The 72,089-nt window shown below is 37.9% G+C and overlaps 2 protein-coding genes and 1 long non-coding RNA gene across 4 annotated transcripts; 1 reads left to right on the top strand and 2 right to left on the bottom strand.

The window, feature by feature from the left end:
• Positions 1-17,601: 17,601 nt before the first annotated feature.
• LOC115923435 lies at positions 17,602-21,002 on the bottom strand. Of its 2 annotated transcripts, XR_004063882.1 has the most exons (4): positions 20,556-21,002; positions 18,807-18,900; positions 18,252-18,391; positions 17,602-17,701 (listed from the first exon to the last, which is right to left on the bottom strand). It is a non-coding gene; the product is annotated as an uncharacterized LOC115923435 (long non-coding RNA). The 2 variants fall into 2 exon arrangements; XR_004063881.1 differs by lacking the exon at positions 17,602-17,701 and having other exon boundaries at positions 18,146-18,391.
• Positions 21,003-27,153: 6,151 nt separating this feature from the next.
• On the top strand, positions 27,154-39,447 carry LOC105443597. The gene is made up of 5 exons (XM_030984943.1): positions 27,154-27,254; positions 28,223-28,341; positions 28,941-29,039; positions 31,761-31,939; positions 38,308-39,447. Exons 1-5 carry the CDS (start codon positions 27,154-27,156, stop codon positions 39,151-39,153), a joined length of 1,344 nt encoding a protein of 447 aa, XP_030840803.1. The 3' UTR covers positions 39,154-39,447.
• Positions 39,448-56,645: 17,198 nt separating this feature from the next.
• Positions 56,646-64,811, bottom strand: LOC115923705 (C4b-binding protein alpha chain-like). The gene is made up of 6 exons (XM_030984942.1): positions 64,781-64,811; positions 59,725-59,919; positions 58,972-59,166; positions 58,227-58,421; positions 57,426-57,620; positions 56,646-56,866 (listed from the first exon to the last, which is right to left on the bottom strand). The coding sequence occupies exons 1-6, from the start codon at positions 64,809-64,811 to the stop codon at positions 56,646-56,648; spliced, it is 1,032 nt and encodes a 343-aa protein (XP_030840802.1).
• Between the last annotated feature and the right edge of the window lie 7,278 nt (positions 64,812-72,089).

Genomic DNA, 72,089 nt, shown 5'->3' with positions numbered 1-72,089 from the left:
TCTGACATGCACAAAAAACCTGAAATAATCCACTGGGGGACACCCTCTGATAGTAAATTCTCCCAACCATTTTTGAATTTTTCCAACCGTTTTTCCATGAAAATAAGACATATAGCAGGCCTTTAAAAATCTTTAAACATCTAAATGTCTGGAATGGTATATGGAGTCAATGCATTGCTTTGTAACATTTTGTTTATTCACCTAAAATGTAATTAAATTGTAATAATAGAGTTGGGAGAATTAAGAAATCGATCAGATCATTTTCCCAATTTTGTAATATTAATAATGGTCTGTTTTTACTCAATTTTTTCAGATTATCTTTAATTATACATTTAGTCATTGAAGTCACCATTTGCTCTCATCTGAACGATGTTTCCAATTCCCTTTAATCGCGGTGGAAGTTTGTTTGAGAATATATAGCTTTAACATTGATTCATTTATGAGATATATCTTGGATCAAATCAGACTGAGTGATGTTATTGGCGAATAACTTAACAATATCAACCTTCCATTCCCCTAAATAAATCTGGGAAACTTCGGCCTAAATTCGCAAAAAAGCAGAAATATATGCCCAAATGTTCAATGTTGAAGTGCATTCGCGTAATCTATTTAGGCCGGATCGATATGATTATTTACCGTATCAGGACAATTACCCCCTGGGCAATCACCCCCGGAAAATTACCCCCCGGAAAACTACCCCCCAAGGACAATTACCCCCTGGAAATTTACCCCCGGAGAATTACCCCCCGAGGACAATTACCCCCCAAGGACAATTACCCCCGGAAAATCCCCCCCGGAAAATTACCCCCCGAGGACAATTACCCCCCAAGGACAATTACCCCCGGAAAATTACCCCCCGGAGATTTACTCCCGAGGACAACTACCCCCGAGGACAATTACCCCCCGAGAACAATTACCCCCCAAGGACAATTACCCCCGAGGACAACTACCCCCGAGGACAATTACCACCCGAGGACAACTACCCCCGAGGACAATTACCCCCCCCCCCTCGAAACACCATTACCGCGGCCCGAGGACAATCAAACCCAGGGAATTTGTAACACTGTGACGTATAATGCGAGCTCCTCTTCAAATTGCTATTTAGAGAAAATGTCATGAACTTTCATTTTCTTAGTTATTTATGACGGAATAGATATTTATATTCGTAGCTCACATTCAAAGCCCTCGTACCCATCTGCCAAATCTCTGTAACTTTTCTAATCAGCTGATCATATATTTGTCTTTGTATGTATAATGGGCCCTCATCCATGATCTATTCCAAAATTAAGGTTTTCTTCATGTTTATAAATGTAATGTAATATATATATATATATTTCTGTTGTCATGGTGAACTAAAATATGTTTTCTTGTACTGTAATTTATTTTGAAATAAAAATTGCCTTCAAGTTAAATATATGGTATGTACGGTGTAAGTATCCGCACTTGGGTACATTCATCTCAATGATTTTGTAATTCCAGAGCAGCGTTTTTTCAACTGGGGTGCCGCAAGAGAATGTTAGTTACATGACAATTTTTTTTGGCAAACGTTGATTTTGTGAAAAACAAATATCAGAAACGGGTAGAGTATTTATTTTCATGAGAAAATAAAATGTAAACAAATAATAAAATGTCTTTCTTCCTCGCTCGCTGACAATATTTTGCGAATATATATCTTTTTTTTCTTTTCGACATTACATTGTTACCACACTCATCACAATTATAAACATGATGAATCAAGGCAACGAGAGGCCCGAATATCCTCATATTCGTGTATCAAGGCCATGACCGAATATTTCACTTTATATTCGTGTACATTCGGCGGTGAGGCGTCCGCATACCTTAAATCTGTGCTAGTGTGTTGATTACAACATTATGTTTTACCATTTTGAAAATGTCTTGTCCTTGTTTTTCTTGCTCGTTCACTAAATCAAGAAACAAATGTACCCATACGTGTGTACATAGCACTTGACGAGTGCCAGAGTGATGCAAAATAAATAGTTTGTGAAGAATTTAAGATTGGGCGAAACTTATCATTTCTTAAGAGGGCATCGTGTCGAACAAAAAGTTGAAATAACGCTGCACAAGAGAAATCCTTCGTAGAAAACAGCAACCACAGTGTTGTTGCATACATTATAGTTAAAGAAAAATGTGTAGTAATGAGGAAGATCACGCGCAAGTATTTGAACAAATGTGGGTTCATGCACGGGATTTTATGGGCTCGTAGCCTTCACAGCATCTCTCAACGTGTCAGATCGTATTTTGCTATTGAATCCTGATTGTCCCCAGGGGGGGGGGGGGGGATTTTCCTCGGGGCGGGTAATTGTCCTCGTGGGGTAATTCCTCAAGGGGTAGTTTTCCGGGGGGTAATTGTCCTTGGGGGGTAATTGTCCTCGGGGGTAGTTGTCCTCGGGGGGTTATTGTCCTCGGGGGTAGTTGTCCTCGGGGGGTAATTTTCCGGGGGGTAGTTTTCCGGGGGGTAATTGTCCTAGGGGGGTAATTGTCCTCGGGGGGTAATTCTCCGGGGGGTAATTTTCCGGGGGGTAATTGTCCTTAGGGGGTTATCGTCCTCCGGGGGGGGGGGGTAATTCTCCGGGGGGTAATTCTCCGGGGGGTAATTGTCCTTGGGGGGTAGTTTTCCGGGGGGTAACTTTCCGGGGGGTGATTGCCCAGGGGGTAATTGTCCTAGAACCATTATTTACCAATTATTAGTAGGCGGTTTCCCGGCAAAATGTGTATCATCACGTATTAGTCAAAACATATTCTTTCACATGATTGGTAATAAGAGCTTCCATTTCATTTGTTGAGAGGGGGCGTTTCCAAAACTGATCTAGGTATTTGAACTGGGGGGGGGGGGGGGTTGCACATAATCTGCATTTTAAGTGAGGAAAGACAAGAAAATAACAATCATCACACTACGGTATCAATAAGCCGACTAAACTTTCCAAATTTCATAACTTGTTGGCCCGGGTCAAAGTTTTGATTGCATGACGCACGTCTGTGACGCCGGGAATAATGCATATTCAGATATCCACTAAACTTGGTGCCAACATATTATGCAACCCAATTGGTGTAAATATTTGGTTTGTAGAAAGATTACTACTGTGTAATTTGACGTTGGAAATTTGGAAGTGAATTGGGGCGTCAAACGATGAATACACATTTAGCTGACCAAAAATGCGAAGCAGTTTTCACTCTCTGTGGGATCCTAAACGTTACAAAAAGTCAGAAATCAGTTCGAGAACAGACGTAAGACAATAACAAAAACAATTTCAGACCAATCGTATTCATATAGTGAATGACGTTGGCCTCAAGTTATGTAAGTTGTTGTTCTTGTTCTTTTAGTGTTATCGCTGTTTCATTCACTTTTATTTTGCGTTTAACTTGTTTCAAAATACATCTGAATTGTATGCTCTACATCCAGGGCGACGATTTCTTTTCATGGGGGGGGGGGGGCCGAAATGCGACGGACCAGTGGCGTATTGAACAATAGCGAGTTTTCGCTCAGCAACATACAGACCTTCACGGACGCAGAGCACTCAGGTTTACGGCCGTCGCACACAGACCGCCCTTGATACAATACGTGGTTTCACTTTTCGGTGAATGCGTACGTATCTCTACGGAGGTATTGCATTTGCGATGCCATTGGCAATTTTCGTAATGTAACCAAATTTAATGCATACGTCTTTGTGAAGTGCCTCGATACAAAATATTTCTTTCACCTGATAAGGATAATATTATTTCAATAGACAGAATCCAAACTGCATACATTAGTTGTTGCCAGTTCGACAAACATTAGGTTATTTCGCAAGCTCATTGCGGACAGAGAATCTGCGGTTCGTGTGCAAAATCGAGAAGCTACTATAGTAACAGCAGGGTGATCGCTGAGGTACTGAAATCCAGAACGGGTTTTGGCCAAATCTACGGGCGTTCTCAATGACGCCCCAAGTGAATAAACTGCCAATCAGCGAGCTTGTACCAAAGATGGTTATGAGAATTTCGTCGTCTAATAACAAAGGATGACGAATTTTAACGGGCGGATCTAGCTTCTTTTCTATGGCGTGGACGGGGGGGGGGGGGGGGGGGGAATCGCGCCGACCAATATTTCGCTTAGTGGGGGGTAGGGAGCACTAACATTTGTTTTCAATTTGAAAAAAAGTGCCAACCAATATTTCGGGGGGGGGGGGGGTAGAAAGCACCTTGGCCAGCCCAAGGGGGGATTTTATGGGGGCAACTGCTCCCCAAGCCGCCATCAGTACGCTAGTGCGAGGGTCGAGGGAGCAAAGTGAGCGAGAGGGGCGAAGGTGACGGCACTGACTACCCCTTCACAGGTTTTTGAAGTTTTGTTGTATTAAAAAATTACTTTCCTTAGCAAAACTATAGTATAAAACCACCTCCCTGATAAAACCAAGCAATATACCTTTTTTTACACTTCACTTATACTTTGATGGTAATTAGTGTAGTCCGAAGGGTTGTTAAAGCTTATCTGTACTAGTTTAAGGAGGAAAAAAACCGCCCTGCGAGGTCACTGGACAGGTGGTTATCTCATCAACTCAGCTCTCAATTAACATTAAATAAAGAGGATCATGGGGACCAATGGTCACCGATAAGCCATTGTTTGTCTATATAGAGGGAGCAAGTAGTTACAAGTAGGACAGTGTGGCTTTAACATCAGTTTAGTAGGTAAATTGTAGTATCAAAAGGGAGCTTGGGCATGGATGGGATTTCTATTCACAAAAAGAAGAAAAAGCACAAACATCCATTCTCCTGCGTTGGCATAGGGAAAGAAGCTCTTGACATTTACAATACGTTCCAATTTGAGGAAGATACACTGTTGGTCATAAAGATGGAATAATTATTTAAACCCCAATTTATGGAATGAATTTGACAATGATTTATTCCTAATAGATCTAAATAATAGTATACATTCTCAGATTTTATTGAATGATAATTTGTGAGTGTTTATTTTGCGTTACTGCTAAATAATGTGTATGCTACTATGCTAATCAACTAGGGGACCTACGTCCTTAAGTCACAACTGACAGTAATGAGGATTAATGCCTCATAAAAGGGCACTAGTATAGCACATCTACACGGTTTTGATCCTGGGGGCTCACAGTGCCGAGGCAATTGCTTAGCCACTGAACTATAATTGTATGCAGCGGGGGATAGGGTACGTCGCCCGGTCGCCGCCCCCACAATTACACAAAAACAAAGAAAATGCAATAAATTATCAGTAATTCATTGCATTTTTCCCCCGGTCCCCAACAGGAAAAATTCATCTGAAGGGCCATGCATTATGGTTCAAGGCATGCACAGGAGATGGGTTGAAATTAGAAAAAGTGCTAAAGAAATTTGAGAACTATTGCATGCCAAAACGTAATGTAACATTTTAGAGACACAAATTTTTCACAAGGTCACAACACGAAAATGAGACAACAGATTAGTATGCAACTGAATTGCGCAATAGAGCTAAGTCTTGTGATTTTGAGACTTAAAGAATAGCCTCGTTCGTGATAGAATTATCTGTGGAATTGTGAACTCCATGGTCAGGGAACGTCTATTGAGGCAAGATGATTTGACGCTAGATAAGACTTTACAGTTGTGTCGTTCTGCTGAAACTACTCGAGCTCAGGCAAAAGAGCTGATTTCAACGGATGGGGTCTCGGTTGATGCTCTTGGGAGTAAGAGAAAGTTGTTTCACAGTAAACAAAGACAAAATCCAAGGCAAAGTCTAGGTCAACAACAAAATCAAAGGCCATATCGAAGTCAAAATCAGACACAAGGTCAGAAATCTAAAAAAAATTGCGGTCGTTGTGGAATATGATATGAGACTATCTTCCTCATGCAGAAAACTGACTACCGATAAGTGTTGGTCAATTCCTTTCGTTCGAAGTTTGTTTCCACCTTAAATTCTCCATTTAATTCATATAATTAAGCAAGTTTAGCAAAATTCTTGACAGAAATCATAACAATCATAATTTGGTAATATTTACCTCTCAACCAGCTCGTGACCTCTAATACGAGTAATTTGTGGTTTTGAGAAATAGTTTGCCCGACCTTTAAAGGGCAAGTTCACTCCAAAATTAACTTAATTTCAATAGAAGCAGAAAAATCAGACAAACCAATCAAAAAAAGTTTGAGCAATATCGGATTACTAATAAGAAAGTTATGTGTTTTTATTGACATGAAAAACTTTGAAGATCAGAAGACAAATTAGCAACTCACTCATGAGTCTATGACGTCATTGCCTCACTATCCACTTATTGTTTTCCTTATAATAATAATTTGGAATTTTCCTCCTAAAATTTCCTTACTCCATCAATCCAAGTTATATTGATAGTATTATATTCTTGTGTGGATGCACTAATATAGAGTAATTATTTTTCCTGTTTAATCATGAAATCATGAATCATGAATGTAAAATTCAATAATTGTGACTATAAAATATTCAGAAAATAATATCAATTCTTTAAATTTCATAACATATTTTGTGAAATTTCATTCACGCAATATGATACAAATCATATGATCTGGACAAAGGCATAGGAAAACAAGTTTTGGGGGATAAAAGGGAAATGAATGGGATACAAATATTTAAAGCAATCGATAAAGAGTGAGTCAATGACGTTACAAACTGATAACCAAATTGGCAATTTGTGTAAAAATTTTCAAGTTCTATAGCTTTTCATACTTTAAAACAAAGTCATAACTTCCAAATAGTTATCCGATTTTACTCAAATTTTGTTTGCTCTCTTTCTCTTGTTTTTCTGCATCTATTAAAATCAAACTATTTTTTGGAGTGGACTTATATAGCTAGCCTATATTAGAGGCATGCACTAACAAATTTCCAAACAACCTTAATTATGGGAGCATGAAGCTTAGTTGATATCTTTTATTTTGTAGGCCTACTTAGTATATCTATTATTAATGATTTCGAGTTTTTGGTTTTACTATTTGTTAGAAAGAGGGAATCTAAAGGGTGGTACAACGTGGATGAATACCTAATCCAGTTAGTGGTCGGGTCTTCCGAACCACAGCCTTCCACCGAGTCGAAATGAGTTGAAATTAAGATCGTTTCAAGTCGTCTTGCTTTGATATATTACGAAAAATGACCGAAATAAAACTGTCAGACTAAAATAAGACTCACGACCCTCGTCATAGGCCCATACAAATTAAAATTGCGCAAAATCCGAGGTGCTAATTATAAGACCAATATTATATATACGAAATATGATCTTGACTTACATATCTAGACTCTGACGCCATGGTGCAAAAGAAGGCCGGGGTGTTCCACTTCGTCGGGGACGTTGTGTGATTTAAAAAAAAACACGCAGATAAGTAGTGCGAAAATCAATCGGTGCTCTGAAGCATTCACAATTCTCAGTCATGAGAAGGACTTGCCTTACTGCTGGTCATCAGGGAGGCAGGCATACACGTGAATGACGATGTCAAAGAAACAGATTATGTTTTTGAGCAAATCTTTTTCTTCTGATACCAAGCCTGGTTGAACATGAATTTGGTGCAATTTATCATGGTTATAAAGTCTGTCACACAACCCTTTGTCAAAGGGAAAGGATGCATTACACCGTATCCTTTGTCTGTGGTGTTTGTGAATACTGCGAATTATGTTTTTGAGCACATTTTATTCTGATACCAAACCAGGTTAAACACGGCCTTTAGACAAGGCCTCATGGCTGATAGACGCCGAGCGACTAAAAAGAGACTAATCGCGAAAATCCGAGTGAACGCCAGAGCGAGTGGCGCCCAGCCAAGTAGCCTTTAGTAATCAGGGGCCTGTTTCATAAAGCTTTTGACTTACGGTTTGGATTTCTTATGTTAACCCTTGTTCCCGACTGGAATTCTCTACCGAAATGGTAGCGTCCAATCACTGAACGTATCATCGCGTGACGTCGGCATATATTATTCATCACGTTCACAGTAAACTCTACGTAGTACGAACACCTATAACCAGAGGCGGCGGACCCGGGGGGCAGGGGGAGGGGGGCACAGTGCCTCCCCCCACTTTCTCAAGTAACCCAAAAGTGCCCCTTTTTCCATAGGAAAAGTGCCCCTTTAACTTTCTAAGAAGCGCCCCTTTTTACATAAACAGTGCCCCTATTACTTTGATATGTACCCCTATTAATTTTTAAAAGTGCCCCCTCCCCTTTCCACCTCTGATATGTGCCCATTTTATTTTGACATGTACCTTTTTTCCCTGACAAATTCCCAGTTTTCTTTGCAATAAGTGTCTTTTTTCCATTCTCATAAGTGCCCTTTTTAATCTCTAGTAAGTCCCCCTTTTCGGGTACGAGAAGCGCCCCTTTTCACTTTTGTTAAGCGCCCCCTTCACCTCTGATAACTGCCCTATTCAAATCTTAGAGGTGCCCCTTTTACTTTGACAATTGCCCCTTTTCCTTTGTAAGAAGTGCCTCTTTCCCTTTTAATAACTACCCCTTTTTAACTCGGATAAGCTCACCTTATATTTTCACATGCGCCCCCTTTCCTTTCTAATAAGTGCCCCTTTTCCTTATGATAAGTGCCACCATTTAACAAAGAGCCCTTCGCCATCTCATAAATGCCCCTTTTCACCTATGAAAATAGTCCTTTTCATTCTCATACTAGTGCCCCTTTTCATGTCTTGTAAATGACCCTATTCAATTCTGAAAGATACTCGTTTTATTTCGACAAGTGCCCCCTTTCCTCCTGATAAGTGCTCTTTTCATCTCTAATGGCACCCCCTTTTATTTGACACGTGCCCCTTTTCCTTCCTAATAAATGCTCTTTTTCCTTCATATATTAAGTGCCTCTTCGCTTTTTCATAAAAGCCCCCTTTCACCTCCAATAAATGCCCCTATCAAAATCTGATCGGTGCCCCTTTTCTTTCAACAAATTCACATTTCCCTTTATTATTAGTGCCCCTTTTTCATTCTCATAAGTGCCTCTTTCATATAAGGTGTGTGCCCCTTTTCACCTCTGGTAATTAACCTTGTTAACAATGATACGTGCCCCTTTATCTTTCTTATATATATAAGGAACCTATCCCTTTTTCATAAATGCCCCTATCAAAATCGGATGGTTGCCTCTTTTCCGTCGACAAATGCCCATTTTCACCTCTGATCATAACCCTTTGTACTTTGACACGTGCTCCTTTTTATTTTCTAATAAATGTCTTATCCCTTCGATAAGTGTCCCCTTTTCCTCTCATCATTAAACGTGCCCCTAATTTCAAGCGACTAAGAGCAATATCTCCCAAAGCTTGCTCGCTACGCTCGCTCACATTTATAGATGTTATAATTATGTTACTTATCAAAGGTCTTTTCAGTTTGCTGTTATGAGAATGTGCGTATTTATAACCCGATGAGGATTGGTTTTTTCCTCTTTTTAAGATGTAGTTTTCACACTGCGACCTCACAAATTTTTTCCTCGCTCGCTTTGCTCGCTCGCAAATGATTTTTTCGACCATCACACCCAACTGCAAGGTATGATGCTTAAGCAATATTGTATACGATGTATAAAGAGAAACAAATATTGAAATCATCCCTGATAATGTAATCAAATTATAGGGGTATATACCAATGTCTAATAAAAAAGTTATCAAATGCTTTCCTTTTTATTGTAATTTTGCATGTAAAATAGATTTGGATGTAATATTTTTTATTAATGATTTATATGTTCATTTCATAAACCAAACTAGTTTATGTCTTTTAACTTCTTCTTCATCTTCTTCCAAGAAAAGTGCTGCTTCAAGGCCTTGAAAATTGCGCACTGTGTGTGGCTGTGAGGAGCCTGTGTGTGCCTGCTCGCCAGGATCCTTGGGCATATACATGTATGTACAGTGTGCGAGTAAAAACTTTTAATCCCGTGAGGGCAGTTTAGGTGTGCTTCTTTCCCAGTGAGGACTTAAATGCCTCCAGGGAGAGTGATCAGGCTGGGTCTACTGGAAGGTTGTTCCAGTCCTTGGTAGTTGTGGGGAAGAAGGAGCTGATGTAGACTTGGCTTGTAAACAGTGTCGCTCTGAAGCGGGGTCCGTGACCTCTTAATTGTTACAGATGCCTTGAGGTATTGTTGCCATTCAACGTCAACACGACCAAAGCGGATGCGATACAGCATTGCAAGACGGCTTTGCAGACGTCTACTAACTAGCGAGAGCCATTTTAGTTTGTTCATCATAGATGTAACACTGCTGGTACGATCGTAGTCACCACGACTCAAGTGTGGAAGATGAAGTCACGCCTCGACTCAGGTGTGGAAGGTGAAGAGAATAAAGAGGATGTAACCCAGAAGGAAAAACCAGTTGCAACTGGTCCAGTTGAACCAGTTGAAGCCGACTGGTAACCCTGGATATTGAAATGGGCCAGTTGACCCAGACCAGTTGAATTCTAACTGGTCCAGTTGGAATTCAACTGGTCAAATTCTAACTGGTCCAGTAAGAATTCGATCAACTGGTCAAATTCTAACTGGTCCAGTAAGAATTCAACTGGTCTGGGTCAACTGGCCCATTTCAATTTCCAGGGTTACCAGTTGGATTTAACTGGTCTAACTGGACCAGTCGAACCATTTGGCATAACTTCCAACCAGTTGAAATCTCCAGTTGAAAATCTTGATAAGCAATTAGAAGTATAAAGTAACACTTTTACTAATTAATTTTGCCATTGGCAATTGGCAACAACACTAGTAATACCAGTTCGTCTGAAATTTCTAATGTAAAGGCATTGGTAACTAGTAGACTTAGTTAATACATAGCACAATTAATTTTCCATATACTTGTATTTTATTGAACTTATTTTATTTCATAGTTGATGTTTTCCCTGATTCATGTTTAATTAAATGTTATTTATACGAAGTAGTGAAATGTCCGAATAATTGGCAATTTATATTTTGTATTATTTTCGAAATGAATTGCACATAACTAAATCATCAGTAAATAAGAAATATGCTGTAAATTCAGATAAATAATATTGAAACACAGATGTACACGCACCCCATATCCATTATTTATTTATTTATTTATTTATTTCTGATCTTTTGACAGGGTAGCCCATTCACCAGCAAGTAGTCGTCTTCCATGGGGCCCTGAATGAACATATTTACATCGTTTATAACATTTATACAGAACAGTTACAAAAATAATACTCGTTTGCAAAATTAACATATATCATTAACCTAGTAAGCAGTAATGTCAATAGGAAAATATTAATTAAGTCGCAATTATGTGAATAAGACATGTAAATATTACAGAACATGCACGTAGTGTATGTACGGCTGAGCCATTCACAAATTACAACTTTGTTTAAACAATCTCTTAAATGAATTGACAGAGGAAGCCGTTCTCAACGAATTATCTAGCTTATTCCATTCAAATATGGAAGAAACAATTGGGCTACACTTATAACAATCAGTGTGAAATCTAGGCACACGTAAACATCCACTGTCTATTTGCCTTGTATGATGCTCATGTACATCATTAGGATTGATTAAGCCTACCTGAAGGTAAGAGGGTGCTAAGTTATGAACGCATTTATATATCATCATAACGCGACTTAACTCAAACCGCTTGTCTAGTGTCATCCATTTAAGACTTGTGAACAAATCAGCCGACGGTGTGTCATATGTCTTGTTCAATATTATTCTTGCGGCCCTCTTTTGAATTTTTTGCAGCTTAGTTGTATGAGAATGAAATCGGTTCGACCATACAACAGAGCAGTAATCTAATCGTGGCAACACTAGACTGTTATAAAGTAACTTTAAGGATTTTTGAGGCAAAAAACTCTTTGCTCTCTTTATCATGCTAATGTTTTTCTGGGTAAGTTTACTTACGTTTTCGATTTGTTTAGACCATTTCAATTCTTCATCTATCAAAAGTCCTAAGCATTTGGTGAATTGAACTCTTTTGATCAAATTGCCGTTTAATGTAATGGTGAAAGATTCAATTTTCTTGAGATTAGCAGGAGAGCCTATTAACATGACACAAGTTTTTTCAGTGTTAAGAACAAGACGATTTTCCTTAATCCATGCCATGACTCTGTTTAACGCAACAGTTAATTTTTCTTCCACAACATTTGCACCATTTGCACTGACGGTAAGTGTCGTATCGTCAGCATACATATCTATGATACCTTCAGGAGTACATTCAGGTAGACTATTAACATATATTGAAAATAAAAGGGGACCAAGAATTGAACCTTGTGGCACACCTAATTTGATGGTTGATGGATGCGACTTGGCTCCTTTGAATTGGGTCACTTGTTGTCGATCCCCTAAATATGATTTGAACCAATAAATAGTCCTATTACTACAACCTATACAAGCTAGTTTATGTAGAAGTAGCTCATGGTCAACAGTATCAAAAGCCTTACGAAGATCTATGAAGGCAACTCCAGAAATTTCTTTGTTATCAATATTCAACGACCATTGATTTACAAGTTTTGCAAGGGCAGTAGCTGTTGAATGTTTAGGTCTAAAACCAGACTGATTAGGGTGTAATAATTTATTCACGTCCAAGAATTCACTGAGTTGTTGGTGGACGGCCCTTTCTATAATTTTACTCACGATAGGTAATATCGAAATGGGACGGTAATTATTCAAAGAAGAAATATCTCCAGATTTGAATATTGGTACTACCCGAGCCTTTTTCCATTCACGTGGAACAACTCCTGTAGACAGGGATTTGTTAATGATATCACAAAGAGACTCTGCGATAACATTCTTCGTCATCTTTAAAAGTTTACAGCTGATGTGATCTTCACCAGTTGCTTTATCTATACTCAGATTATCAATCTGTTTCAATACAAAATCCTCAGTAATCAAATTCAAATTAAATTGCGAATGAGTTGGACCAATATTATTGTCCTCGTCTACTCTCAGTTGAGACTTATTCCTTCGCAGGTCCTTTGTAATCTTAGTAGCATTAGAAATGAAAAAGTCATTAAAAGCTTCAGCAATATTTGCATTGTCTAACACATTAGCACCATCAACATTTATGCTATTGGGAGATATAGGTAATGACTTAGGCACAAGGTTTCTCAAACATCTCCACATTTGCTTACTATTGTTATGATTTTGCGAGATCTGGTCTGCATTATATTCTCTTTTTCTTTTCCTCATGAGATGAATAACTGTATTCTTTAGATATTTGTAGGTGTCCCAAAGATCATCACTTTTGTTAGCTTTAGCAGCTTTGAGAACTTTATCACGTTCCGTCATAAGCTTAACAATCTCGTCAGATATCCATGGACATGCCTTTTTTCTTATCCGCTTTTTACATACTGGTATGTGCTTGTTGATTATATTATTGAATAGAGTCAACCACATATCCCACGCAACATCAACATTATCTATATCTTTTATGACCTGCCAAGGAGTACTTCTCAATTCACTGTAAAATTTCTCCTCGTCAAGATTTTTAAACGAGCGAAATTCTGCGTATTCGGATTTGTTATGGATCTTTGCACTAAAATCGCGAACCGTATACACCAAATAATGATCACTTATGCTAGTTTCAAATATTCCCCATTCATTGTAAAGTTCCTTGTCTGATACAAATATCAAATCAATTAAAGTAGAAGAGGTATTTGTAACTCTTGTGGCAGTATCAATTAGCTGACTTAACCCGTACATATTTGTATAAAACATTAACTTTTCAGCATTCAGATCAAGTTGGTGTGGCATACAATCACAATTGAAATCACCTAAAATAATACAGCTCATATCTTCCGAGAGAGCAGAGTCCAAACTTCCGTCTAATTCTTCAAAGAAATCAACGTGAGAATTTGGAGGTCTGTAAAACTCTCCAACCAGGATGGGAGACTTATTTGGATAATGCAATTCAAACCAAAGGCATTCTAAAGTAGAAGAAATCAAATCATCCCTTCTTTTATAATTGAACTTCTTGGATATATATACAGCCACACCACCACCATGTCTCGTACGGTCTCTACGTAATAAAATATAATCATCTATATACAATTCAGAATCATCAATCATGGAGTCGCAAAATGTTTCATTTAAACCAATAACATCAAATGATGCATTTCTCAGAAGTAATCTAAGTTCGTCAATCTTAGCAACTAAGCTATGAATATTCAAATGGGCAAATTTTAAGCCCCTGTTTCTAAACGGAGGAACTGATCCACCTTCCAACTGTTTAATGTTACTCTTATTCAGTTCATGAGATTGATCCTGAAGATTATGATGTAGTATGCCAGTACCAGAGACAGAGTTTAACTGCATGTTGCCATGACGAGACGTAGATGCTCGTTCCACCCCTGTTGAGCTTTTGTCAGTGGAAACATTGGAAGAGCAGGTGCAGACTTTAGCCTCCCTCTCGGAGCAATCATCTCGAAATCCTGCGTTGAAGATCCAACAACTTAAGCGTAGGACGTTTGCTGAGTAGGTGTAGGTGGCCCTCGAGGTCGCTCAATAAAGTGGCGTAGATTAGAGGCAAGAACAGCTTGTCCTGCCTTATTGATGTGGACCCCATCTCTGCCAAGGTGCCTGTCACCTATGTTGTCGTTGTCAACGAAACCCCATCTCCTTTCACGGGCAGCTCTTCTCAATCGCCCATTAACCCCATCGACACTGCGCCTCTGGTGAACCGATTCCCATCTGCGGTGTATAACACCAGACAAGCATACATCACAGCCTTTCGCTGCAATCACGTCTGCTAATGCTATGATGTCATTGGCGGTTGATGTACTACCATTACCTTTCGACAAGTCATTTGACCCGACATGTAGAATGACGTCTCCTTTCGCCTTTACACCCTCAGTAGCCTTCTTAGAGGAGATATCAGCCACCGTTGCCCCTGGGTTCGGATGGCAGACTACTCTATGTTTTCGGCTCAGGAGTCGGCCCTCGATGTGCTTGATCATCGAGTCGCCTTCGATGACAACATCTGGTAGCTCAGACAAGCGGCGTTGGCGATGCCCTTGTCGGAACTCATTGGTTTGGTCGCTCGTCGACATCGAAGTCGAAGGCTTTGCGTCAGTGCCTTCGAAAACAGCAGCAGGTACCTCCAACAGGCGGCGCTGGCGATGCCCATCTCGGTACTGTTTCATCTGGTCGCTCGTCGACATCGGAGTAGGAGGCTCGACGTCTGTGCCTTCAAGGACAGATTCATGTAGCTCAGATAAGCGGCGCTGGCGATGCCTATCTCGGTACTCTTTCATCGAAGTAGCAGGCTCAGCGTCAGTGACATGATTATCCGCAAGGACATCGAACCTATTCTTCGTCGGGACGGTATAAACAACTCTTGAGATAGTTCCCACTATCTCATTGAGATCTGTTTTCTCCTTTACCAGATCAGCACTATCGAACTTAGCTTCAAGATTGATAAGCCTGTCGGCTAGTTCATTAACTGACGACAAAACTAGATTGAATAGGTCATAGAGATCAGCTTGCTCAGTATTCGTCTCCTGATTTCTTTTGTCATTACTCGCTTGATGGATATGGTCATTGATTGCACTTTGCAGCCTATTAACCAAAGTTTCTTTTACACCATTTTTATTTAGACCACGTTTCTGCAGTTCAGCTTTGAGTTCCTTCACACGGAGACTTCTTACGTTAACGATGGTCATTGTGACGTCATTTAAAATAATTGTTCACCTGTTTGCTGAAAAGTACTGCGTTAACATCAGTGCGTAATATACTGAGATAACCAGGCCCCCCAAGCTCCGCCATTTTGTCCGGATCCATTAGAAGCCAAAATAAGCTACCTTGCATAATTCATGAGCCTTATGAATTATGCATTCTGTAGGATGCTCCCCGCGAAAAGTGTACTGGAATGATGTTCACTACATGGTAAAAGACAATGCGCGTATCAGCGTAATAAGAGAGGTCAAATAATCTACTGTACGGAATTATGGGTAATTTATTCATCACGCTGCGCGCTAGCAACGCAAGTGATTCAGCGAATCAGCGTAGATTGTTCTGATGCGATCACCGTTAGGTGAAATACGCGCTCGAACTTGTATCATCGATCACCAGTATAACAGCTGGTGTACCCAGAATGCATCGGGAAGTGGACCTCTCGTTGTTGTGTTGTTGTTGTTTTTTAATATGGGGGAGTGGCCTTAACTTCATTGAATAAGAAATACTGATCCGATCTTATTCCCTTTTTAGTCTGTCAATAACTGGGTCTGTTTTTGTTTAATTAACTTAAACATGCTATAAGCCATATATCAACACATTCTCTGGCTATAATTATTCATTTTAAATATGCTAATATATAAAGTGTCCTTATTTTATACAAACAAATTATGTGGCACAGTGGATGGTTTTTCTCCACCCACTCTCATCGTACCTTAATGATTCCCTTTCTCTCTCTTTCTCTGTCTTTCATAAATTATCTTCTGCAACTAACAGTTTGTTGTCTTGACTGAACAACCTGTTGCAGTTCCTTTCTGTCTCACTTTCAGTCGTAATACCATTCATTTACATTTACTCGTTATCAACTACGATCAACCATTGATCCATATTCACTCCATTGCTGTCAACATTTCACTTGGATTATCTTCACTTTTTACTTTTTGCAGCCTTTGCAGGAGCTTTGAACATTTTTAATGTAGAGACCAGAGAGATCGGAAAATATATGTTAATCATTTTATTCGAATTGAAAACGGAAAGTGAAACATTTTTTTTCAACATCTTGACATATTTTTTGTTTAAAGACAATGGAATTTAACACTGGAAATTTTGATTTGGGGCGCCCCCCCCCCCTCCAAAAACAAAAAAACAAAAAAACAACAACCCAGAAGTGGTACCAGGGTTAGTTAGTTGGGAGGCCCATGTCCTTTATAATTTTATTTTTAGGAATAGTTTTCTCTTTTTTATCAATTTGACATTGGTATACCGTTAATTTCACTGGGAAAACCACCCCCTTCCCTTACACATCAATACTGCCATTACTTCTAGCAACAGTAATTCTATAATTCAAAATGTTTTCATTTTCTAAATCCTTCTAATATAAACATATAACAAATATAATATTGTTTACACTTCTGCAACCTGTTACATGGTCCATTTAGAAACAGCAACAGGAAGAGGATAACAAGCCCCCCCCCCCCTGTTTTCTTAAGCTAGGAAGTATCAAAACATGATTCTATTAAAATTAGCAGTTTGGATACAACAGGCAATGATGATTAGCAGTTTCCATATTTAGTGCATTTAGAGGGTTGTCTTTTAAACCTTCTTACATACAATACTTGAAGCAGCAATAATGTAATAATCTACAAAACTTCAACTACAGAAGTCCATAGACTGAGGTAAATGAATTTCAACATGTATAATTATAATTAATATATCATTGATTGATTCAATCTTTGATATAGACTGATAGATCTTTATCTCTCAAATTTCAAGGAAATTTCTTTCTGCCCAACACTCAGTTTCATCCTATAAGATGGTAGTTGACATTGTTAAAATGTCATTAATGTTTATTCATTGATGATTAGTTATCTTTAATTATTTGAAAGTTGACAAGATGATAAATTCATTATTTTTTAAATGTGGTATTCTACAAACATATAATACAAATAATAAATAAATAGTATGTAAATATTCAAGATTAAACCCATTTCTACTGTCCTCTTTCATTATATGAGGGGGCATCTTTAAGACGTAGTCCCATGTAGATGTCTTCTGCATTCATCGATGAAGTTGTAGGCTAGTTTTCAGAAGAAAGGGCTGTGATGATGACCCAAGTCTGTTGAATGGAAAAATGAAATAAGATACAGTGTATAAGAAAATAAACAACAACTAATAACATACACCCTGATACCTGCTCTGACAAAAAGAGGAAGGACTAATATTCACTTGGGGTTCTAGTGGGAAAAACTAAACTTTTTTTCCTACAAGACTAGTTACTGACCACATGTTAGATTATTTCTGATGATCCCATTAAGACAATAGGCCTGATGGAGCTTGGATCAGACAAGTATGAAATAAGTAATACTGGTACATGTACAATGTACTTGTAATGTAAACTCGTGGTCATAAATGAATAATACTCGGTTTACATAAAATGACCAAACAACTTGGAACAGAGAATGTACAGGAAATAATGCTATTGAAACATTCGTTATGTAGACTTATATTTCATGTATATTGACATTTTAGTTTTAATCTAAATCACAATTGTGATATTCAGTCAAGTATTCTTTTACAAGTCAATGGACAATGAAAAATATAATTGTCAGATCTATAACTTTCTGCATGATAAATGTGTTCTACAATAGTTTATTGGGGGTACCTACATGGTATATTAGCACACTTGCTTGTATGAAGTGCAATAGGCCCACATCTCTAGATATGATTCTGTCAATATCTGTTCTTTATTCCTCTCCTGGGTTTGTAATCAGCATGCTTTCATCATCCACTGTAGAGAAGCATCATCCTACATAAGAGAAAGCAATGTAGGTACTTCAATTAAAAAGTGATAATAATATCAACCATAATTCATCGTATAAACAGACTTTCGTTATGTTGTGTTCTTCTTCATCTTCATTGCTCAAGAAGTGAAAGGACCACTTACAAAAAAAAAGTAATGAGGGGTCCTGTGTATACCCTTCATGTATGATCATTATCATTATTATGTAGTGCTTTGAATGTGCATTAGACATCGTTCTTCTACACACAGGACCTCCTGTAAATAAGGACAAATCCCTTTGTAAACAAAGAAAGGGAAGAACTAGAATAAAATATTCCCTCCACTATACACACTTGAAACATACACTTAGTTCCATTTCCTTTTTAGTGAATTAATAGGTGGTCGTTTAATATTTGTGTGCTAAATATCCTGAAAATTTTACCTGCATGGGACTTTCAGCTTCATCTTGAAAATATAAGAAATGTTGTAATGTCTACTCATCAGTTAACTCCTTCCAGCTCTTCATCAGTTTCCATCTGTTGGAACAAAAAGAAAACAAAATCAATACGACAATCAAGGCGTCCCTTTCTCCTTAACAAAATAAAAATAGATCTAGCATAAAAGCTTTTTTTCATGTCATGGTTGGCCTAAATTTTAATATAGTGTGGAAATCAACATTCCAATTTAATGGACCACAGTACAAAGTAAAATCGAATGGAAGATTTAACTTGTGCCTCAAAAAGTGCTTTATATGGCCTAGATATAAAGTAGTCTTAAGTAGAATTGGTTTATTAAGACAAGAAGAAGTGGACTTCATAAGTAAACATAATTGTGGACAAGGGGTCTTCTCTTACACAAACAAATAGATTTATCAACATGAACTGCACAATTCAGAGAAGAAAAAAATCTCTAATAATTATATTAAAAGTAATAACAGGAGTCAGAAGCGTACGCAGGGGGGGGGGGGGGGGGGGAGGGTTGGGGTAAACCCCCTACCTTCAGTTTTTTTATGTGTATGTTCAGGCCTTAAATTTCAATATTTTTATGGCAAGGCCACTTTTCTGTAGGGCACATTCCTATATTACAGAACAAATAGGAAGAATTGGAAAGGGCACATAAAATCACCAAAGAGTCCAAGGCCAGTGAGAGGGGCATTGAGGCCAATCAAAGGGGCATCCACGGCCATGGCCTTGGTGGCCTTGGATTAATTCAAGCCCTGTATGTTTTTCTGGAACCCCCCCCCCCTCCCCTTTTTTTAGTGTTTTTTTTTTTTTTTTTTTTTTTTTTTTTAATACAAAAAAAAATCCAAATGGATGACCTAAACCCCCCCCCCCATGCTTATTCAGTGGCTGGCTGAGTCGTTGCGAAATTTTTGGTCCGATTTCAAAATGTTAACCCCCCCCCCCTCCCCCTTGAAAAAATCCTGCGTACGCCACTGATAGGGGTCTAGATCTAGATCTAGTAGTAAGGTCAAGGTTTAGACTCTAAATGATAACTTGACAAGCATGCTGGACCCACACAAAATCTAATTATTAAATAAACAAATCCTAGTGTTGATGTTTTTTTAATACTTTGTATTAATAAGTTCCAGGTTTACATCTAAATGAAATAGGATTTGGAGTGGTTTGATTATCAATGGTCACAGATAATTTTGGTCTTAATAAATTTGACACGGATGCAACTGAGCGAACGGATGGCACTGATAAGTAAAGCCATCAGAGTCAACATCTACTAAAGATTTTAACAAGAATTAATCCACTTGGATTATCAAAAAAGATCATGCTTCAGAGATTATTGTAAGGTGTAACGTTAAATCTCGATTTAAATTAAATCGATGATTGATGAATTAGATTCATGATGACGATCAAATCTGAAATAAAACTTGATTAGAAAGTTTTATCTTGATGCAGATGAGCACCGAAATTCCCCGGGGTGGGCCTGCCGGAACGGCCGGGCCCCTAACTGGAGTACTAGGGTGAAATGACGGCAAACCGCAGTCAAACTATTTCATGACGATGAAAATCAAAGTTCAATTTCAAGAGCAATAATTTCCTAGTCTTTTCCCCAAAAATCTGTTGAGAACGGTCTCACAATGTAACGAAATTACCATAGATCACAAAGACTATTGCAGCTTTTTCAAAATTGATGACTAAATTCACTTAATCTACTCATATTTCAATCAATTACTCACCCATTCTCAATGAACTAAATCTTCTCAGTTTGTGCGAGTAGCCTGCGTCGTGCATAAATCTGCATAATTAAAGTGACGCAATGAGGTCAAATATATTATCCGGTTTCTTAAACGATACTATCGATAAAATACATATTCATGAGGCTCATATCCAATCAAAGAGCCGCCTCGGTGGCTTATTTTGTCTTCAAATGATCCAAAAGAGGCGGAGCCTAATCCCATTCATCTGCATGGTTTCCGCGCGTGCTGCTTTCCGTCTAGTAATTATATTTAAACGTCTTTGGAGATAACTCACTAGCGCACACTTGCGTTGTATCTTTGCGCTCACTTGCGCTGTATCCAAGATGAATTCTGCGTAAAGTGTTTATATTGCGCTTAATGTTCAAAAATCAAGAAAATAAATATTTAAAAAATTGACCAAAATAACAGTATAAAATGGCCAAAATCTTTAAAAGTCTACAAATTTGTGAAAAATGAATTACACAAATCTCACCACTGTCCTTTCGTCGTCAGTTTGGTATAAAAAGTTTCCTTGAGTCCATTATTTGGCTGCAGAAAAGTGCATTTTTCAGGAGCTCGCGAAAAACACGTCCATCTCAAGAGAGATATTATGATCATATTATGCAAATTAGCTGGTGTCAACTGGAAATTGGCCAACGGATCAGTTAGAATTTGACCAGTTGAATTCTTACTGGTCCAGTTGGAATTAAACTGGTCAAATTTAACTGGTCAAATTCTAACTGGTCCAGTTGAAATTCAACTGCTCAAATTCTAACTGGTCCAGTAGGAATTCAACTGGTCAAATTCTAACTGGTCCAGTTGGAATTCACAGACCAGTTATCAACTGGCCAACTGGAAATATGCCCACGGACCAGTTATCAACTGTTGCAACTGGAAATATGCCCACAGACCAGTTATCAACTGGTGCAACTGGAAATATGCCAACAGACGGCCAGATATCACAGGCGCAACTGGAAATATGCCATTCACAGACCAGTTATTAACTGGTGCAACTGGAAGTTTGCAAACAGATCAGTTATCAACTGGTGTAACTGGTCATTAAGGACTGGTTCCAGTTAAATGAAATGCAGTCGCACCAAATATCCGCTTGATGCGCATCATGGACCAGTTAGAATCAACTGGAACCGGTTGAATTTAACTGGTTCCAGTTGAATCTAACTGTTTCCAGTTGAAGTTAACTGGAACCAGTTGGAAATTTCAACTGGTGGTAACTGGTTTTTCCTTCTGGGAAATGACCCCTCCTTCACAGAGAGTGATAGGTTCACCAATTCATACGTCCTCACCAAGAAGACAAGTTGTAAAACCTAAGAAGATAAGTTTCCATATTCTTAATGTGGGTTGTCAAGGGCCAAAAAGCAATCTTTTCATCTTCGGATGTAAATCCATGATCAGGACGTCGTCATTGGAACAGAATCTTGGTTATCGTCATGCAATCAACATCATCGAGGTCTTCCCAACTGATCACATTGAGAGGAGGGATCGACCAAATGACCCCCATAGTGGGGTGTTCATATCTATAAGAAGGAACTTCTTGCAACAAGAGAGATAGAACTTGAAACTAACTGTGAAATTATTTGGTGTAAATTGAACATGGCGTGGTCTAAGACACTTCATGTAGCTGCTTACTATAGGCCCCATGAAAATGACGAAGAAAGCCTCACAGAACTCCAGCAATCTTTGAGTAGATTAAATCATGATCACACAGCAGTGATAGGTGGTGATTTCAATCTGCCTGGATGGAATTGGAATACCCGACAAGTGAAGGCATGCCACTACTCTGCACTTCATCATGCCTTTGATTCAATAGTGGATGATCATGGTCTAACACAAGTAGTCACAGAGACAACAAGAGGATAAAATGTACTCGGTCTGTTCCTAGTTAGTAACCCAACGTTGATCACTGATGTATCAGTTAAACCCGGCATTTCAGATCATGACTGCCCGCTGCTCACAATTGCTAGATGTCCGACTCGGCAGAATTAGCAAGCGAGAATCAACATCTACAGCAAAGCTGACTGGAAAAAGTTTGCTGACTTTATGGAAGGTGTCGGAGAGGAAATTGCAGACAAGCTTGACTTATGCTTCGTGAATGAAGCATGGATTATCTTTAAGAGTGGAATAGAGAAGGGATTGTACCACAAAAACTGACATCTAAGAAGGATGACCATGGATTACGAACAAGAAAAGAAGGATCATCCAAAGGATAGACAGGTTGAACAAAAAATGTCGAGACCTACAATCAAGAAATCATGGACTCATCCCCTATCTTTTGGAGGAAGAAGTAAGAACAATCAAGAAAACACTACAACAAGAGCTAAAGGAGGGTGTATTGGAATTATGTGGAATCCCTTTTTTCTACCGATGAAGATAACACAAAACATGACATTATGAAGAGATTTTGGAGGTTCATCAAACATAACAGGTCTGACAACACAGGAATAGCAGAACTGAAAACTAATGGTACTACAGTCACTGATACGATAGCAATAGCTGAAGCACTGAACCAACGGTTCCAAAGTGCATTCACCAAGGAAACACCCATCCCAGACAACTACCGCGACCTCATCATTTCAAGGAAGAGAGGATATTGTGCTCACACCAAAGGGTGTAGAAAATTTGCTCTTTGGCCTGTAGATACACAAAGCTACTGGACCGGACGGTATAACTAAACAAGTCTTGAAGCAATTGGCAACAACTCTGGCTCCTATTCTTTGTGATATATTCCGCTTGTCCTATGAAACGAGTGTAATACCAGAGGACTGGCGTGAGGCGAATGATATACCAATCTACAAGAAACGTAATAGATCAACTCCAATAAACTATCGTCCCATCTCACTAACATGCATTTGCTGCAAACTAATGGAACATGTTCTAGCCAGCAAAAGCATGGGGACAGAAATAGCATCATCTTCCCCCTTCAATATGGCTTTTGCAAGAACATGTCATATGAACAACAGTTATTAGGATTCACAAGTGATCTGCACAAGAACTTGGACGAAGGACGTCAAACGGATGCCATAATCATGGATTTTTCGAAAGCATTCAACAAGGTTGGGCATCAACGGCTCTTGCACAAATTGCAGTTCTATGGTGTCAGAGGGAAGAATCTTGGATGGATCCAAAGCTTTCTCCATGGAAGAAGTCAAAGAGTCCTTTTGGATGGCAAGAACTCATCATCAATAGCAGTGGAATCTGGAGTGCCTCAAGGGTCGGTTCTTGGACCTTGTCTCTTTCTATTCTACATAAATGACTTGCCAAATGGTCTAGCATCCAAAGTTCGCCTATTTGCCGATGATGCTATTTCCTACATGACCATCGACAACCAACATTATGCACACAATCTTCAACAAGACCTCAACAGGATTAGAGACCGGGCTGAAAAATGGATGATCGTTTTGAACACGGACAAATGCAAGGTACTCACAGTCTCCAGGAAAAGAAGCAAGGCACAACACACATGTGTATCATCTGAAGAACACCCCCCCCCCCCTTGAAACCGTTGACTCTGCGAAGTACTTGGGTGTTACCATCACTTCTAATCTCAAGTGGACCAAACATATCAATATACTGTCAACAAAGCCAATAACGTCCTCGCCTTTCTAAGACGCAATCTACGCATTAAATCTTCTGACCTCAAACCCACTGCATACAAACTGTTGGTTTGACCGATCGTAGAGTATGCTTCCTCTGTCTGGGACCCAGCTTACCCAAACCTCATTTAAAAAGTTGAAATGGTGCAAAGAAGAGCTGCAAGATTCACTCTGAATCGTTTATACATAATACATCAAGTGTCAGCAGTATGCTGAAAGAACTTGATTGGACCAGTCTACAATAGCGCAGAGAAAATGACAGACTAACTATGATGTATAATATACACAACGATCTCGCTCTTCTTCCGGCTCAGGACTATATCATACAAGTCACCCAGTTGACGAGAGCCACCCCACCACATTCCTATCAGATGCCAAACTCAAGAACTGAATCGCATCGGCATTCATTCTTTCCGAGGATAGTAAGGAGTTGGAATTCCCTGCCCTCAGAAATTTGTGTAGCGCCATCTGTTGGAGCCTTCCGTAGTCGACTGCAGACGGTTGGTGACAGCAAGTGGCTAGTCTTCCTCCATCTTATACATGAGCTTGTAAATATTTGTAAATAACCTGTATTATAATGTAAATAGCACTCGAATGGACGTAAATTGCGGTTCACACACAAACGCACATAGTTTGCAAGAATCTTCAGTCAATTGAAGGAGGCAGACTTAATCAGAAGAAGAAGAAGAAGAAGAGCCGTAGAATAGAAAATAAATGCTGCCTGACGCTTCTCCTCCTGATTGGTTACGGCATACCATTACCAGGATCCTTGCTACTGCATAGACGCGCATATATAGGCCTAGATCTAGAGTGATTTTGAATTGTTCTACGATCTTCCTATCAAAGCTCAGATGCAGACATTATTTCTCTTCCTCACATCTGCTGTTTTGTGTTCCTACACAAAGAAGTCAAATAAAGATAAAACTGGAGACAATAGATATAATGTTCATGACCTTGGCGTGTCCTTTATTGTGCAACCTATTTCAACCGCGTTTCTTTTACACAAGAGATATGCATGCGCGCATATGAATGTAGTTATAGCATATAACTCATCTCATTACATCCCCCTTCTTTTAACAAACAAATGAATGGTAATTTACAGACTTATTCTGTTTCTTATTCCGTTTATATTTACAAAAGTCTGATTTCGAATGTGAATCATAAATCTCACTTTTGAAGAATTGTTTGAAAATGTCTTTGGAGCAATTAGAGCTCAATAACTTTCTCGATCACTATTTTCATATCAGTAATACCTCTTTAGGTATCTTTTAGGGTGTATTCATTTTGTATGGTATTTTCTCCTTTTTTTCAAAGCGTTTCAAGATTCCATTAAGGGATTTAAAACTTTTATATTTGAACGATTATTAATTCCCTGTTTTTCGTTCATCTGAAGCTATATATGTACATGCATTTTAAAATATAACAATATTTTTGAACTTGTTCAACATCAACAACTTTAAATTCATTAAACAATTTCTAACTCTATCATAGTGTCTATAATGACAAAATAACGATGTTTAAGGATCAAAATGTACAGGTCTGCGAACATGTCGACCTGATCTAGTGACATATGTGTTCTGAGTTTGTTTAGCGCTGTTTTGTGATCTGTGTGTGCTTCCATCTGTTGGCATGTTGTCTTGATCATTCTGTTAAATGACTTGTTCTATGTCATGATGGATTTCAGGTTTTTCTCCTGTTTTCCGAATGTGTCTACGGGTGCGTCATAGAGTTTGGCCACTTGGTGTTTGCACCTCATAGGACTTTGGTTCAGGTCTCTTCTTTAGGACTGTTCCTTTGTCCCAGTGTCCATTTTCCTGGTTTTTTATGCGAACCCGCTGTCCTTGGTGAAATGGTGGGAGGGGACGCGTGTTCCTGTAGTAGTAGAACTTCTGCTGATCTTATCTTTCTTGAAGGCGTTCTTTCACTGCTTCCCTATTAGGATCACGGTTATGGATCCTTACTGGAAGATTCGTCTGGATCTTTCTACCCAGTAGTAGTTCTGCTGGTGACGGTAGATATTGAGAGTCGATGGGTGTTGCCCTAGCTCACGTACTGCAAAGCCTTGTCGACGTCTTGTCTGGCTCGCTTCGCTTTCGTCATCGTCATCTTCATGGTTTGTACCTGACGTTCAATATATCCATTTGACTGCGGGTATCTCGGGCTTGAGGTTACATGAGTAAAACTCTACCCGTCAGCAAAGAATTTGAACTGAGAGCTACTGTATTGAGGACCATTTAATTGTCACTCAAAACTTTCTCTGGTGTGCCGTGTTCGGAGAATACTTCCTTCAGTATGTCAATGGCACAGGCACTTGTTGCTCGTCCTTGGATTTTTTTGACAATTGGGTACTTGGAATATACATCTGCAATTAGTAAGTAGGCCTACTCCTTACCATCCAAGTGGAACAAATCAGTGGCAATGACCTGCCACGGACTTGTTGGAAACAGCACCCATACCAGGGAGAGTGCATCTTCCACGAGAGGATGATCAAGTTGATAACCACACAACACCTGCAGGAATACAGGGTTTAGATTTTTTTTCCTTTTTTTCTTCTTCAAATCTTAATTTAAGAAGTTCATTTCTATCATCATCATCACCATTTGCTTTGAGGCTGTGCCCCTCAGCAAATAGCACTATTGGAGTCACCCCTTACACATAGTTTTAACCAGAACTTCTCAAGACAGTGTATATTTGTATACTATTAATAATCTTTTAAAGTCCACTCCAAATTTTATTAAACCGAAAATGGAAAATCTTTTGCCCAATTGATCGTGAGCCCGGCAGGCACTGAGCAGCGCCAGGTCGACGTTGCTCTATCCCTTATTGTTGAACGCCAAACAACTAGGTAGCAGCAACTCCCGTCTTAATTTATATTTATTATTATTATTATTATTTTGCAATTTTTTAGGACCATGGCATGTCGTCTATTCAAAGCTCGCTCACTTGGTGAAAATCAGTCCATGCTAAAAGTGGAGGGCTTTTCAGGAATGGCTCATGATCTTCTTTCGCTTGTTGATGCTGCTGCCCTGAAAGTGACCAGGAACTTGAACCCGACCTTGTATGCTCTCAAGGTCATTCCACATCATCTGTATCCTGTCTTATTGGCAGCGAGTTTAGAAAGGGGTTTGGCTGTTTATACCAAAGCTATTGTTGGGGCCTGGCCATTAGCTTCACTCAACTTTTCAACCCTTCATTATTTTTCAAAGTACGTGGATGATATGTACTTTACATATTGCATGAATAAACATGATTCCCCCCACACCACTTGGCAGTTATAAGGATGATAATAAGTTATCTGCACTAACCACTAACTGACCCGAGCATAAGTTACCATTATTATTACCCAATTTGCTAGATTTCAGAGCACATTTTCCACTCACTGAGGAGCATGCCGTTCCAGTTCTAGTCAATTTCAACAGGCCACAATAACTAACATATTTGCATTCAAGTGGATGGAGATAGTAGCTCTATGGCCCCAAATCAAAGGACTCAATAAACAGAGAGAGACTGAAATCGGTGTAAAGAGGATTTAATTCACTTTAATACTCTGTACGTCTGCTGAATAATTTGTATCAAGAGCATATCCGATTACATTCTGCTCCAAATTTTGGGTTTCAAAAGAAAGTTGCTTATTTCATTGCACATTTTCTCCTGCTTCATGTGTACTTTATTTCTGTATCATCCATGATAACATGAGAAAAGGTTTGTGATTGAAAATATAATATTTTAAAAAGATAAAATAAGAAATGGAAAGATACAGTGAAGAAAGAAAGTAGTATGGTTGGTCTAAATGAAGAGGATGCTTAATAGTCGAGACAATAAGTAGTGTAGGGAGGGAGTGTCATCATTGGGTCATTGGGTGAAAGTCAGTAACCCCTCGTAGGAGGGAAAATGCTGACTTTAATAAATGATGATGATAGATGATAAACCAAAACTCCATTAATTAACAGATAATCTACATGTAGAAGATGACCACGTGTCTGCACTTTAATCAAATCTGTTCAAAAGATTGTTATGTTAACTGTACATTTTTTTTTCCTTTCTTATTTAAATCAGTTTACCCAGCATTCGAGGGCCTAATGAACAGCATCATCCTGCTCTAGCTGCAGCTATTGCTATATCAGAGCAGAAAGAGAGCAGAATTCAAGACATTGACATCACCTCACTCAACCTCAGTAAGCATTAAATAACAGTAAGTTTTGCTCGTATGGGTCATGATAAAAGCGGTTATAAATGGAATTTTTAAGAGTCTATTGCAACTCTAAATTGCATTTAATAAAAACTTTGATAGTTGCAAAAGTTGAAGCAGAATCTGTTGGTGGGTGCAAAGCTTGAATATCCATCCCATCGGCAGAATATTAACTTTCCTTTTATATTTGTTTTAAGGAGAGCCGTGGCAATGATGAAAAATGTTCGATGTATTCTCTCTCATTTAGCAAATTATGAATTAGGTCTGCGTATGTCACAAACAACACAAAGATATTTGTAATTCAATTTTCTAACATTGGAGTACATTAATCATGCATACAAATAGCACAAATTTTCTTTGCATTTTATCTTCATACACATCATTAAATATCTCTCTTTCTCCCCGTCTCTCTACATTCATTCTCCCCCATATATCTTTCATGTTCTCTCTCTCTCTCTCTCTTTCTCTCTCTCTCTCTTTCTCTCTCGCCATCCCTCTCTCTTTCTCTCTCTCTCACCCTCCTTTTCTCACCCTTTCTCTCTCTCTCACCCTCCTTTTCTCACCCTTTCTCTCGTCTCTCTTTAGGTGACAGAACAAACAACTTGTTTTTGAATACTCTACTGAAAGGTAGACAAGCTGCGACAAAAGACATTGTGAAGAAACACAGGAGTGTAGCATCTAAAGGTGATCCATTTCTCCATATTGTTTTCTTGTGAAATGTCTTCTGAATTTATTCTGAAATGTCTCATTTATTGATCTGCCTGTAGAGTATAAATAGTATCAGTCATCATTGGATAATTGGTGTCACAAATTTCAACTGACATGAATATTGAAGAAAAAAAATGGGTGGTTTTAAAAGGTTGAAATATTGACCAGTGTCTACTATGTGGTGCATGTATTCCCACACTCCCATGCATACATTCATACATTGTGTAGCTTGATTAACGGTAGTGACCTGTTAGCAACAGTAAGCTATTGCTGGGGAGTTGTTGAGGTCCGGCGTTCTGAAGGTAATACATGTATTTAAATCCCCATATAACCATGTTGTATATCAGCAGGGAAAAAGAGGGAGCATAAGCAATTAAGCTCTTGAAAGCTCAAAAAATAGCTCTGGTAAACTGAAAAAGAGCTTTGATAAAAAATAAAAAAATAAAAAATAAAAAAAACACAATTAAAATACTTTTATTACTGTGAAAAAGTGCACCTACACAAATCTTAATGGAGCTCCAGCAAACAGGAGAGTATTTTTTGCAGTTTTGTATATGTTGATCTTTTGCTAGGACCCTGTTGTGTTGTAGTTTGTATTTTTGGCGTTCAGTCAAAATTGACCATTTACGCCTGTCTGTTTATTGGTAGTATTATTTGTCTATGTCCGTCAAATCATTTGTCATTGAGAAAACTGTGCGCCTGTGCTGTTGTGGAGATGTTTCATTTCTTATATATGGACCATGTCTGTTCAGTTCAGTTCAGTTTATTAATATCATCATTTCGCAGCCTGGGCTGAATTGCATGACAATTTACAATTAAAAACATATCATATTTCTTTCACAATTGTTTCAAATATACTACTAGTTAAAATACCATATAATTAACAAAGACAATGAATTGTCATCAATAGTTAGATCACTTTCTAGTGACAATTCATAATATTAGCATTAAGAATAATTCAATGTATATATATATACAACAACAATATTTGCATTAATAATATTATCTAATTTGGTTTTGCATCATTCAGTAGAGATTGGGTAAATAAGTCATTGATAAGGTATTTGAGTGCTTAATTGAACAAAAAATAACCTTGTTGATACCTGTAATGCTATGCGTAATACCCATGTTCATGCTTCGATAATCAATTATGCCCCTGGAAATATAATTATATGAGAAATATGTTCTGATTTCAAAATATATATCGATAATAATAATTAAATAAATAGTGACACCGGTTTCGTCAAAAAGAGTTAGGCGTACATTGTTCTCTATTCACCCCTTTTATACAACCTTGGCATTATTCATTTAGGCAAGTTGTCAGAAATGGAATGGAGCTATTCTGATATCTTTGTGTCCTGGCATTGATAGATTTGTACGTTCGGCTGGTCCTGAGCTGCATGGAATGAGTTGTGTCGTTGAGAGGGAACACATTCGAGTATATATGGGAACGTACACATGCTTCGGCAAACTTTGTACATAGGTCATGCCTTCTTTCTTCTAATGTTTCTATTGAACTTCTTTGAGAGCAGTTGTGTAAGTGAGTTCAGCTCCAGTGCACTAGTCTGCAGCTTTGTGAGTCCAGGGTGCCACACCGGTGCTGCGTATTCCAGAGCTGGCCGGACGTAGGACTTGTATACGGCAACTAGATCTTCTCGTGGGATTCGAAATCTCTTCAGTCTGCTCAGTATATGTACCCGTTTCTTGCTCTTCGACATCATTTCTTTGACTTGTTTGTCCCATTTTAGGTCACCTTGAACCCAGACACCGAGGATTTTCGTTTCATTGACCACCTCCAAAACATTCGGGTCTAGAGATATGTCTGGGGGTGCTGGTTTGGTTCTCTTGAAGCAAAACTGCAGTTGTTTACATTTAGCTGCATTTAGTTTCAAGTAGTTTTGGTCAGCCCATTGCACCAGGTCGTTGACAGCTTCCTGCAGGTGAGAAGGCTCATTGACGGTCTTGGTCTCGCCGATACTAAGATCGTCTACATACTTCCATGTATGCAACTCTGTCGACTCCAGTGCGTCATTGACTGCTAGAAAGGCTAGGGGGCCGATCTTTGTTCCTTGGGGAACGCCACAGGTTAGTTTCTTCCAGGAGGAGATAGCGCTTTGGTATTTTACTCTCTGGTGCCTATTCGTTTAAAAGTCGGCGATCCACGGGATGATTTCCGGACGGACTCCCATATTTAAGAGCTTAGTTACAACCACGGTGTGGTCTACCGTGTCGAACGCCTTCGAGAAATCTGTGACCACAAGATTTCCTACAAAATCCTGTTTGTCTGATTCCTTGTAGAATTGATTCATCATTTCAATCAAACAGTGTGTGGTTGATGAGCCTTTGAGGCTTCCATACTGATGTCGTTCAATATTTGGCCCCATGTCATGTTGGATCCATTTAGCCACGAATCCCTCACAAACTTTCGCACATTGGGATGTTAGTGACACAGGCCTGAGTTTTGTGATGACAGGAGGTTTCTCTTTTTGCACGGGAACAACATCTGCGTCTTTCCAGATCTGAGGGACCTTGCCTTCCCTGAGGAGTTGAAAATGTCTGTCATGGGTATGCTGATCTCGCAAGCAAATTCCTTGAGAACTCTGTTTGGCAAGTCATCAGGGCCGATGGCTTTATTAATGTTGATCCTGTTCAGCTGTTGAATATATCTAAAAGGTGCATTGAAATATTTTCTATCAGAGCACCGAGAACTGAGGATCCTGATGAATTCAAGGGTTACCGGACAAGAGATGAAAGCCGTCTTCAAGAAAAGTAAGCAGCTCCAATATGCCAATATACACGTCCGCAGCAAACGGCTCACGATAGACCAGTGTGGTACAGATCTTGTGGAGAGGGTCTTGGATTTGATTGAAAAAGAGGTGAGCTGTTACGTAATGGCAATTTAGGTAGGTAGGTAGACTCTGCAGAGATAATGATACAAACTTGGAATTATTCATCAGCCAAGAAAGTTGAACAGACCAGGTATGAAATTTCTGCCTTTCATGATTCCAGTTTTCATCATGAATGAATTACAGCACACATGGATACTGATTTGTGCATTTGTATTATACCTGGAACTATGTACAATTTGTTTCAACTTTAGATAACCCGACATGAGTGTCTTAGTATGCTGTTGGTGTTAAATTTCATACCTTTTCAACACCTTTATCTGCAGCTTTTTTCTTATTGTTTGGTAACCTCATATCTACTGGTCCCATGTGCCTTTTTGTTTGTTTGACCAAATAAAATGCATCCGGTCATTCCAGTGTGTTGCCTTTTTGTGAAAAGCAACTATTGTGAGCAACTGAGCACTGCGGTGTACTTTATACAAATATATGTTTCTACAATAGTTAAGGATCATCTCCAGCACCTCACTAACACAAGAAAATTTAAAAAGTATTAAACATCAGGGAAAATAAGCCAAGTTTTATCCAAACTTGGTGCTTTAATTGCTCTTCCATTCACCAACTCACAGCTAACGTGCATGTGCACAACATTAACCTATTTTTAATGTATTTTTAATATGAATATTCAATATATTTGTAACACACCGAGTGAGGCTCTTGACTGCATATGAAAAGTCATGGGTCCAATCCTAAGTTGGTATTGTTCAGGGCGTCTTATGAGATCTAAATTTGGGTCTAAGTTTTGTATACCGTATTTGCCGGCGTATAGGCTGCAGTATTTTTGGAAGAGAAAATATCAAAAAGTCGGGGTGCGGCCTATGCGGCGAAAGAGTAAAATTTTTTATTTTTTTATTTTTTTATTTTTTAGTTACGATTTATGGCGCTATGCCTGGCAATGTCTCCCAGCTCAGTAATCAGTGTGTTGACTCACCACTCGGAAACTACAACAACACTAAAATTTGTCTGTCATCTTGGTTTGAAAGTAATCTTTCTAATAGATCTCAATATTTAGTTTATAATAATAATTCCTCAATTTTTTGTATATAACAAATGGTGTACCACAAGGTTCTATCCTAGGACCTAGTACTCTATTGTTTTTAATTCACATTAATGATCTTACACATTCTTCTAAAAACGACATTGTTACTATTATTTGTGACAAGTTTACAAGCACAAATCAGCGCCTTTAACTGCACCTCGATTTTAAATGAAGGTCCTTCCCCGCGTGGGTTTTCGGCAACAAAACAACAACAACAACCAAAAAACAAAAAAAAATGTTTTTTTTTTTTTTTTTTTTTTTTTTTTTTAAATGTCAAAATCGGGGGTGCGGCCTATTTATTTATTTTATTTTATTTATTTATTTATATTTCACCAGGGTAGCTCATTCAACAAAAAGTTGGTCTTCCATGAGGCCCTGTAAAACATGTATATACAATTAAAAAGATAAAACAAACAATTAGGTATGAATACATTAATAGAACAGTATTACATATTGAAAATAAATATACAATATCAAACATATTAATCAGTGTCAATTATGATGAATGCTAGTATAAATAGATCACTTGCTAAGAGAGTAAAGGATTAAGTAAAAGAAGCGAGAGAGAGAGCTTAAAGAAAAATAGAGGCAGACTAGCAGTAAAAAATAATTAAAAAAAGGTGTTCCTCAAAACCTATCCTGATTCAACAGCAAGGTGGAAAAAATATTTCTTAAGTGCCAATTTGAAGGTCTTTACATTACTTATCTGCTTAATATTAGAAGGTAATTTATTCCATAGAGAAGCACCATCATAACTTATTGCATTCTTAAGGTATTCAGTATGACATTTATCAATAATCAGGTCATGACGAGTACATTGCCGTGTGTAAAAATTATGTTGAGTTGATACTTCTTGAAAAACATCTTTGTGAAAGTCTGAAGATAAATCGTTAAGACATTTAAAAACAAATATACATCTAAAATATTTAACCCTCTCTTGAAATGGTATCCAATTCATGCGAGTAAATAATTCCTTTGATGGGGTATACATATTACAGTTTAAAATCATTCTTGCAGCCCTCTTTTGTAGTTTAGTTATCTTATCTATATGACTTAAAAACCTGTTTCCCCAAATTTCACAACAATAATCATTTTGTGATTGTATGAGACATGTGTATAATAATTTCAATGAAATGTCATCTACATATGGTTTAACTCTTCTAAGCATGGCAAGTCCGGCAAACACTTTTCTACATAAATAATCTACATGATCAGACCATAATATGTTTTCATCGATCATAATACCTAGACATTTAAAGATCTTACATTGTTCGACACATATATCTTCATATTTTAATGTAATACTGTCATTTTTAAAATGGTTTAATCTTTGTTTACTTCCGATGATCATAAATTTGGTTTTATCAACATTCAAATAGAGTTTATTACATTTTATCCATGTACATATAACATTAAAATCACTTTGCAATTTAATTTGTACATCCGAAAAGGTGGGTCCACTTACATAAAGTGTCGTGTCGTCGGCATACATTACAATTTTTCCATGTTTCAAAACTTCTGACATATCATCTATATAAATCAAAAATAGGAGCGGGCCCAAAATAGATCCCTGTGGAACTCCAACAGAAATACAGCGATCAGTTGATTTAGAATCATTTATAGCAACATATTGTTTTCTATTATTTAAATACGAGTCAAACCAAGCTAATGATAACTTACTCAAACCTATTTTCTTTAACTTATTTAACAAAATATCTGGATTAACCGTATCAAAAGCTCGTCTTAAATCAATAAAAAGAGCCCCTACAATGAGGCCTTTATCTATGCAGTGTAACCAACTGTCTGTTAAAGCCCCAAGAGCCGAGGCTGTAGAATGACCTGGCCGGAACCCGAACTGCGTCTTACTGAGGATATTATGTTCTATTAAATAATCATACAATTGCTGATGAACAGTCCTTTCAATGAGTTTACTTATTGCAGGTAAGATGGAAATTGGACGAAAATTACCAATATTGTTAATGTCGCCTTTTTTGAATAACGGAAAAACGGAAAAACCTTTGCATACTTCCAATCATTGGGAAAGACTCCTGTTGAAAAAGACAAATTAATCAATTGAGTAATGGTTGGTACAATAAAAGCTTTAGATTTTTTTAGGAAGATAATATTAATATCATCAGACCCTGTTGCTTTGTTAGAATCCAAGTTTGAAATCAATTTTTCAACATAGCTTTCATTGGTGGAAACAAAGTTAAAAACATAATTGGAAGGATAGCAATTAAAAACATCCCCAATATCATGTTCGTCGGCTTGTATGACATTCATCTCTTGCGCGAGCTTAGCATTTATTCGAATAAAATAATCATTAAATGCATTGGCAATAGCGTCATCGTTATTAAACACCATATCATTGTCGTAAAGAATGGAAGGAAATGATGAGGATTTTGTTGGTAATAATAACTTTAAACATTTCCACATCTTTGAAACATCGTTTACATTTTTCTTGATTTCTTTCTTTAAATATTCAGTTTTACTTTTAAACATAGATATATTGACCTCATTCCTTAGATTGGTGTACTTTGACCATAATTCTTCACACATTGTATTTAAATGGGAATCTTTTTGCAATAAAATCTTTTTCTTTACTTTCAATAATTTTCTATGAATATTATCTCTTTTCTTCATCAGTGTTCTAATATGTGACGTTATCCACGAAAGCGATTGATCTTTAACACGAAATGATTTTATTGGTGCAACTTTATTTACAATAGAGGTAAAAATTAATTTCCAGGTTCTCCAGAAAACATTAACGTCGTCAATGTCACATAAATTTGACAAAGATGCAGATTCTAAAAGATCATAAAATTCCTGATCGTCAAAATCTTTTAAAGAGCGAAAGGAAACAGTTTTAGGTAGAGACTTTTTCTGTCTTGAATTCAAATTTCGAATAACATACACCATGTAATGATCACTAAGAGAAGTCATTATACATCCATGTTCGACAATTTTTGAAGTACGAGTTGTAAAAGCGAGATCAATAATGGAAGCGGAGTTTTTCGTAACGCGCGTAAAAATATCGATTAATTGAATAAAGTTGTACGAACTCGTCAAATAATCTAGTTTGTGAAATAAACGTGTATCTTTTAATTTACTAAAATCACAGTTAAAATCTCCAAAAACGAGTATTTCATCTATTGAAGAACCTGAAGAACATATTGATTCCAACCTTGCTTCAAGTTTTTCAAAAAATGAAACATCACATGACGGAGATCTGTATATACTAATAACATACATGCTTTTCTGAAAAGGTAAAGTAATTTGAATACATATCATTTCTAAATCCAGACTTTCCAAATCGTATCTTCTGGTATAAAAAATCTTATCTGATATATAAATAGCTATTCCTCCACCGTGGCGTGTTCTATCTTTACGTTCAACTCTTAAATTGTCGATCGATATTACATTATCGGATATAGAAGAATCACAAAAAGTTTCGTTAAAACAAAGAACATCAATATTATTATTAGACAAAAGGTATCGTATTAAATCAATCTTATTTACCAAACCTCTGATATTCAAATGCAAAAATAGACTTCCTTTCGATAGTTTAGGGATTTTACCATTTATAAGATTGAGTTGTTGTGAAAAATGGTTCGTAGACTTTTTCTTGAAGGAAGAAATATCTGGTATAATATTGACATTAGTATCCTGGTTTGACATATGACATTTATTAGAGGCGCTCTCTTCTTGGCCACCATATTAGTAATAGGGGCAATATCTTAGTTTATGACCAGTCTGCAGACACTGGCGGCACTGGAGTGGAGCCCCATGTCGGCAGAAATGAGCGCGGTGGTTCGGTTCTCCACAGAATTCACATCCTTGAAATGCGCGACTTAGATTACGTGATGTTGGTGCACTGACTACTGAAGCATAAGTCGAGCGATGGTTCATTGGCATGTTGTATTGTTGTCTTGGTGGGAGTGACTGGGGGTGTGTGCGTTCACGTGACTGGGTGTATTGAAATGGTGGCGTCTGTTGATATGGAAACGATGTACGTTGCGTTGACTGAAGAGGGACTGGCTGGGTGGAGCGAATTGATGGGAAGCTATCCTTTTCTTCTGGTGGGAGTGGCTGGGGGTGTGTGCGATTACGTGACTGGATGTACTGAAATGGTGGCGTTGGTTGGTATGGCAACGGTGGCTGTAGAGAGGCTGTCTGTGTGGAGCGAATTGGTGGGAAGCTATCCAATGGAGGGCGATAGGTTTGTTGCCATGGTTGCAGTGGTGGTTGAGAAGGGATAGGCCGAGTAGATGGATGACGAAGAGGACGGCTAGAAGTGCCAGGTGGCGAAGGTTGTGAGATTTGAGGGGGTTGGACCGATGTCGATGTCGAATATTGTGGAGGTCGTATCGATGATGATGTGGTGACGTTTGGAGAGCGATGATTTGATGGGATTGACTTTTCCTTTAGACGCGGGACATCAAGAAGTGCTTCAATAACATGCTTCACTTCTTTCATGTCACTTGATAATTGATCGATTCTCTGATGCACACATTTACATTTCATGCATATTCGTTCTTTTACGTTACATTTTAAGTCACACATCAAGCAGCGCCCATCTCTTGAAATTCCATGGTGAGACGACGTAACGCTGACAATAGAGCTATTGTCATGATTGTCTTCGTTGTTTGATAGTGACACACTTGAGCGGTTACCACGTTCTGTTTCCTTGACAAGGACAAAATGGCGGCAAATTTCGACATTCAATTCGGGGTAGATTTGAGTTAGTTCCCCTAAATAAAAGTCTGTAGTGGCAAGCCCCTCAGGAACTGATTCGTGGGCCTTGAAAATAACTTCCAGAGCAAAATATATGCTGTCACATGTAATTCCTTTCGGAAGTTTATACTTAAATGAAGAAGTTCCAGGTATACCGTGGTAACGGTTCGTCCGTATCTTAATTGTCATGGGATGAAGTAAAATAACACGATATCACATCAGAAAATGATCACTACAAAAATATGAAGATATATACAAATTTGTCCAGTTAGAAGACACAATTTCTTTGAAGTTCCTTTGAAGTTCCTCGCCTACATTAGATGGCAATCTGTACTACGGCACTGCGGCCTTATCGCCGGCAAATACGGTACCTAATTGTTCTATTTACAGTCATGCATTTAAAGCTATACTTATACATGCACAGTAAAACCTGTTTATTAAGACCACCCCAGGGAAACGCAAAAGGAAGCCATTGTAGACAGGTGGCTTTTTTTTAGAGAGGTGGCCACTAAGACAAGTTTGACTGTATACCCATTTACAAAATCAGTTTCTCTTTTACGTTTCACAGAGAACAACAGAGCTTAATTTGAGCTACAATAGCCTTAGAAATGAGGGTCTCAAAAGGATCTTGGACCTTATTCAACAGTTCCCAGCACTCACCACATTGTGTCTTAGGTATAACACCCTGAACTTTACGAATGAACATGGTGACTCAGCAGTCAAGGAGCTAGCGTCTACTCTCCGTCGTCTTCCCCACCTCAGATACCTCAATTTATCTGCAAATCGTATAACCCGGAAATTAGCAGAAATACTTAGCCCCATGGAGCAGTCATTGTCCCTCCTTGATGCAACCTGCTGTATGCTTTCTAAAGAGGACATCGAGTATCTCTCTGGATCTCATCATACCCGAGGCCTGCAGCATCTGCTCTTGAGAGATAACTATGACTTTGGGCGCAACTGGGAAGCAGCAGAGAGACTTATCAGGAATGTAGCTAACAATCTGGTAGAGCTTGATCTAGAACACTGCAACCTGAGCCGAATTCAAGGTGTCGCTGCTCGACTGGCTGTTCTAGCACCAAGATTCAAGTGCTTGAGGTCTCTGGAGATACAACACAACTTTTTGACAGCTAGGGATCAGATTAATGTTGTTGTGGAATTTGGGAAATGTCCTACGATGGACGTGCTCAGATTGTCTTTCCCTATAAAGGAAGAGGATGTATTTCTGCTTGAAGATGATGACGAAGGCAGAACTGATCGAGAATGGTTCGAGAATGTTTGTAAGAAAAGAAAAGCTGAAGCTCAGCACCATCATCCTGGTGGTAATACATGTAAATGTAAACTTTTAATTGTCTATGTATATCAAGAAGACTTGGTGTTCCATTCAGCTGAAGACCAATTTGTATTTTCAATTTGATTATACAATATATGTATATTGTTGAACTTCCACCAGAGGGTTCTGTGCATTCTGAAATATCTGCAATTTCATAAAGACATGGTAATAGCAGGGGGACGTTTCACAAAACTTGTCATCAGCGACAAATGACAGTTTGTGTTATAAGCTACTGAAATCCTTGCTTCTGATTGGTTATCAGCAGATTTGTCACTGATTTTTGTCATTGAAAAAAGGCTTTGTGAAACGCCCCCCAGGAGTGTCAGGAGAGGATTTGGAATTCATAAGAAGGTACTCCGGAAGTACTCCAGAAGAACCAGAATCGCTAATCAACATATTTTGGTAGTTATCAGAGGGTCAAGTGATTTGCCATATTATTGGTCAATTTTATTTTAACCCTATTTAGCCCGGGCTATTTTGAAACTGCATAGCCCAGGGGGGGGGGGGGGCTTCTAAGGCCCCCCCCCCCCACTATGATCTCGGCCGTGAAACGCCCGATCGCCGCGAAAATTTGCATCCATGTCAAGTGAAGTGTATAGAATACTATGGTAATTTCAATTTTTTGAAAAATTCACTCATTTGCATATTTATGGTAATTTATGCAAATAAGGTCATAAAATTCACATTTTTGCCCATAAATCAGACATTATTCATATTTAAGCATTCTTTCTCACTACATATATTTGTTAGACTATTTGGAATAATAATACAACACAAAAAATTGAAAAACCAGGATTATTCCTTATGTTATCTATTGTTTTGATAATTTCTTATGTATTTCCTTGTTTTTTTTAACTAATGTATTTTATTGTTTTTGTTATTTTATTTCATTTCCAACTATAATTCAACTATTTTAAACCCAAAATAAACACCTAAACTATAAACAAGACCAAATAACCAATGTTTTATCTCTTTATTTGAAAAATGAGATTTCCATATGTTTTGTACACAAATCACAAAAATAAGCGATTTTTGGGCTGACATGCAAAGACAAAAGGACACGTGACTTTGTAATGGTACGTCCGATTTTCGAAAAATTTCTTTCAAAAGATGCGCAAGACTCGAAAGAAAAAAGTCACAAAATTTCAGTGCAAGATTTTCTTGCGTTAAAAAATTATCGCGAAAAATGTCGAGGGGGGGGGGGGGCTTCTAAAGCCCCCCCCCCCCTCCCCGGGCTAAATAGGGTTAAAAGACAGTACCTGCCATGACTAATTTTTCTTTATTAAAGCTCAGCTAATCATATTGCATATTTTAATATATTTTGTTTTACTCTGTTTTACCCTTTTAAACAATGTCACCTTGAGAGTTTATTTACCACAATTTTCTATTCTTATCAAATATTTTTCTTTAAATGGACTTGGTAACATTGTTCAGATGAAAGAAATTGTTGCTAAGGTACCCAGGACCAAAATCCAATTGAAACCAGTTGAAATCTCCAACTGGTTTCAATTGGTTTTTTAGAGATATGAGTGTGAGGTATTGTGAATGGATATTTGAAAGCGTGTTCACTCGTCACACAACATAACTCTTATTTTTATTTTAGCTACGAGGAAGCAAGGTTGCACTGACAATAAAATACAAGAAAGAAAGTGTTCCCTTTTCGTTAATTTATTGGGTACTGAACAAAGCTGACAATGCACTTGCAAAGTGCAGTCAAGCAAAAGTAGCAGACTTGAAAATGTGAATATTGCACGAAGATTACATAATGATTAAGGATGAGAATGAACATGAATAAATGCGATGTACATAATGAATGAAAGCTTACGACAGAATAGAAATGGCGTCGAAAGTCCAATGAAGATGAAGAGAGATGAAAACGAAGGAAGGGGCTCACGCGATGAATGCTGCGGAGGCTTGAAGGCGGAGATGAAGCTTCGTAGTCGTGGCTGAAGAGCCGTGAAGAATCTCGACGCTGACGTCCGTGATGAAGATAGTGAAGAAGCTCTCAGGCGAGAAGAGAAGAGAAGAGATGTGGCGCTCGACGACGAAGCAGAGAATCGCTTGATGTCGGAGGCAAAGAGTAGAAACGTAGACATGCAAAGCCGGCACTGGTGCTGAGTAGTAATAGTTGCTCGTTTGATGCGCCGGACTTTGATGAAGAAATGTTTAGATGAGCTGCGGTGAAATGATGAGCTCGTGAGTGGAAAGAGCTACCGGAACGAAGAAACTGGCAGCTCCCAGCGGAAAGTCAGGCGCCATGTCGGTCCTGACTATAACGTTCCACTGGGAGACTGCAGCCCGATGAACACGGCAGAGAAAGAGTTGACGTGCCGTAGAATAGACGACAGGCACAGAAGAATACAGCGTGGAGAGGAAATTACGGAGACGTCTTGACTCGACCAAGGTGAAAGCGGGAGTGAAGAAAAACCTCGTGGAGTTGAAAATACGCGGGGGAACGATGCGCGGAACCACGATGCTCGATTGGAGGAATGAACACACGTGGTCCGAATAATGAATATAGTACCGTGATGGAAAAATACAGGAGACATGAATGTACGGTGAAAGTAGGACGAATGTAAGTAGGGCGAATGTAAGAGCCGCTACAGTTTCAACTGGTTTCAATTGGTTTCAATTGGTTTCAATTGGAATATAAAATTTCCAGTTGAAACCAATTGCCGAACTGGAAAATATTGTTATGGGTACTCATTTCCAGTTCAAACCAATAAGAAGTGCAACTGGAACCAGTAAGGTAATTTTTCCAGTTACTCAATTGGTTCCAGTTAGAAGTCATTTCCAGTTACCCAACTGGTTCCAGTTAGAAGTTTAACTGGAAACAGTAAGATGATTTTCCTGTTACTCAATTGGTTCCAGTTAGAATTTATTTTCAGTTACCCAACTGGTTCCAGTTAGCATTCATTTCCAGTTAGAAGTCATTTCGGTTACCCAACTGGTTCCAGTTAGAATTCATTTCAAATTACCCAATTGGTTCCAGTTGGAAGTCATTTCCAGTTACCCAACTGGTTCCAGTTAGCATTCATTTCCAGTTAGAAGTCATTTCGGTTACCCAACTGGTTCCAGTTAGAATTCATTTCAAATTACCCAATTGGTTCCAGTTGGAAGTCATTTCCAGTTACCCAACTGGTTCCAGTTAGCATTCATTTCCAGTTAGAAGTCATTTCCAGTTACCCAACTGGTTCCAGTTAGAATTCATTTCCAGTAACCCAACTGGTTCCAGTTAAAATTCATTTCCAGTTACCCAACTGGTTCCAGTTAGCATCCATTTCCAGTTAGAAGTCATTTCCAGTTACCCAACTGGTTCCAGTTAGAAGTCATTTCCAGTTACCCAACTGGTTCCAGTTAGAAGTCATTTCTAGTTACCCAACTGGTTCCAGTTAGCATTCATTTCCAGTTAGAAGTCATTTCCAGTTACCCAACTGGTTCCAGTTAGCATTCATTTCCAGTTAGAAGTAATTTCCAGTTACCCAACTGGTTCCAGTTAGAATTCATTTCCAGTTACACAATTGGTTCCAATTGGAAATATTTCCAGTTACCCAACTGGATCCAATTGAAACCAGTTAATTTGCATATTATCTGCTTGTGTGCAGATCAATGTTTTATGTAATTTATTTTGATTTATAATGTACTTATTAATTAATTTACATTTGCAAGTAATGCATTTGTTTTAGATAAATATAAAGATTAATTAGCAATGATAAGCATGTTCATTAGTTACATATTTTTGTAATTACACAGATTAAATGTTGATTAGTAAAACACTAACCATGTACAAAATACATCAAATACAAACATATATAATGGCAATGCCTCTCGCTGCGTGGACGTGTTTTTCACAGGCTCTCTCAATCCGGTCAACTTTTCGGGAAAAATTTCATATCTTCACTGGAAAATTATACTTTTCTTCTGGAAGTTGGTTTCATTGCATATATGTTCAGGATATTGGATCCATAAGCGTGGTGAATTGGATTATACAGAATAAGGTAGGCAAACAAAATCTGGGCTTTCTATACGCACCCTCTAACACACACGCACGGCGGGATTTGATTTTCCCGCCTCCCCCTAACACCCAATCATGTCGACTTCCGCTCCGGAGGTCGACAGTTTCAACCTGGACGAGGAGTTTCGGACAGTCACGTATGGCAAGAAACGCCAAAATAAACGAAAACGTGAAGGAAGTCTGACTGTAGAATCTATCTCCCTCAGAACGGACTCCTCGACCAGTTCAGATTCAGACACCTCACGAAATACTGACTACAAAACCCCCTCCTCTAACCGCACCACTTCCACCCATACTAGCACCCAACTTTTGAAAACCCTGATAGTCCCAATAGATAAGACCAAATCCTTAAAGAACGTAACCCCTAAAGCAATAGCTACATCAATCAAAGAATGTGTGGGCCAATCACCTATGATTGAGTTTATCAAACACACGTACTCCGGAATTCTTGTTCAGTGCAAGACCCCAAAACAACATCGAAACCTTAACCAAATCCAATCAATCGGTAACATTCCAGTTAAAGTACAAGAGAAGATCGTGGGTGTGAAAGGAGTCATTTCAGGGATCCCGGTAGACATGACAGAGAAAGAGATAGAACAAGAGCTGAAATGCCAAAAAGTAATAGCAGTTAAAAGAATCATGAAGAAAAGAAAAGAAAACAAAGGAAATGAAAACGAAACAAATCTGCAGCCAGAGTACTTTCCGACTAGAAGTGTCATTTTGACTTTTAACTCAGAACTTCCAGAAAAGGTTTCTATGTTTTTTCAGACATTCAGAGTCTCGTTATATATCCCACTCGTTCCCAGGTGTTACAGATGCCAAATGTTTGGTCATGGCATTGCTCATTGTAGATCGAAGTTGAGATGCGTTCGCTGTGGAGATCCCCACACTTTTGAACAATGCCAAAGAAAAGAAACTCCAAAATGTGTAAATTGTGGAGAAGCCCACTCCGCTGCCTATAATGGCTGCAAAGAAGCTAAAAAGGCAAAACAGGTCCAGCAATTCAAATGCGAAAACAAACTAACTTACGCACAAGCCTCGAAGGCATGGAACGAAAAACAACGTCATGATCAAAATTCCAACCCTATCCCAGAACCCATTCAAAAGAGCGCTCAACAACAGAGTGCACATCAACCCCAAACAAACAAAGAGTCTCCCCCCAATTACGAACCCCCTACCAAAGTTTCAAGTGCTCCACATTATGAACAACCATCCAAAGTTCCCTCTTCCTTATACTCCCAAGATCAAAATCAATCAAACAGAAATACAAAACTCGCGGGGAACGCAAATTTAACAAATACTTATGTCAGAAATGGAAACGCCTCAACATCAGAACGAAATGAACAAATATTGCACTCTATTGTACAATTGATAATGATTTTTGAAAAAGATAAAAGAGAAGTTGATATTATTGAGCTGGTTAAAGTAGCAGCGGAAAGACTACAAAAGATTGCATCACGAGCAGTATGATGGGTGCAGTTAGTTATTTAACAACAATAGCTGTGCTTTCCATTCTCCAATGGAACGCACAAGGCATGTCCGCACATGGACATGAGCTCTTAAAATTTGTAGACTGTAATAATAGAACAAATAAAATAATTCATTTAATCTGTATCCAAGAGACTTGGTTCAATGACACTAGGAACTTAACCCTTCCAGGCTATACTTGTATCCCCAAAAACAGAAAATCCCAATATCGAGGTGGATGTGCTTTTTATGTTCATGACTCTATCCAATACAATCACTCCTCTAGAGATGAGACAGATTTAGAATTACAATCCATAGAATTATACGTAGCTGATTCTATTTATCGAGTTGTGAATTTTTATAACCCATGCAAACAACTAAACCAAATTATCATGCAAGAACTTCAAAAAAGCATCCAAGAATACGATAAATATATCATCGTAGGAGACTTTAACTCACACAATACTTTATGGGGGAGTGAAAAAACGGACCCCAATGGCAAGATCATTGAAAACTTCATAAACGAAAAAAATATGGTTTTATTAAATGATGGGTCCGGAACAAGAATGGATCCGAAGAACGCAAAAGTATCAGTTTTAGATCTATCTATTACGTCCTCCCTCTTATCTGGCAAATGCGAGTGGCGCGCTTTACAAAACAAATTTGGAAGCGATCATTACCCAATCTCTATTCATATCATACTAGATAAAAAGCACAACGATAATAAACAAGACGAAATGGAAGATATCAGATGGTCCTTTCGGAACATGAACTGGACACTTTTCTCGGTAGAGTGTGAAAAAATGTTTCATCGGGAAAACGAAAAAAATGTAAGTGAAGACCCAACAGAGTTATATCTACACTTTATCAGTACGATCACCGAGGTTATTCAGAAAACCTATCCAAAAAAAGGTAAACGACAACGAAAACCCATCCCTTGGTGGAATAAGGAGTGCTCAGATAAAATAAAGGAGAGAAATAGAGCTAAAAAGAAACTAAATAGAACAATATCGATTGAGAATTTAAACGACTTTTTGAAGAAGAAGGCAGAGACGCAGAAATTCCTTCGTCAATGTGAACAACTATACTGGAACAACTTCTGCCAGAAACTTAATCGATTTGTCCCGGAATCTAACATCTGGAAATGCATTAAAAGATTGAATGGCATACAAACCAAAACAAAAAGAATTCCAGTACTGAAAGACAAAGAAAGGATTATGCAGTCGGACCAAGACAAGGCGGAGTTACTTGGAGGTTTCTTTCATACAATTTTTACTACAGAAGCGCCAAAATCAACAGAAAAAACCCGAAGTTGGCAGCCGAATCAGGAAATAATGGATAATACATTAAAGGAAAGTAAAGTACATACTCTGAATGGGGCATTCGGACTAGCAGAATTCAATAGAGCCATCGAAAAGAAAAAAAATTCTGCTCCTGGAAAAGACAGAATACCGTATTCAGTTTACCAAAACTTGCCCCTTGTGGCGAGAGAGTACGTACTACATTTCATTAATTTAATCTGGGAATCCAACCAAATCCCTCCCCAACTCAAACACGCGATAATGGTCCCAGTCCTAAAACAGAACGGAAATGCAAGTGAGGCATCATCATATCGACCCATAGCGTTATCGCCATGTCTCATAAAAATCATGGAAACGATGATTAAAACAAGACTTGATTGGTTTTTAGAGAAGCATGAGATATTACCTACTTTTATGAGTGGGTTCAGAAGAGGCCGTAGTATAACAGACAATATAGTAAATCTTGAAAACGATGTCCAGAAGAGTATAAATAATAAAGAGCATACTTTAGCCGTTTTCTTAGACATAAATAAGGCATATGATACAGTATGGATAGAAGGCCTAATTCACAAACTAGGAAATATAGGTATTCAAGGAAACATGCTTAGATTTCTTCACAACTTTTTAAAAGACCGCACTTATCAGGTACGCGTTGGTAGACAACTATCGCACGAGTTCAAGATGGAGAGAGGTCTCCCGCAAGGTAGCATACTGAGTCCCACACTCTTTAACATAATGCTCAACGATATCCCAACAGACCCTTCGATAAAAATATCCTTGTATGCCGATGATTGCGCGATATGGATCTCACGCAGCAATATTCCTTTCATTACCAAAAAAATACAAAATTATATTGATGACCTACATAGCTGGTTTACGTCCTGGGGTCTCCAATTGTCCCTAAAAAAGACTGTTCCCCTACTTTTCACCAAAAGTACCAAAAACCATGAGATAAACCTCACTTTAAACAAAATACCACTAAAATGTGAAAATACACACCGATTCCTAGGTATATTATTTGACAAAAAACTTACCTGGACCCAACATATAGAGTATATATCCACCAGATGCAAGAGAAAGTTAAATATTTTAAGATGTTTAACTGGTACGTCATGGGGCAGTTCATCTAAGTCCTTAATAATGGTTTATAGAGCTTATATTCGCCCCCTTTTGGACTTCGGGTGTGAAGCCTACGACAGTGCATCGGAAAACGTAAAGAAGGTGTTAGATTCGATTCAATACCAATCCTTAAGGATATGTGCAGGTGCCCTACCGGTAACTTCACTAGCGTCTCTCCAAGTAGAAATGGGAGAAGCCCCATTAGATCTTAGGAGACAACAACTAGCCCTAAAATATAAGCACAGCATAGAACAGCAACCTAAGCATCCAGTTTTTCCAAGTTTACAACCTTGTTGGCAGTATCAGTATATGAAAGGAAAACAGTGCAACAAACCGTTTGGTTATCGAACAGAAAACTCTAACAAACACCTTTCTGTAGAAAAATTAAAACCCCTAAACTTCCCCCCATGGTTACTAACGGAGCCTGTTATATCAATTGAATTGGCTAGTCAGATAAACAAATCTGATAATTCACTACTTTTGCAACAGAGAAGTTTAGAAATAATAAACACAAAATGGTTCAGCCAACTTCACATATTCACAGATGGGTCCAAACTTCCTAAAGAAGGACGTTGTTCTGCAGCTTTCTATGTTCCTTACTTCGCGTGTAAACAATCAAAGAGATTGTCTGACGGAACATCCTCATATAGAGCTGAGCTGGCGGGGATAATGCTGGCCCTCAATTGGTTACACCAGTTAGATACTTTATATGTAGGATCAGTTATATTCAGCGACTCATTAAGTGCCTTAGTAGCAATAAAGAACAAAAAAGAAGAGAATTTTATTTCAGAAATACTTGTAAGCTTATCCCACCTTAAATTAAAAAATATAAATGTTAGCTTTGAATGGATTCCCTCCCACTGTGGAATAACGGGAAATGAATGTGCGGATTTTCATGCTAAGGCAGCCCTCAGCAAACACATTGAAATAACAAACAGCCTTAATATCTCAGAAGTGAACAGCATTTTAGAGAGGCATTTTACCGAGCTGTGGCAATTAAGATGGCAGGTTTCTCCAAATACACATTACAAAACAATCCAAAAATCGGTTGCACAAACCTTCAATTGCAAACTAGAGCGAGCAAAAGAAAAGATAATACGTCGTTTACGACTTGGACACATTGGTCTTAACGCGGATCTAGGCCGAATGGGAATACATCCAACTGGACACTGTAACTCGTGTCGAGAAGTAGAAACCACTGAACACTTTATAGCAAAGTGCCCGAAATATTTAATTGAAAGATCCATGCTACTCGCTGAAACAGATTGTATAAATCCCGACGATATTTTAAGGCTCTTAAATTCATCAGAAGCTAACATTCAATACGCTTTATACCGTTTCGTTCTAAGAACGAAACGTTTCAACTAACCCAAAATAATCGAGCATTTTTTTTTTTTTTTTTTTTTTTTTTTTTTTTTTTTTTTTTTGCACCACCACTCACAAAAGCCCACATTTTGTTTGTTTCCCCTAAAAAGTTTAATTATCCAATGCAACATGTATTATAAACACCACTCTATCACAAAATTGTTTTTCTTTTGATCGAAGATTCATTAAAGTCTGCGAGGTCGCTCAAAGCCAATTTCCCCGGAAAAGTACCCTCTTGATTTTATAATTGTTGATCAATTCCTTTCTTCTTTCGAGTTTCCAGATTAATTATGTATCCCAAAGGGAGCCCCCTGTCTACACCCGAGAGACAGGACGGTGTCTGGACGGTGTCTTAGAACGGACAGGACTACGCGGTAACCTACAGGATACAAAAATCTACATTTTGTCGTATTTTTATTTATTTATTTTTTTATTTTTTTCTTCATCTATTTTCTCTTTCATTTCATTTTAAGGGGGAAAAAAAAAGAATAAAAAAAAGAGAGAAGCCTATATTTAAATTATATTTTTGATACTCTTATTTAAAAAAAAAAGAGAAAGAAAGAAATTAATATTAAAAAGAAAGGCGTTGGTGATAATAGTCAGGTTTTGACTGATTGCCATTACAACAATAAACAACAACAACAACAACAACTTGTTTCCTTTCCAACTAGGCGTTGTGGCGTGCGCCTGTAATCCAGCTTACAGTGGAAGTTACAAACTGATTCAGCCGAGGACGCAGGTTCGAAACTGAGTCACGTCTTTCGGATGGTGACGTTAAAGGTCGGTCCCCAGACGTAAATAATCATATCTGATTGATACACGTCTGTAAAAACCAAATACACACACACACACATTGTTAAGTATATTATATGGTCTGCATATTATAATGCCCTTTACATTGTACTTAATGTAGACACATATAACAATGCTTCTGTGTTGACATGAGCGATAATTAGTGCAAGAGCTAATTAACTTATAACTAATTACGGTTATGTCCACTGTAAGTTTCAATTGGATCCAATTGAAACTAATTGAAACCAGTTGAAACCGATTGAAACCAGTTGAAACCAATTGAAACCAATTGAAGCCAACTGGTTTCAATAGGGAAATTGGAACAACTGGTTCCAGTTGAAACCAATTAGGCACCTGGAACCAGTTGGCAATTGGTTTCAACTGGTTTCAATTGGAACCAGTATTGAAACCAGTTGGCAACTGGTTTCAATTGGTTTTACTCCAATTGGTTTCAACTGGATTTTGGTCTTGGGTATTGACTTCAATGCTAAATGTACAATTAAAGATAATCTGAAAGTTTGAGTGAAAACAGACCATAATTAAGGAATTGATCAGATCAGTTATTTCCAATTTTTATCATTATGATAAAAATTAGAAATAACTGATCTGATCGATTCCTTAATTCTCCCAACTATATTATTACAATTTAATTACATTTTAGGTGAATGTAAATCGTCACATAGCAATGAATAAGCTCTATATATACCATTCCAGACATTTAAGTGTTGACAGATATTTAAAGCCTGTCTGATGTCTTATTTTTATGGAAAAACGGTTGGGAAAATTTGAAGAATGGTTGGTAGAATTTACTGCTAGAGGGTACAGTGACAACAATATAAATATCTTTGTGGTTTGAGGATTTTGAAAGGATTTTTTGCATGTCAGAGGGTTAGTACAGTAGAAGGAATATAATAAGTCACATTTCACACAAAAATAACCTTTTTTTTCCATCAACCTTCAACAATATTACAGAGTCACTCTAATGACTGAGCTCCGTATCACCCAATACCTGTTTTAATCAATCACTCAATCAATCATTCAATCATTTAGTCAATCAATCAGTCAATTATTTAATCAATCAATGAATCGCCCAATCAATAGATAAGCCAACCAAGTGGATTTATGTAGAAGGTATCTACAATGTTGGTCATGATGGTGGAATAATTATTTTTACCCCAATTTGTAGAATAGTTTTGACAATGATTTATTCCTAATAGATCTAGAAAATAGTATACATTCTCAGATTTTATTGAATGACAATTGGGGAATATTTGTTTTGCGTGACTGCTAAAGCATGTGTGTGCTACTATGCTAATCAACTAGGGGACCTACGTCCTTAAGTCATAACTGACAGCAATGGGGACGAATGCCTCATAAAAGGGCACTTATATAGCACATCGACATGGTTTTTATTCTGGGGGCTCACAGTAACGAGGCCATTGCTTAGCCAATGAATCATGACTGTACGCAGCGGGCGCTAGGGTACATTTTCAATAATTCATTGCATTTTTCCCTAGTCCCAAAAAGAAAAAATTCCTCTGTAGGGCCATGCATTATGGTTCAAGGCATACCCACATAGAAGATTTGTTTATGTTGGGGGTCGGGGCAAAATGAAATGAATTATTGAACATTTATTGCATTTTCTTTGTTTTTATGTTTTTGTGGGGGCGTCGACGTACCCTTACGCCCGCTGCGTACAGTCCTGATTCATTGGCTAAGCAATGGCCTCGTTACTGTGAGCCCCCAGGATCAAAACGTTGTTGATGTGCTATTTTAGTGCCCTTTTATGAGGTATAAATCCCCATTACTGTCAGTTATAACTTAAGGACGTAGGTCCCCTAGTTGATTAGCATTGTAGCACACACATGCTTCAGCAATCACGCAAAACAAACACTCCCCAATTATCATTCAATAAAATATGAGAATGCATGCTATTATCTAGATCTATTAGGAATATCATTGTCAAAATCATTCAATAAATTGGGGTAAAAATAATTATTCTACCATTATGACCAACAGTGTATGTCTCTCTTGCAGAATGAATGCAATGAATAAACAATATCTAATATCATCTTTCATAAGCTTGTGCACTGTCCCTTTTCCATATGAGGCCCCTAGATATTGTTTTTATGAATCATATGGCAGTAGTGGGTGTGCAAAAGGAAGTGTTGAGAGGTAATGCATACTGTATCTTATTGGAAGAGTTGAATCATGAATCTTGATGGAATGAATAAATAAACACAGAAAACAAATATTTGAATGAGTTTTATATTTTCTTGAAGTTTGAAAACAATTTAAGAAAATAAATACATGCTCTATACTCCAGCTCAATGAAATTTGAAAGACTTATGAATAAATTGTCAGATCCCTATTTTTTCATTGATTTTAGTAGCTTACAGCATGGGCAAAACCAATTGGTTTTATATCTATATATATATATATATATATAAAAGGTCTTCTGAAAGTATACATATGTTTACATATGTCGATGATCTAACACTAGTTGAGTGTCATAAAACAAACCAAATTTCAAACATGCAAGAAGCTGTAGAATGTCTATCTTTGTGGGCTGATATTAATAAAATGCAATTGAATCCTACGAAGTGTATTAAAATGGACATTTGTTTTTCAAGAGTACCAGTCAATCAGTCTTCCATTATTCTCGAAAATTGTGTTCTTTTAACTGTTTCACAGGTGAAATTACTTGGTGTCACGATACAAAACGACTTGAAGTGGGAAGCCCATGTCAGAAATATTGAAAAAAGAGCGAATGCGAAACTATATAAGCTCCGTTCTTTGTGGAAGTTCGGTCTTTCACATGAAGATCAGATTACTATTTTTATTGGCTGTATTCGCCCAATCCTTGAATATGCTACTCAAGTTTGGAGCGGAGGTGTCACTAGTGCACAAAAACAATGCATAGAAAGATTACAAAACGTGCATTGAGGATTATCTTTGGAAAGGATTATCATAGTTACGCAAACGCTCTTCCAAAATCGAAATTACAAACATTGGAAAGTCGTCGAAATGTGTTACCTTCTGTAAAAAAAAACTCTTTCATGCACAGACCAGTTCAAACAATTTATACCCCAAAGAGCACACAATAGAACTTTGCGAAGAACTAACAAGATCCCTGAACCCAGGTGCAAAACTAAACGTATGCAGAATAGCCCAATCCCAGATTTGATCCGTTTGTATAACAACATTTTTTTATGTATGTATTTAATATACTCTGAAACAAATTACAATTTCATATTCTTAGTATATAATTAATTCATAAATTTGAGGTCTGATTTTTTTTACCAAGTTAGTCAATGTATTTTTTTATGACATGAAGAATGCGATGCATATCTATATTTATATTGTAATATCTCTAATGTTCACCTTATAATATTCATATTTGTCTTGCAATGTATCTTTGTATTTTATCAACATGTACATAATTGTTTTCCCTCTCTGTCCATCTGTCCCCTTTCTCCCCCCTCTCTCTCTCTCTCTTTCTCTCTCTCTCTTTCTCTCTCTCCTGCTTTCCCATCTCTCTTTCTTTTTAACTCAAATTTTTAAATTGAAATACTGTATAAGATTAATGGTATATAGTATATACACGCTCTTCATAATTATGTAGATTGTAGTGTGACATCTTGAAATGTATACTTGCTTTTTTCCAGCAATTTACTCATGTGCAATTCAGTTACTTTTTACTGTGATATCACTTGAAATGTATAATTGTCTTCACCATCAATGTTTCATTCATGCACAATTCAGTTACTTGTAACTGCGATACATGGAAATGAACCAATAAATACCATTTATCTATCTATCTATCTAACCCTCCTGCACTTCACAGCACACAAAATGCAGCAACAGTATTGAAACAACACAATAAAATACCTGTAAATATGACAGTGCTGGGTTTTTAATCAAACTTCCTTATAACCTCCTCATTCGCATAATGAATATACATGAATATGTATAAGGTTCGTAACATATATCTCCCATTTGCAGACAACATGAATTCTGTAGAACTTTGCAGGAATATGTCACATATATCCTATTTAAACGTTAGCAGTGTCCTAGTATTCAAATTATGCAAGGAAACCTGTTTACTTTCTATAGACTTCACTGTCAGACACTAGAAAAACCCTCAAATTACACAAACATTTCTATCATTAAACTAAAGACCAAATATGTTTCTTCTAAGTTCCCAATTTTAAACTCTTATTCTTTAGACATCAATATAAATGTACTTCTTAGGCTACCAAGAATGCAAGACAAACAGACAGAAACTTAGGCATGTAAACAGAAAGTAGGAGAAGAACATATGTGCACATGATTTTTGTACAGAACGATGAATATCGATAATTAAAACAGATTACGATCAACATTAGAATAAGAACATATGATGAATAAAATGCATACATAAATGTTAAACAAGCTACGAACGGATCAAAAAGCGATCAAATACTAAATATTTTTGTATGCAGCAACTCCGCGCATGCGAACAAAGATAATAACTAAATATTCATAAGAATGAATGTGTGTAAAACCTGATCACATGACGCATGACCATGAAAATCATCCCGTTATATAGCAATTTACAGGATCATTAATTAGAATTGATATTAGGATCTCCATAGGATAAATAATCATTGGATAAAAAAAAGCTATATACAGTATATCAAATTTAAGAAATATAATCTGACTTGAGACATTACACAACTTTCAGAAGAATTAATTGATATTATATCCTTTTTCTTTCTTTTAACTGCACAAGTTACATCATATTGCTAAACACCATATATTCAAATATCACAAATCACATGGTATGTAAGCATACTTAAACTATTTCTGCGATTTGTTTTTGTCATGTCAAAAGATTCTTTTACTGTGCCCTTGTATGATTCTTTGTGTCTGTGTTTGTCAGTTGTTTCTATTATTCGTCTTGCTGCATATGTTTGTCCCGTCTTCCTTAATTTCCTTATCTCATTTCTTCTGCACCTGCATACTAAGAGCACCACCAATGGTTTATTTGATTTTATACTTTATGCGCTTTTTTCTTTTCAGCTACTGCTTCTAAACCCCATATGGCTGATCTGAACGATCAGATGGCTTTTAATTCCCTCACCGATGACGATCTACTCGATTTACATAGACCCAGGCGCGGATCCAGGGGGGGGGGGGGCAAGCGAGCCTTGGGGCCCCCCCCCCGCCCCCCCCCCCCAAAAAAAAAGGAGAGAGAGAGAAAGGAAAAGAAGGGAAATGGAAAAAGAGAAAAGGGAAAAAAGGAGAGGAAGAAGAAAAGAAAAGAGGGAAGGAGATCGGGGGGGGGCAAAAGGACTTGCCTCTCAGGCTGTTGCCTCCCCCTCCCCCCCCCCCCCCCCCCCCCCCAATTCAAAAAATAAAAGAGAAGGAAGGAAAGGGAAATAAAAAAGAAAAAGAGGAGATAAAGGGAAGGACAAAAGAGGAAGAAGAATAGAAAAGGGGATATCACTCTCCTTTCTTCTCTTATCCACCTCTGCTCTCTTTTTCTTTACTCTTCACATTTGCTGCAATATTTTCTATCCTTGCATTTCTCTCTTTCCTTGCTTTATTTTCTGTTATTTATGTATTTTTTAAAATGATATGTGTATGTCTTATCTGTCAGTCTTCATTGTCTCTTTTGACCTTTCCAGTGTTCACTATATACTATATATATGTGTCATAACAAGTTGTCAAATTACGGATTTATACGTGCATTATTATCCTGCCACTATTTGGTAATCTATGTATATTTTTTTGTCTTCAAGTCAATATATTTACATGTTACAAAAATTATGTATGTCAATATTGAGGGATCCACATTTTACAAGCTTTGCTTTTCAGTGGATCCCTCCATTTCCACAGGTTTAATTTACAAAATAAAAAAATAAGTATTATACTGGATATTTATGTTTACCCTACTTTCTATTTCATAAGTAACTTTAAACCATGTAAAAGGTATTATATCATTGAATATTGAATTGTATATCTGATTTCTTGTCAAAATCACTGTTCTGTTGGAAATGAAAAAACAAAATTGAAAAACTGAAACTGAATGATCGTACAAATCAAACACTTTGACAATGATAAACATTATATATATATATATATATATATATATATATATATAAAGAAAAAATTATGGTAAGGTACTTCTCAGGCACAACATTTTAGAAACACTGGTTTATCAACACAACTTTTTTGAAAGCATTTTCAACAGGCTACTAAACATTATAATCCTACCATAAAAAACACGGCATTTTCAACGTTCTAGCCAAGATGGCCAACAGGTCTCAAAGATATCAATATATGATTTAATGCATTTTAGGATCGTGCAAATAGCAAATAGCGCAAACTCGGAACTTAAAAAAAAAAAGAATTGAGCACAGCAAAACATACAGACGTATTTTTGCCACAAAAAATGTATTATTGTCTTGGAACCAATTTGGGTATTAAACTGGAAATGTTCTTATTGGTTCCAGTTGCACTTCTAACTAGAATTTAACGGCCTTCTAACCGGAACCAATTGGGTAACTGGAAATAATCTTACTGGTTCCAGTTGCACTTCTAACTGGAACTAGTTGGGTAAAATGGAAATGGCCTTCTAACTGGAATAAATTGAGTAACTGGAAAAATTATCTTACTGGTTCCAGTTGCACTTCTAACTAGAACCTGTTAAATGCAAGATTCATCTGGATCCAGTTGCAATCTCCAATTGGTTTGAACTGGAATTGACACATCTTCCCAACTTTTTCCGGTTAAGGCCATTGATTTCAACTGGAAAATTTGTATTCCTATTGAAACCAATTCCATATCTTTAAACTATCATTGATATCTGATAATTAAACAGTTATTGAAATAAACCTACCAAACTACATACTACAATGAAATACTTGACTTAAGGTAGGGGAGTTTGTTGTGGTGCACAATTGCACCCTTCTGTAAATAATCGAATAGTTCATGCGCATGAATATTCATGTTTTTGCTTACCACGGCAAAATGTTTGCTTTTACTAAATGGAAAAATTACGGTGGGGGGGGGGGAGGATTAAATGGACATAATGAACCAAGCAGAAGTGATCTATGATAATTCATGCTTCTTATCCTTTGTGCGCTTGACCTATAATCTTACAATCGCTTGGCAGACTGAGTCCAAAGTTCGACTTGTTTCACATGTGTATTATAAGCAATGACGAGCTTGCAACCTATTTTGATAAAATTACGGTGGGTGAACTTTCAAAAGTCAATGAGACATTAAGGTTCCAATTAAAGAGCTAGTGATAACGGACGTCGGGTGGATGTGCATTTCGTTTAAACAAAAAAAATATATGAATTTTTAACGATTATTTTTGTAAACGTCGATAGGCTAACATGTTAGGCTGCTGACTCTATCGATAGGGGGAGTTCTCAAATGAGACTAAACGGAGCTATAATTATGATAGCCTTTTCTATGAATATCCATGATAAAGACTATGCGGCAACGGTGTGGCAAAACTAATTTTACTCTTCATAATTGGGGGAGTATATGCAAACAGGGCCGATCTCTCCATGCGACCAGTCAGCTCCGGCTGAAGTAGCAATACATTCAACTTCAAACTTCGCACTGCCATTGTATTTATAGTTAGTTATGCAGAGGTAATAGTATTTATCCCCAATGGATGCTTCAGTGATGTCAAATGGCCTTGTCTTTGTACCATTTTTAGGTTTGCCACATTTGCCCTCTGTGGAGAACAATGATAAGAGAATATTATTTATTAGTACCAGTTTGTTGCTATATCTATTATTATATCTTGTTGTTGAATTTATTTTCAATAAGCGTAGTGAAACGTCAAAACAAAACTTTTGATCAGCCTTTTCTATATACCTTTTATCCAACATGGCCGACAGGAGCCAAAGATATCAATGAATAATTTGATCAGAGGCTACGGATGCAACTTTGCTATATATATATTCGGGGTCGAGAGATCAGCTCATATGAGGTTAATTGTGTTTTTGTTGTTTTTTTTAAAATATAATTTGGCGGGTCCTCTTTTGGGGGTATAATGCTGGGGCATTGACAAGGGAATCACCATGTACTAATATTTTTCTTGTATATAGGAAGAGTAATTTCCATGATTCATCCATACCATCCAAAAGGAATAGTTATAACATATCTGAGCAATTATTAGTGACCGGCTAGCACCAATTCCCTCAGCGTTTAGTTCATGTGGGTGGCAGTATGATTTAAAAGAAATTTCTATGACTAATTCAAACCATCCAAAAGGCATAGATATATCATACCTGAGCAAGAAGATGGCGTTAGAGACCAGCTAGCAATAGTTCCCTCATCGTTTAGTTCACAGACTACCGTCAGGTTATTAGGGTCTGATGTGAAGCCATGACTGCATGTGTAGTTGTATGCTTCCCCAGGGCTTCCTTCAGTGATTGAAATAGACTCTGTGTTCGTACCATTTCCAGGTGAGCCACATTTGGCCTCTGTTTCAGGTGAAGAATGAAAAGATAATATTACTTAATTTGTTGTTTGATTTTATTCTTGTAATTCTACTATGTATTTATTATCAATTATCGCAAGTTTAAAAAAAATAGAATTACTGGTTTATATTCAGAGTTTCTTTTTGTTTGTTGCCTTTTACCGTGGTAGTAGGGGACTAAAAGTCATTACCTTTAGTTAAAAAAAACACGTCATTTTTTTATGTTTTATGCAAGTTGGCTGAAGGGCCCAAAGATATAAATACACAATTTGATGCATATGCTACGGATATAACTTTGCTATGTATATTCGAGGTCGACAGATCAGCACAGATGAATTTTATTGTTTTCGGTGTCATCCCAGCTCATAACTCGATTCTGAAGGTTCATGGTTTTGTGTATTAAATTACGTTTCGTATCTTATTTTAGTCTATTACATTTGTTTAAGGCATGGTTTGTCAGTATTCACAATGTTAAAACTAAGCAATGAGGTAGTACTGAAGACCAGCTAGCAACAGTTCCCTTAGCGTTCATTTCATGTGGGTGGAAGTGCAATGTAAAAGTTATTTCCATGCTTAATTCAACCATCCAAAAGGCATAGATATATCATACCTGAGCAAGAAGATGGCGTTGGAGACCAGCTAGCAATAGTTCCCTCATCGTTCAGTTGACAAACTACCGTCAGGTTATTAGGGTCTGATGTGAAGCCATGATTGCAGGTGTAATTGTATGCTTCCCCAGGTTGTCCTTCAGTGATTGAAACAGACTCTGTGTTTGTACCATCTCCAGGTGAGCCACATGTGACCTCTGATTCAGGTGGAGAATGAAAAGAAATTTTTACTTTATTTGTTGATGATTTTATTCTTGTGATTCTACCGGTTTGTATTTATTATCAATTATCCAAAGGTAAAAAAAATAAAAACACTGGTATACTAAAATTTTTTACCTTTGGTTAAAAAAACACGTCATTTTCTATGTTTTATGCAAGTTGGCTGAAGGGCCCAAAGATATAAATACACAATTTGATGCATATGCTGATATGTATAGAGGTTGTCAGATCAGCACAGATGAATTTAATTGTTTTCGGTGTCTTCCCAGCTCATAACTGAAATTCTAAGGGTTCATGATTTTGTGTATTAAATTACGTTTCGTACTTTATTTTAGTCTATTACATTTGTTTATAGGAGAAAATGCATGTTTTGTCAGTATTCACAATGTTAAAACTGAGCAAGAACATGGTGTTATAGACCAGCTAGCAACAGTTCCCTCAGCGTTTAGTTTATGTCGGTGGCAGTATGATTTTTAAAAAAATTCTACGATTAATTCAAACCATCCAAAAGGCATAGATAAATTGTACCTGAGCAAGAAGATGGCGTTAGAGACCAGCTAGCAATAGTTCCCTCATCGTTTAGTTCACAGACTACCGTCAGGTCATTAGGGTCTGATGTGAAGCCATGACTGCAGGTGTAAGTGTATGCTTCCCCAGGTTGTCCTTCAGTGATTGAAACAGACTCTGTGTTTGTACCATCTCCAGGTGAGCCACATTTGACCTCTGATTGACGTGAAAAATGAAAAGAAATTATTACTTTATTTGTTGATGATTTTATTCATGTAATTCTACCGGTTTGTATTTATATCAATCATCCAAAGTTAAAAAATAGCACCCTGGTATACTAAAATTCTTTACCTTTGGTTAAAAAAACACGTCATTTTTTTATGTTTTATGCAAGTTGGCTGAAGGGCCCAAAGATATAAATACACAATTTGATGCATATGCTACGGATGCAACTTTGCTATGTATAGAGGTTGTCAGATCAGCACAGATGAATTTAATTGTTTCGGTGTCATCCCAGCTCATAACTAAATTCTAAGGGTTCATGATTTTGTGTATTAAGTTACGTTTCATACTTTATTTTAGTCTATTACATTTGTTTATTGGAGAAAAGGCATGGTTTGTCAGTATTCACAATGCTAAAACTGAAAAAGAACTTGGCGTTATAGACCAGTTAGCAACAGTTCCCTCAGCGTTTAGTTCATGTCAGTGGCAGTACGATTTAAAAGAAATTCTACGATTAATTCAAACCATCCAAAAGGCATAGATAAATTGTACCTGAGCAAGAAGATGGCGTTAGAGACCAGCTAGCAATAGTTCCCTCATCGTTTAGTTCACAGACTACCGTCAGGTCATTAGGGTCTGATGTGAAGCCATGATTGCAGGTGTAAGTGTATGCTTCCCCAGCTTGTCCTTCAGTGATTGAAACAGACTTTGTGTTTGTACCATCTCCAGGTGAGCCACATGTGACCTCTGATTCAGGTGAAAAATGAAAAGAAATTATTACTTTATTTGTTCATGATTACATTCTTGTAATTCTACCTTGCGGTTCGTATTTATTATCAGTTAAAAAATAGAATTACTGGTTATTCAGAGTTTCTTTTTGTTTGTTGCCTTTTACCGTGGTAATAGGCTACTAAAATTCTAAACCTTTGGTTTTAAAAAAACACACTCAATTTACTACGTTTCATCCTAGATGGCTAACGGGCCCAAAGATATAAATAGATAATTCAATGCATATATGCTATGGATGCAACTTTGTTATAATAAAAATAATATACTAGTTTTTATATAGCGCTTATTACACTGAGCGCTTTCAAACTTGGAGATTATTACCCCGACTCTGTGCTGCCATTACGGCGCTCTAGAATTTCAAAGAGTTAGTTCTTGCCAGGTACCAATCCACATCACCTGGGTAGAGTGTTGCAAATGTAGATCAATGTCTTGCCAAAGGCGGCGGGTCTCGAACCGCGGACCTTATGGTCGACAGTCCGGCGACTTAATCACTCGACCACGGCACCTATGCATGACAGATCCAGTGGCGGATCTAGGATTTGCCGATAGGGGGGGGGGGGGGGCCTAAAATTTAAAAATCGCGCTGAACAAAATTCTGCTCAGGGGGGGGGGGGGGGGGGGGTAAGAGCATTTTGTTTCTTCCTCAATTTTGCTCTCGGGAATTCAAAAATTGAGCAGATCATTTTTTGCTCAGTGGGGGAGGGGGGGGGGGGGTAGTGTTAGCACTTACTAGACTCGATTTCAACCGAGACAACGATCATTGAATATTGTAAAATCGCATATGCTCCCAATATATTCATTTCAACCAAATACATGACCCCCATACCAAAACTTAGTAAATACCTTTAACGAAAATAAAAAATCCAAGATTGTGTCCGAAATGACTACAGTATCCTAAAATGACCCGGGAGTGAGTTAATTGGCTATATTATTTATTTATTTTTTTTACCGTAAAGCTATAATTAGAAAGATATAAAATATGTTTTAAAGGTCAGGATGTTCACTAAAATGCTTTAAATTAAAATGATACAAAAGATGATCGCCATCTTGTATTGCAAGATGGAAGCCAAAAACTTAAATCAGTCTCAACTCGTGATATATCCTTCTTCTGCAATTTTGGTATCTTTGCCTAGGTTTTGGATTGCGACAAAACCATTAAGACTGTTTAAAATGTGTTATGGTTTTCAGAAAACCTTGAAATCCAAGAAAGCATCCATGACAGCTGGTATCGCAACATTATCAGATTTCGGTTATTATTTACAATATAGAGTTTGTGTAAACCAGGTCCATTTTAAGGGTAAGAATATTCATTCAAAAATAGTATCAACTATAATTGCAACTTTTGTGGAACATTGTATACAAGATGGCTGCCATTGAATCATTAAAAATGGCTGCAAACGCCATAAATCATTTAAGGTATCCCTCCCTTGTCTTTACCTTAGAAGTTAGATTGAGGGTTAAAAATCTATTGAAACTATTCAAACTACAGTTGTTCCTTAGTCAAGCACTACCAGAAACCGTTGGAAATCTTTTGTTATTATTTTTTATGGGGGAGGAGGGGGGGGGGGGGGGTCAAACCCTATTTTGACCAAACTACTGTACGTACCAGGTGAATAAAAAAGTTGGTACATGTAACCCAAGGGTTCTAGAGAGAAACATATGTACAAAAACAATACAGGTCTATTCGTTTTGATTTTGCCTCACCCGTTTCGCATCGTGAACCAGCGAATCCTGGTGCACAATAACACGTTCCTTCCCGACACGTTCTTCCATTTCCACAGATCACATTGGCACATGGATCAGTGCCTGTGCCGGGATCAGTACCAGTGCCGGGATCAGTACCAGTGCCAGTATCAGTACCACCTGTAGGGATCGTCGGCACTCGCCATTAAAATGCATGCTTATTTTGTTACAAACCTCATACATATTCATGTATTTGTTAGTATTTGTTTTTGCGTATGAGCAGCATGAATAGGTGAGTGAAGATAGATTCATTAAAACAAAATATAGCCATAGGTAAAACATAGTTTTTGTTATTTCCTTGTATATATATATATATATATGTGTGTGTGTGTGTGTGTGTGCTGCTTTGAGAATGTGTGTGTTGTGGGGTGCAGGGCGGTTTTATTAAAACACTCATTACTAATAATTATAGTGATCACGATGTTATCAAGAAAAAGTAATGATGCTATAGCATGCAGTTGAAAAGATAATAACCATTTTATAGTACACCAAACTACAACAAAAAAGTAAAATCAAATATATGCTTTCTTCCTTGCGGCACTGCCAGTTCGTACAGTTCCGAAAAGAATCGAAAAGAAACAAAAAGATGAATGGAAAAGCAGGCACGTAGCCAGAGTTTGATGTATTAGGGGGGCACATACATGTAATTGATCAACGTCCTGGGCAGGGGTCTAAAAAAGTTCAACCCCCTTGCCCCCCCCCCCCTCCCCCATGGCTACGTGCCTGTGGAAAAGTACACAAGTAGTTGTTAAAATGTATACTCAACAACAGTCCAATGCCAATAAATTTGCCAGTCACATTCACCCTAGAAAATTAAAGTATCAAGAGATTCATCAATTACCTCAACTGTGCCATTGAAAAATTTGATTTCATTGTAAATGATTTCCATTATTTTGAGTATGTCTGGAAGCCCTAATATTTGTATTTCTATTAGTCAAAACATTTTGTTTGCGCCAATTTGCTCTGGTGACCAGTTACCACCACTACAACTTTCAAAGTTAACTGAAATTTAAAAAAAAATCTTTTTCTAGCTCAAGTATCTTGGCAAATAGCACTATATTTATTTCGTAATTAAAAAAAAAAAAAGTTATCACTCACACAGGCATACACATGCACGCACACACATTAGCAACTCCACGTCGTGCTAGAAAGATCGTACAATGGATATTTCTTTATAATTTTATATAAAATGTTTGTCAATATTTCAATTAATGCATTCATCTTAAAGGAATAGTTGAGTTCTAGTTTCAGACTGCAAATGCCTGCAAAGTACATGGTTATTGCTCTTATTCTTATGTATGAAATTTCTAGTGCTCTTTTTGGACCTAAAATTGCTATGAAGGTAATTTCATACCCCGAAATGTGTGAGATTTAGCCAATATAATCATACCAATTCAGGTCCACTTTCAAAAAATATGGTGTCCGTTAATTAATCAATTAATTTATAATAACAATACACGGGCCGGCTGGTTGTGCGTATTATAACCAACATACATTGTAAAAAAAGCCAACATCAGCATTGGCTGGAATAAAACGTATTAGGCGCTATCTCGTTTTTCAACGGCAATATTTGTGGGGCACCAAAAATATTAGAAATCGTCTTATTTCTCTCTGAACAGATTTTGACCAAAACAAGATGATTTTGTCATTTAAGTTGTATGTTCTTTCAAATTTGACACTCAGTTTTTCATTATCTCACAAAAAGATTATTTTGTGAAGTGCTCTCTGCAACAAAACTCAACTATCCCTTTAAATGCAAATGAAAAGATTACCAACAATGCAACAATATTGTTTTGACTCACAGAACAGTGCGAGGGCGACAGCTCCAATTATAAGCAACAAGACGATAAGAAACATGACAATGGACGTAAAGAAACAGATCATCCGTCTATAACGCAGGTACATCATCTCCTCATAAGCAGTCATGGGATAGTGCCTTCTGCGACCCATTGAATCATCACCCAATCCGCTGTTGTAAGGACGGCCAAAAGTCACGTCTGCATCGTATCTAAAGAACATTTGCGGCGATGCATGTTCATGCTTAAACTTAGGGGCCGGTCCACCTCTGTACCAGTTATACTGGTAAACATATGAAAATAGAACGAGAAAGACATTACATGACAAGGGCCGTCGAGGGACCACTTTGAAATTGAAGGAAGGGGGGGGGGGGATATTTGCCGTCAATTTAGTTGAAAAGTTTTATATTTTACACATTTTTCTTGCAGCAAGTAAAAAGGGAGGAAAGAGGATTATCAATTTCTGATATTTGCCGACAGAAAAGTGTCATATGATGGAGAGGCGGAGGGGTGTAACATTTACATTCACCCCACCCCTCCTATATCGAAGGCCCTTTTCATGATTACCCCTATTTTTAACATGTTCCTTTTTAATGGGAGAAATTAGATCGAGTTACATCTACATATTAATGGAGGCAACATACATGTAATTGTTCGACGTCCTTGTGAGGGGTCTTAAAAAGTTCAACCGATCTTGATTTTTTTTTTCGGGGGGGGGGGGGCATGTGCCTCCTCCCCCCCCCCCCCCCCCCCCGTGGCTACGGGCCTGGAGACCAGCACTAGAATACTGCTCTCCCGTGTGGCACCCTTTTTTTTCCTTCCTCACAGTTCTTTCTTTCCCTTTCTCTCCTATTTTCCTTTCCCTTCTTTATCCTTCTCTCTCTCTCTCTCTTTCTTGTTTTTTGTTTTTGTTCGTTTGTTTGTTTTTGTTTTGTTTGTTGTTTTGCAGGGGGGCAAGGCCCGCTTGGCCCCCTGGATCCGTGCCTAATAGGCATTACAATTTAAGTTGTTGACAATGTAAAGTTTATCAAATTGCGCTTCTGATGTAAAATTCACAATGTAAAATTGTATTTCAATAGAGAAGCAATAACATCAACCTGCATGTACACTTCCAAATGGGTTTGATGCACAGCCAACATAAGTCCTTTCTTTGAAAAAAAAAGAATTACATTTCAAATCTGAAGTACATGTAGTGTTTACAAAAGTACACAATATACAGTGAACAGTTACTATTCTTATATGCCAAACAAAATACAAGGGACCAGCTATAGGCGTAAGACTTAGGTCTGGGTCGGTATTGTAGGCATCCATCTTGATCTACCGAAGATCTTAAGATTCAGTTCAGTTCATTTTATTCAAAACCACACTGTTACATAAAACAGAGACTGGTAACAGTACATCAATCAACATATTCTAGCTTGATTACATCATAAACTGAATGGTTTTAGGACCCCTTTAGAAGCTAAGCTTGTGAGTGGGCCCCTATAGTCAACAAAATACATACATTTACAGTAAAAAGAATGTTACGTATGATTATACAATGGATGAAAATACTAAGCTACGGAATAAGATCGCCGTTTCAAACCGACTCGCCCTAGATAAGCTACCTCTCGCGGCCGTCGTCCACACTATGAGCAAACACGACGGAAGTAAACACGTCAAATTATTAACCCCCCCCCCCCCGGTCTAGCCCTGAGGACTAGAAAAAATCCCCTAAACGCGTAAACCATCGCGTACAGCAGGATTTTGCATCATTTGGAAAAAGTACATTTTGCCTCCAAAAATGGCCCAAAATTGATGTTTTTGAACCCCTTAATGCGGCACCGCACGGACAGCGTCCAATCTTAAAAAACACCGCTTTATACGCGTTTTCTTGGCAGTCTTTTTATTTGAGTGAGATCCCCGGGCAGCGCTTTTTTTTACACGATTGTTTAGCCATTATTTTTGCGAAGAAATTCTTAGAAATACTGTGGTGAAAGAATGGGCAAGCACGTACACTCAGGAAGGGAAGATAATATAAAAGGGAAAACAAAGAAATACATAAAGAGAGTGGAGAGGATATGGAGAAGGAAAAACAAAGAAATACAAGACAAAAGAGAAGAGGATATAGATTGAGGAAAAACAAATTAGAACATGACGACAGAGAAGAGGATAGATTGAAGGAGAACGAAGACATAACGACAGAGAAGAGGATAGATTGAAAGAGAACGAAGACATAACGACAGAGAAGAGGATAGATTGAAGGAGAACGAAGACATAACGACAGAGAAGAGGATAGATTGAAAGAGAACGAAGACACAACGACAGAGAAGAGGATAGATTGAAGGAGAACGAAGACATAACGACAGAGAAGAGGATAGATTGAAAGAGAACGAAGACATAACGACAGAGAAGAGGATAGATTGAAGGAGAACGAAGACATAACGACAGAGAAGAGGATAGATTGAAGGAGAACGAAGACATAACGACAGAGAAGAGGATAGATTGAAGGAGAACGAAGACATAACGACAGAGAAGAGGATAGATTGAAAGAGAACGAAGACATAACGACAAAGAAGAGGATAGATTGAAGGAGAACGAAGACATAACGACAGAGAAGAGGATAGATTGAAGGAGAACGAAGACATAACGACAGAGAAGAGGATAGATTGAAGGAGAACGAAGACATAACGACAGAGAAGAGGATAGATTGAAGTAAAAACCCGGGAAAAACAAAGAAATACATGACGAAAGAGAAGAGGATATAGATTGAGGAAGAACTAAATAAGGACATAAGTATGAAAGAGAAGAGGATAGATTGAAAGAGAAGAGGATAGATTGAAAGAGAACGAAGACATAACGACGGAGAAAAGGAAAGATTGAAGTAAAAACCCGGGAAAAACAAAGAAATACATGACGAAAGAGAAGAGGATAGATTGAAAGAGAAACAAAGACATAACGAAAGAGAAGAGAATAGATTGAAGGAAAAACAAAGAAATACATGACGAAAGAGAAGAGGATAGATTGAAGGAGAACGAAGACATAACGACAGAGAAGAGGATAGATTGAAGGAAAAACCCGGGAAAAAACAAAGAAATACATGACAAAAGAGAAGAGGACATAGATTGAGGAAAAACAAATTAGAACATGATGAAAGAGAAGAGGATAGATTGAAAGAGAACGAAGACATAACGACAGAGAAGAGGATAGATTGAAGGAGAACGAAGTCATAACGACAGAGAAGAGGATAAACTGAAGGAGAACGAAGACATAACGACAGAGAAGAGGATAGACTGAAGGAGAACGAAGACATAACGACAGAGAAGAGGATAGACTAAAGTAAAAACCCGGGAAAAACAAAGAAATACATGACGAAAGAGAAGAGGATATAGATTGAGGAAGAACTAAATAAGGACATAAGTATGAAAGAGAAGAGGATAGATTGAAAGAGAAACAAAGACATAACGAAAGAGAAGAGAATAGATTGAAGGAAAAACAAAGAAATACATGACGAAAGAGAAGAGGATATAGATTGAGGAAGAACTAAATAAGGACATAAGTATGAAAGAGAAGAGGATAGATTGAAAGAGAAGAGGATAGATTGAAAGAGAAACAAAGACATAACGAAAGAGAAGAGAATAGATTGAAGGAAAAACAAAGAAATACATGACGAAAGAGAAGAGGATATAGATTGAGGAAGAACAAATAAGGACATAAGTATGAAAAAGAAGAGGATAGATTGAAAGAGAAGAGGATAGATTGAAAGAGAAACAAAGACATAACGAAAGAGAAGAGAATAGATTGAAGGAAAAACAAAGAAATACATGATGAAGAGGATAGATTTCAGCTAGCTGGCTCTCAACTTAAATAGGGCTTCAAAACACCTACAATCAGGGGCGGCGATTTCTTTTCATGACCGGGGGACGAAATGCGAGGGACGAGGAAACATATTAGCAAGAGGGGCCAGTGGCGTAATAAGCAAAAACGTTGGGGAGGGGGGGGGGAGATGTGGGGAGCTAAAGTATTTCCGACCAGGGAGTGCAAAGCGAGCGAAGCAATTGGAGCGTAAATTGGCGTGGGGTCCAGGGGCAAAGCACCGGCGGGAATCAGGGGGTGGAGCCCCATGACGCTCTTGGGTTTTAAGCATTTAATTTCGGTTAGATGAGCATTTTTTGGTACCTTATTTGTGACACTGGCAGGTCACTAATTGGAGTGAGGTCTAGGGGGCAGCGCTCCCCCAAGTTCAGGGGTTTTAGGCAAAAAAATACGATCCGATTGATGAGCATCTAGGGGCCGTCTTAGGGCCTTTGGTTGGGTCCGGGGGGGGGGGCGGTAGAGCCCCGGGAGCTGATTGAAAAAAAAAGAAGCATTTTAGTAACATTTGTAAACCACTGGTATCAAATTAGAAATAAACCATGTTTAAATTTTATGGGGGGGGGGGGATTACTGCCACCACATCAGTACGCCAGTGAAAGGGGCGGAGGTGACGGAAGTGACTACCTCCCATGAAGCTATGTGATAAGTTCTGATTATAGAGCTACACGCTACCCCCTCACAGGTTTTTGAAGTTTTGTTGTATTATAAAGTTACATTCTTTAGCAAAACTACAGCATAAAAACAAGCAATATACTGTTTTTACACTTTACTTTTACTTTGCCGGTATCTAGTGTGCAGTCAGTAGGCAGGAAGGGGCTTCTTAAAAGAGCAAGCTGAATATTAATTTTTGGATCACTGATCTACTTCTATAACTCTTAATCTTGTAAACATGCAGTGTAAACTGTGCTTATGCGATACCAACAATACAATATTTACTTGTATATTTTGAGGGATATTATGCAAAGGGGCGTAGCGACCGAGTGAGAAGATTTTTGCATTTTTATTAGTCTAAACGCTGTACTCTTGGGCCCCTCCAGAGCCTAAAAGTGTGTTGTAGTCTTTAGTCAGTAGTTGTTATACATTTGTTGGTGTGCACTTTCTCAGATTATCCGGGGGGGGGGCGATCCCCCCTAAGTAAATTGAGGGAGGACGTGTACCCCGCCCCACAATCCATGGGCCAGTACCCAAATTTTCACATATCAGTCCCTTTCTGGATTCCCCCCCCCCCCGTCCCCCCAAAGAATAAATATTTTCACATTGTTACATGTGTGCAGAATATATATTGATATGTCAACCTTACGAAAGTGGTGTTTTCATAATGATTATTGACCTCCTTTAAATTTATATTTATATGGAAGACTTTAGAAGACAACTGTTAATGTTCAACTAAGAGTGTAGCATACTTGAAAGCATCTTCTAATCTGTCCTTACTAAAATGTGCAATGTTGTTCAATTTCTGATTCTTTGTTGAAAAACTTGCTTGCTGTCAATAGTGTATTCATGTTTTATATTTTTATAAATGTCTAGTCCGGTTAAAAATAGCACGTAATGATTTCATTATTTTACACGTACTTCACATTATCCTATCGATAAGCGAAACGACTTGCTTTAGTATCAATTATCAAAATATAACATTAAAAATAATTATGGTTTTCCTGAAAACTGCATTACAATGTGATTTCATTGTCAGTGAAAATGTAGTACAATATACAACAATGGGCAAAGAATTGTTTCCAGACCAATGATTCAAGTAAGAAGAACTTATACATTGAAACTGTTGACGTTTGTATATACATGAACTTGAAATAATAAGTAGCCTTGAAAGTGTCGCAATATATCATGTGTGAGTGAGCTTGAAGTTTAATGGTGTAGGTTAATTTGTTTGAGACTATATAGCCTTTACACTGTTTTTAATGACAAAATATCTCCAATCAAATCAAAATGAGTGATGTTATCGAACAACTTAACAATATCAATCTTCTATTCTCCTAAATGAACCTGGGAAACTTAAAAAAAACTTGATTACAATGTGAATTCATTGTCAGTGAAAAAAGACAATATACAACAATGGGCAAATAATTGTTTCCAGACCAAAGATTTAAGTGCGAAATATATCATGTGTGAGTGAGCTTGAAGTTTAATGGTGTAGGTTAATTTGTTTGAGACTATATAGCCTTTACACTGTTTTTAATGACAAAATATCTCCAATCAAATCAAACAACTTAACAATATCAATCTTCTATTCTCCTAAATAAACCTGGGAACCTGGGTATATGGAGTCAATGCATTGCTTTGTAACATTTTGTTTATTCACCTAAAATGTAATTAAATTGTAATAATAGAGTTGGGAGAATTAAGAAATCGATCAGATCATTTTCCCAATTTTGTAATATTAATAATGGTCTGTTTTTACTCAATTTTTTCAGATTATCTTTAATTATACATTTAGTCATTGAAGTCACCATTTGCTCTCATCTGAACGATGTTTCCAATTCCCTTTAATCGCGGTGGAAGTTTGTTTGAGAATATATAGCTTTAACATTGATTCATTTATGAGATATATCTTGGATCAAATCAGACTGAGTGATGTTATCGGCGAATAACTTAACAATATCAACCTTCCATTCCCCTAAATAAATCTGGGAAACTTCGGCCTAAATTCGCAAAAAAGCAGAAATATATGCCCAAATGTTCAATGTTGAAGTGCATTCGCGTAATCTATTTAGGCCGGATCGATATGATTATTTACCAATTATTAGTAGGCGGTTTCCCGGCAAAATGTGTATCATCACGTATTAGTCAAAACATATTCTTTCACATGATTGGTAATAAGAGCTTCCATTTCATTTGTTGAGAGGGGGCGTTTCCAAAACTGGTCTAGGTATTTGAACTGGGGGGGGGGGGGGGTTGCACATAATCTGCATTTTAAGTGAGGAAAGACAAGAAAATAACAATCATCACACTACGGTATCAATAAGCCGACTAAACTTTCCAAATTTCATAACTTGTTGGCCCGGGTCAAAGTTTTGATTGCATGACGCACGTCTGTGACGCCGGGAATAATGCATATTCAGATATCCACTAAACTTGGTGCCAACATATTATGCAACCCAATTGGTGTAAATATTTGGTTTGTAGAAAGATTACTACTGTGTAATTTGACGTTGGAAATTTGGAAGTGAATTGGGGCGTCAAACGATGAATACACATTTAGCTGACCAAAAATGCGAAGCAGTTTTCACTCTCTGTGGGATCCTAAACGTTACAAAAAGTCAAAATCAGTTCGAGAACAGACGTAAGACAATAACAAAAACAATTTCAGACCAATCGTATTCATATAGTGAATGACGTTGGCCTCAAGTTATGTAAGTTGTTGTTCTTGTTCTTTTAGTGTTATCGCTGTTTCATTCACTTTTATTTTGCGTTTAACTTGTTTCAAAATACATCTGAATTGTATGCTCTACATCCAGGGCGACGATTTCTTTTCATGGGGGGGGGGGGGGCCGAAATGCGACGGACCAGTGGCGTATTGAACAATAGCGAGTTTTCGCTCAGCAACATACAGACCTTCACGGACGCAGAGCACTCAGGTTTACGGCCGTCGCACACAGACCGCCCTTGATACAATACGTGGTTTCACTTTTCGGTGAATGCGTACGTATCTCTACGGAGGTATTGCATTTGCGATGCCATTGGCAATTTTCGTAATGTAACCAAATTTAATGCATACGTCTTTGTGAGGTTCCATGACACATGCTCCGCCGACGATTGCTCCGCCGACATTTACTCCGCAAAACGCGACAATTGCTCCGCGACATTTGCTCCGCGACATTTGCTCCGACGTCAAATGCTCCGCCGACAGGTGCTCCGCCGACAGTTGCTCCGCCGACAGTTGCTCCGCCGACAATTGCTCCGCCGACAGATGCTCCGCCGACAATTGCTCCTCCGACAATTGCTCCGCCGACAATTGCTCCGCCGTCAATTGCTCCGCAAAACGCGACAATTGCTCCGCCGACATTTGCTCCGCCGACATTTGCTCCGCCTGAAGCGACACTTGCTCCGCCGACATTTGCTCCGCCGACATTTGCTCCGCCGACATTTGCTCCGCCGACATTTGCTCCGCCGACAATTGCTCCGCCGTCAATTGCTCCGTCGACAATTGCTCCGCCGACGATTGCTCCGCCTGAAGCGACAATTGCTCCGGTGACATTTGCTCCGCCGACAATTGCTCCGACGACATTTGCTCCGCATGAAGCGACACTTGCTCCGGTGACATTTGCTCCGACGACATTTGCTCCGCCCAAAAAGTGTCCCATTAAATACAAATGCTACTAGTACTACGACAAATGCTTCGCCGACAATATTTTTTTTTCACGGGTTGTTTTTGTTTCTTTCTTTTTTTCTTCATTTTTTGAATGCATTTCATGACATTATGTAAATGAAATGAAATGAATGAATGTTGATAATGTGGGAGGAAAAAGCAGTTGCCTAAAAGTCATTTCGAATATACTGAAATAACTTTCCATCTATCACTGCACGTCCCACATAATGTACACTAAACACTCATTACATGTCATGGGAAGTTTTTTTTTTTTAAAGTAGAGCAGCAAGCCACATTCCCCAATACGCGCATACCTCCTAGTTAATTTCAAACAGCTCATCAATATGTAAGACCTGAAATTACCTCAATGAAAGAAGACTAATAACATGAGAGGAAAGAAAAGAGCAAAAAAG

The sequence above is a fragment of the Strongylocentrotus purpuratus genome, unplaced genomic scaffold (assembly GCF_000002235.5).
Source record: "Strongylocentrotus purpuratus isolate Spur 01 unplaced genomic scaffold, Spur_5.0 spur5_scaffold_14, whole genome shotgun sequence".
In the NCBI taxonomy this organism is placed as follows: Eukaryota; Metazoa; Echinodermata; class Echinoidea; order Camarodonta; family Strongylocentrotidae; genus Strongylocentrotus; species Strongylocentrotus purpuratus.
Note: the sequence above shows the minus strand (reverse complement) of the source record. Positions and strands in the feature narration are given on the sequence as shown.

Excerpts from the sequence above, each read along its gene's own strand:
- LOC105443597 (XM_030984943.1), top strand. The coding sequence starts at position 27,154 with ATGGCTCATGATCTTCTTTCGCTTGTTGATGCTGCTGCCCTGAAAGTG. Across the intron at positions 29,040-31,760 it reads CAGGAGTGTAGCATCTAAAG|AGCACCGAGAACTGAGGATC; the intron begins GTGATCCATTTC and ends ATTTTCTATCAG. Across the intron at positions 31,940-38,307 it reads TGGATTTGATTGAAAAAGAG|AGAACAACAGAGCTTAATTT; the intron begins GTGAGCTGTTAC and ends TACGTTTCACAG.
- LOC115923705 (XM_030984942.1), bottom strand. The coding sequence starts at position 64,811 with ATGGATGCCTACAATACCGACCCAGACCTAA. Across the intron at positions 59,920-64,780 it reads CAATACCGACCCAGACCTAA|AGGTCACATGTGGCTCACCT; the intron begins GTCTTACGCCTA and ends CACCTGAATCAG. Across the intron at positions 56,867-57,425 it reads AACGCCATCTTCTTGCTCAG|AGGGCAAATGTGGCAAACCT; the intron begins GTATGATATATC and ends TGTTCTCCACAG.